This window comes from Ostrea edulis, chromosome 8 (assembly GCF_947568905.1).
Source record: "Ostrea edulis chromosome 8, xbOstEdul1.1, whole genome shotgun sequence".
Lineage (NCBI taxonomy): Eukaryota > Metazoa > Mollusca > Bivalvia > Ostreida > Ostreidae > Ostrea > Ostrea edulis.
Window position 1 is genome coordinate 27,519,907 of NC_079171.1, and position 72,089 is coordinate 27,591,995.

The window sequence follows — 72,089 nt, forward strand, 5'->3', positions numbered from 1 at the left end:
ATTTAGTTTTAAATATATTACTACTTTTATTACATGTTTTTCCATTTATATAGACTCAGCCACAGGATAGCTGAAAAAGTGCTAAAGCGGCTATAAACAGAAAATAATCAATCAATATTTAGAAAGAGCAGGTAGTCCTATACTAAAATTGTGAATTTGATGATCCCCATCTTCACAAGTCAAGGGTTATTGATTCGTTACCTCGCTCAGGGATAAGGGTTTGCTTGCCAACGGGGAGGGGGGATTTGAAAATCATAAATCATTGCGGGGTGTTATAACTTTTTTCTTCAATTCCTCAGCACAATTCTTCAATTTTTATCTTCGAATTTACAAATTAACAAAAAGAGAGACAAAATAATATGGGGAGGGATTGGGTAGTTACTCCATTCTATAGATAGTGGAAAGTGAATTTAAACTAGTTCTAATTGAAATGGGGATCGTTACATATGTTCCCCAAACCTCCCCCAAATAAAAATTGGTGTCGACGTAAACCTATAGCCATATAATCTTTTACAACATTTAATCGGTGCTTTTGATATAGTCATTTCAGTACCAAATAATGGAAGAAGGAAAGCAATGCACGTACATACACGCGCACACGAGTATGATTGCGCACTTTCGTGTATGTCATTCAACAGGCATTTGTATTACATATACCCACAGTATAATGTTTGCATCATATATAAGAAAGTTATAGTGATTTTAAAATCTGATAAGTCTATATGTTCTCTTTTCTGCAAATATTAACTAGGATTTAGAGACTTTACTGATTATGAAATTTTAAAAATTTCGACACCCCTATTTCAACACAGTCCGTTGTCCTCAAAATTTCCTTCACATCAGATGACAGTTTTCGTAGATGATATGGGTTATGTAAAATAATGACAATCGAAGGTTCTCCATCCCAGCCAACTCGTCCGATTGCTTGGACAACTTGCACGGGTGGTCCAAATAAAATTACACCGAGACAATTTTTCACATCTAATCTTATGCCCAAATCACTAGTGGCAATAGCATTTTGATTTCACCAGAAAGATTAGTCAAATTTTCGAAGATTTTCTGTTTCCTACTGCTTGGTGGCTCAGAAAGAAATTATATATAAATTAAATAAATAATTATAAATTATAATTTCCTAGAGTTTTGTCAATGTTGGCGAATTAAGGGAAGTGAACCAGTTCCATTTTGCCACCTGGAGGCATGATGCAGTCAAACCTGAGTCAACTGGGGGAAAAGATAACTGCCACTTCTCCCCACAGCTTACTCACAACACTCTTCACACCTTCAGTTGACTCTAAAACCACTTCTCAAACAAACACAATATCCATGTGCTCAATATCATCTCAAAACATTCCAAATAATAAATGCTTACGTATGTCCAAGGAAAATCATTTTAACATTGATTTACAAGATGTGACTTCCTTCATAAGAGAGACAACTCAAACTTCAACGCGTGCAGTTATTTACGAATGATAAGATTAAAGTTGACATAAATTACCAAGAGGTACTGTGAGCAATGCTCACTAGGAATACCCCCGCTAACCCCAATCCCCCAAAGGGTGTTGTTAATAGGTATAAAGTACCTCTTTCCTGAGTGTAAAAAATGTGGTATACCTTTGTAGAAAAAAAAGGAAGATATAGTCCGAACACAAATCCATGGTATAAACCTATAATTATACCCCCCGCAACAAGTTGTGGGGGGTATACTGGAATCGGGTTGTCCGTCTGTCTTTCCGTCCGTCTGTAGACCCAATGGTTTCCGGGCTCTAAAGCATTATCCTTTCCACCTACCGTCACCATATCATACATATGGACTACCCATGGGATGAAGATGTATCCTATCGATTTTGGGGTCAAAAGGTCAAGCACACTAAACATTGAAGTAGCAATATGGTTTCCGGGCTCTAAAGCGTTATCCTTTCCACCTACAGTCACCATATCATACATATGGACTACCCATGGGATGAAAATGTTCCCTATCGATTTTGGCGTCCAAAGGTCACGTGCACTGGACATTGAAGTAGCAATATGGTTTCCGGGCTCTAAAGCGTTATCCTTTCCACCTATAGTCACCATAGGTGGGAAGGATAACGCTTTAGAGCCCGGAAACCATATTGCTACTTCAATGTCCAGTGCGCTTGACCTTTGACCTTTTAACCCCAAAATCGATAGGGAACATCTTCATCCCATGGGTAGTCCATATATATGATATGGTGACGGTAGATGGAAAGGATAATGCTTTAGAGCCCGGAAACCATTGCGTCTACAGACGGACAACCCGATTCCAGTATACCCCCCCCCCCCCACCAACTTGTTGCGGGGAGTATAAAGAGGCATCCTTGCTCATCATTACCATGCTATTAGTTTGTCTACTTAATACCCAGAGACAGAGAAGAAGATTTTCAAAGAATTTCTACATTTTCACTATATGACCAATAGAGCCCCACCCTAACACAAGAACCCCTGCCCCAGGGGCCATGAATTTCACAATTTTGGTAGAGGGCTCAACGCTCATTATAATTATGCCCACAGTTTGGCTTCTTGATGTCCAGGAGTAAAGAAGATTTTTTAAAATTACACTCATTTTGATGGTTTTTGCCCCACCCCTCAGGCCCCAGGGGGGCAGGGACCACGAATTTCACAATTTTTGTTCCCCTCCACCCACAGATGTTATATGCCAAAATTGGTTCAGGGGTTTCAGAGAAGAAGCTGAAAATGTTCAAATGTTAACGCACGACGACGGACAAAAACAGATAGCAATAGGTCACCTGAATGAATTCAGGTGACCTAATAATCAAATAACTTTAAAAATTATCTTTTTTAAATAATGAGCTGGTTTGTTTTCCTTCTATTTATGAATTTTATTTTGCTGGATATATAATAGTTCTTCTTTTGTCTTTTTAATCTTAATTTTGTAAATCAATTACTTTAAATTATAGCTTAACGTTAATGTACCTAAAAAAAATATATACCAAGTTTCAAATGATAAACATTAAATATTTATTAAGTTATTTTGTTTTATCATGCAAATATACATGAAATCTCAATTTAGAATTACATTTATGGTAGATACTATTTCAACTCTAAAATACATGATATGAAATAAAAAGTGCTTGTATAAAGTAATATTTTATTAATGTTGCATATTAAAATGTTATAAGATACGATAATTAATGAGACACAAATCAAATAGAAATCATGTATCGACAACCACAGTCATCACAATCCAATTACTGTTCACGCGAAGAAAAAAACACAACACACATTTACATCATTTCACCATGATCACTGTTCACTCGAAATGAATTAGATCGGAAGCTGCATCCACATATGCTACTATGTCCATTTGACCTTGACGCATCCTGTCCTTGAGACGCTGAAGACGAGAATCTAACTGGCGGTATTTTCTCTTTTTGGGACGCACGACACCTCCTGCTGTAATCTGAATGATCTTTGCCTCATTTGCAGCTTGTTCCTTTTTTAGCATCTCTACGAACACAAAGATATTTGGGTGGGCACGTCTGCACATTCTGTTAAATTTGTGGTGCCATCCCTCAACTGCGTTGGTGGTTCTTGGACCGTCATGATCAAAGTGGTTCCAAAGATGAAGATGTCCCTCAACCCACGTCTCTGTCACATAATCGTTGAATCGCATAATGGCATCGATATTGTCATCATAATCCTCTAAGGCCTGGAACCACACATCTTCAACACGGTGATCTGGAACCAGGGGGAGGACGGTAGCTCTTCTCACAAGGAGATGGAAGTCCTCATTCTCTCTAAACTCAGTTGTTAGACCACAGTTTTGAACTTTCCTCCAAATGCACTGAGTGTAGTGGAAAAAGCATCCGCGAATGGTTGTGTTTGGAAAGTTATCTTTCACTGCATTTCTGGCTGCCACCTCAAAATCGATCATCCAGGATTCAGGTGTCAACACAGAATGTCGTTCATTGACTGCGGTCTTCAACAGGGAAAACAGACGTCTGTAAGTTGCTTCAGTCTTGTTGGGAAGCAAGGCAAACACAAGAGGGAAAACTGTTCGATCAACATCTGCATGGAGAGTGTATAGCTGGGCGAAAAAAGATGTACAGGAATAAAAAGTCCCATCACTAAACACAGTTGAAGAGGCACAAAGTCTCTGAAGATTGGCATCAGTGGCAAACACAATTATTCTGTTTCCTGCTTCATCTCTGTCGTCACATAACAGGAATCTCTCACGGGCAAAGGTCTCCGTTCATGAATCCTGGAGGTTGATTTCCTCTTGTGTGGTGGGAAGTTTGGGCATCATTTTCCCTCGACTACGGTACAGCACAGACTTACAGGATTGAAAAGTAGGGATCTGTTTAATCATGTCTACCACAGTGTCATCACAGTCAGCATTCCGCAGTGCTCCTAACTCTTCATCATATATAGAGGGTATGGGTGCTGCTTCATCTCTGCATCTTTTCTTCACTTTGTTGACAAAGGATTCTGCTGCCAAACCAATGAAGTCCCCTTCATGATTGTGAGGCCGTCCAAAAGACACAAGGATGTTGTCCAATGTAACAACTGTAGCAAGGCACTGTCGGTCTACACATCTCCAATATGTCCTCACTGAATACTTATATCCACCATTAAGAAGATAAAATCCTCATCTACCGTTCTCTAAAAAGTTTACTTGCACCTGTAGATTGGCCATTTTTCTTTAAAATGATTTTTTTTGAAAAAAATGGACAGTCCAGAAAATAATTAAGATCTCATAATTTTCAGGCTTATGATTATGTAAATCAGTGATCATAATTATGCCTATCTAGCAAATATTCTTTGAGAACAGCAATCTAATCTCAATCAAGACATTCCAGAAAATAATTAAGATCTCATAATTTTCAGGCTTGTGATTCTGTAAATTAGTGATCATAATTATGTCTATCTAGCAAATATTCTTTGAGAACAGCAACCTAATTTCAATCCAGACAGTCCAGAACATAATTAAGATCTCATAATTTTCAGGCTTGTGATTCTTTAACTCAGTGATCATAATTATGCCTATCTAGCAAATACTCTTTGAGAAAAGCAATCTAATCTCAATTTAGTAATTATACATCCAATTTAAACCATAAATAATTATTACTATGTACACTATTCTAATCAGGGCTATAATAGGGTTAATGTAAAAACTTGTTTAATAGAAATACTTTAAAGCAGATTAATTACTTCATTAAGTTATTAACTTTCCCTTAATTACATGCTTGAAAACATCTGCATGTAAAAGAAAACAGTGCAAATATTATTTAGAAAGTAAATATAGTGGCTACATATATAAATCATCCCATAATAGACATCTATAAATAGACCCACGCGCGTTAGGGGAATCCCAACATGATGTATTAACTCATACGCAACGGTCTAGTTTTAAGGCTGAAAGAGCGTAAAACAACGAATTACTAAGAGGTATTTGATATTTTTATTTCTATCAAACTTATGGCACGGTACTGTTATAACAAAATAAACAGCTTTACACAGATAAGACCACCGATGATCTGAAAATTTGAACTGGTCACGTGACTGTCACTTGAAATGGCAGATTGACGCAGTTATTTGTAAACATCGATTTAAAATCAAATTATTTCGTTTAAAACAGGTGAAATAATTTATGATATGTCGTACAGTCTCATAACTACATGCGTGCGATGATTTAATAGCGTTTTAACGAGATGGGAAAAAAATATTGTAATTCGGACCATACAGCTTTAACGTCTCGCTCGAGATTTTTTCACTCATACGAAGACGTCACCAATATAGGCTTATGCTCGGCACTTACGGCCATTGAGCAGTGAAGGTTCTTTAGCGTGCCACACCTACTGTGACACGGGTCATCCGGATTTAAGGTCATCTCCGAGGACCCATGACATTCACACCTGATACCGAGCGTTTGGCGATTGAACTGTCACTACCTGTTTTAACGACTTACGTGGCTGGGACTCGAACTCCGGGCCTTCCGCCTGCGGGGCGAACGCTCTAACCTCTCGGCCACCGTGGCGGTCACTGTCTGAAGTCATCATTAAACCTTTTCTTTTCTTACAATCTCGTATATAAGATATACATTTAATATGAACACATTTCATGTAATTAGACAGAAACATATTTAAATAGTTCAAAACAATTAACAAGTCTAAATCGACACGTACAATAGAGTCAACAACGTACCTAAAACCAGTCCTTTTTGCAATAACTACAGTGTGTAGCTTTTCCACTAATATAATGAACACCACTCCGCTGAGCACTGTCCGGTTAAGCCCTCATTGATTTTCTATAGAGTCCTGAATGTACTTCATCAACAACGAGGTTTGTAAAAGGTACACGCGAACACTGTCTACACACCTAGCTCGGTCTTTTAATTGGCGACAGAACTTCATCTCCATTATGAGTTCTGTCGAAGATTATGCCAGACGATGGGCTAAATATGAAAAAGAAGAACTTGATACATTGTCAGAATGGGTTAAAAGCATAAGGGGGATATTAAAATCCCGCATTAGACACATGAAAACAAATGTACGTACCATCTATCCTTCTGTGTTTAGTAAACCAGAAGTGATAAAAGAATTAGATAGGTTACATGAGGAATATGTTTTGGTTCCAGCTGACAAAGTTAGTAACAACATTGTCTTTGTTTGTAAGGCTCATTATTACAACTGTATTTTAAACGAACTTAGCATTAATTCCACTTTTGTTAACCATACTTATACTCCAACTGCTCTTTCAAAAGATGAAATTCTTCAAAACTATGCTTCAGTTTTAGACACATTTAATACTCCAGTCAATGGGTCTAATGAATATGAGTTAACGTGCCTATACTGGATTCCTAAACTACATAAAAACCCTTACAAACAAAGATACATTGCTGGATCCAGTAAGTGCTATACCAAGCCCCTATCTTTGCTCCTCACGAAAATGTTAACAGCTGTGAAGGAGAAACTTCAAACTTACTGTGCGACTACATATGCCAGAAGTGGTGTTAATCAAATGTGGATTCTTAAAAATTCTTAAGAACTTTTAGTAAACTTGAAATCGCAGAATTTTCCCCAAATCAATAACATTAAAACCTATGATTTTTCAACACTATACACGACCATTCCTCACGATAAATTAAAGACTAGACTTTTTGACATAGACAGTTGCTTCTTCAACAAAAACGGAAAAAGGAAATATTCATATCTAGTGATCAGTCATTCAAAAACTTACTTTGTTAAGGAGGTACGCTACACCAGAGAAATTTGATGTAGATGAAAAGTGGAGAATATGTACAACAATATTTTGAAGTTGATAATTTTCAAATTTACTTTATTTTGTCAAAAAATACAGTTTTAGTAGAAGGTAATCTGAAAAAAATCTAAAACCCCTGCTGGACTCGAACCTGCGACCTACAGTTCATCAGTCGGTATTCTAACCTACTGAGCTACTCGGCTAGGTATTTAAGTGGAAAAGGAAAATTCCAATATTGCTGATATCGATTTTTTCATCCATGTTTTTAAAGGAAGTCAGCCATTATGACGATGTATAGTACTACATTAAACACCACTCTGATTCCACGCACAAGTACTCTGAAGTTGAAATAAAAAATATGCTATAGAGTTCATCATTGACAATATCTTCGTGGTCTTTGGTGATCAGGTCTTCCAACAGTCTGTTGGAATTCCCATGGACACGAATTGTGCTCCTTTGTTAGCTGACCTGTTTTTATATTCATATGAAGCAGAATTTATTCAAAACCTTCTACGTGAGAAGACAAAATCTCTCGCTGTGGCCTTCAATTCGACTTTTAGATATATCGATGACGTTTTGTCTATTAACAATGATAGCTTTCATTCATATGTCGATTTGATATATGCCTGTGAGCTCGAAATAAAGGACACCACAGAGTCGTCCACTTCTGCTTCATACTTAGATATTTTATTGAAAGCAGACATTAACCGCAAACTGACAACTCAACTGTATGACAAACAGGATGATTTCAGCTTCTCCATCGTCAACTTCCCATATTTATGTAGCAATATTCCATTATCACCTGTATATGGTGTTTATATATCTCAACTGATTCGATATGCAAGAGCTTGTTCTGCGTATAGTCAGTTTTTAAATCGATGTAAGCTACTGACAAACAAGTTGATGGTGCAGGGATTTCAACAATGTCGATTGAAGTCAGCATTTCGCAAATTCTATGGTCGTTATAACGATCTACTTCGTCAGTACAACTTCGAATTAGGTCAAATGCTGTCTGACGTGTTTCGTATCGATTGTTAAGCCGTTCATGGCACACTGATTTTGACTGCAGATAACTCCGTTTACCTGATCAGGATATAGGGCTCACGGTGGGTGTGACCGGTCAAGAGGGGATGCTTACTCCTCCTAGGCACTTGATCCCACATCTGGTGTGTTCAGGGGTCCGTGTTTGCCCAATTATCTATTTTGTATTGCTTATAGGAGTTATGAGATTGATCACTGTTCGTTATCTTCACCTTACCTTTAGGAGACATGCACTATTTAAATCAAAACGGGGTAAATTACCCTTAAGATCTGAAATAGAATTAAACCGAATGCATGCTTTATCTTCGGATGATGATTATGAATCTATATTTGATGCGTCAGATATATAAATACAACTTGGTTTGTGAAGATGTTTTATTTTTATAGGCTTTTCTGCATGGGCAGTACTTACTACTATAGCTATGATACTCCTCATCGTCAAGAAACTTGTGTTACAAAGATGTGACTTGAGATGTTGCACACAACCTTTACCATCCTCAACACAACCACAAACAAGAGAACCTTTAGAGAATAGAATACCCATGAATCCTATTGTGCACACTTCTCCATCACAAGCCTCAACTCCTGACACCCCTAGCACAGTAACGTCAAGTGTCCCTATGGTTTCTCCAGATCATGAGCCAGTATCCGCTAATACAAGGTCAAAAATTGTTCTAGACTAAAATGATATGCGAGTCTCAAGAACAGAATATGTGCATACATTTTCATTTTTGAACTTTTTTGATTTGAGATAAGTTACTTTCTCATTTAAGAAAATTGTGTGATTTAGACTGTAAGAGAATAGAAGTGTTCAAAAGATTACTGGTATATTCTTTTTCCTTGATTTTCTTTTTTTTTACATTTGGGATGTTTTACTACCTCCTTATAATATGATGATGGTAATTGAGTATATGTATTTAGTTGTGTGGTCAGAAAAGATGATGTACATTTTTTTTATTGATTGTTTTATTTCAGATGATATATTATTATTATCAATGGACATGTGACAACAATGTGTATTACCGGTAGTGGGATGTTGTTTACACAAGTTAGTGTTTATGTATGTATATTGCTTTTGATTATGGGACATGCAAAGTTATTTGACAAAAAAAATCAATGTGAAAAATAATTCTTGAGAAAAATAGTTATAAAAGTGTCCTTTTTTTACTTGATTGTTTTAAATGAGATGTTTTACTTGGACATATCACAACAATGCGTTAAAGAGAGATACCCGGGTATTGTTTACACAAGCTAGTGTTATGCATGTATAATGATGATGGTTAGGCCAGAGTAGATTTTTATTATTATTAAATTGGTTTTTTTTTCGCATTAGCGTATAGCAAAGCTTTGCGTATTTTATAAATAGTAATTTTAAAACATAGCTTACAAATCTGTGCCACTTACTATACGCCTGTCGTAAAACGGGACGTATTATGTTAGGGCGCTGTCCGTCTGTCCGGGGTCATTTACAGGTTTCCACATTTTTTTTAGCCATCTTTGCAGCTATTGCATTGAAACTTAGTTTATTGTTTTGTAGTAAAGCGTTACAGTTCCAGTTCACGTTTCAGTGTGATTGATTCATTTTTGCAAGAGTTACGCCCCTTGAACGTAGGAATTTTTCAGTTGTCCGGACTTTTTACAGCCATCTTTGCAGCTATAAGATTGAAACTTGGTTTATTGTTTTGTAGTAAAGAGTTACAGTTCCAGTTCGTATTTCGGTGTGATTGAATAAGTTTTATGCCCCCCTTTGAAAAAGAGGGGGCATATTGTTTTGCACCTGTCGGTCGGTCGGTCTGTAGACCATGTGTTGTCCGCTCAATATCTTGAGAACCATTCACTTGATGATAATGATATTTCATATGTGGGTTAGTTATGAGTAGAAGAGGATCCTTATTGTTTTTCAGGTCCAAAGGTCAAGGGTCAATCTCCTCTGGACATAGGAATATAATGTCCGCTCAATATCTTGAGAACCCTTTGCTTGAAAGACATCAAACTTGGCACACTGGTACATCCTAAGGAGTAGATGACCCCTATTGATTTTGAGGTCATATGGTCAAAGGTCAAGGGTCAAACTGGGCATAGGAATATACTGACCATTCAATGTCTAGAGAACCCTTTGCTTGACAGACATCAAACTTGGTACGCCAGTACATCTTCAGAAGAAGATGACCCCCATTGATTTTGAGGTCACATGGTCAAAGGTCAAGGGTCAAACTGGACATAGGAATATACTGTCCGTCAAATATCTCGAGAACCCTTTGCTTGACAGACATCAAACTTGATATACTTGTACATCTTCAAGAGAAGATGACCCCTATTAATTTTGAGGTCACATGGTCAAGGGTCAAACTTGACATGGGAATATACTGTCTGCTCAGTATCTTGAGAACCCTTTTCTTGACAGACATCAGACTTGGTGCACTGATACGACTTCAGGAGAAGACGACCACTATTGATTTTGAGGTCACATGGTCAAAGGTCAAACTGGACATAGGAATATACTGTCCGTTCAATATCTTGAGAACCCTTTGCTTGACAGACATCAAACGTGGTACACTGGTACGTCTTAAGGAGAAGACGACCCCTATTGATTTTCAGATCACATGGTCAAAGGTCAAGGGTCAAACTGGACATTGGAATATACTGTCCGTTCAATATCTTGAGAACCCTTTGCTTGACAGACATCAAACGTGGTACACTGGTACGTCTTAAGGAGAAGACGACCCCTATTGATTTTCAGATCACATGGTCAAAGGTCAAGGGTCAAACTGGACATTGGAATATACTGTCTGCTCCATATCTTGAGAACCCTTTGCTTGACAGACATTAAACTTGGTACATCTTCAGGAGAAGATGACACCTATTGATTTTGAGGTCGCGTGGTCAAAGGTCAAGGGTTAAACTGTACATAGGAATATACTGTCCGCTCAGTCTCTTGAGAACCCTTTGCTTGACAGACATCAAACTTGGTACACTGGTACATCTTCAGGAGTTGATGACCCCTATTGATTTTTAGGTCACATGGTCAATCCACTCTTGACATAGGAAGATATTGTCTGCTCAATATTTTGAATTGATGATACTACTCTTAATTAAATGATGTGTGTGTGTATAACCCTTTTCAATTTTGCACCATGGGGGGCATATGTGTTTTACAAGCATATCTTGTTCCAAGAGTTATGCCCCTTAATTTTAGAAAAATTTAAGCATTTTACAGTTTGCTGGACATTTTTTTTTGCCATCTTTGCAGCTATTGCATTCAAACTTGTTTATTGTTTTGTAGTAGAAAGTTACAGTTCCACTTTGCGTTTTGGTGTGATTGATTTATTATTCATTACCAACATCGACGGGCGTATTATGCCATGCTGGTGTTGCTCTTGTTTTTAATATTGGTAAATCGAGATTGGTCCGATTACGAGAACTCCAGTGGGAAAAGCAACTTCGATGGGAAAAGCACATGGATGATTTATGGCAAGAAGTTCTTCCCGATATGGAATCCCCTACTAAAAAACATCGCCCATCTCTCGATGATAGTAATCAACCTTCTACGAGTAGGATACGATTTCATGTCGACCAACAAAGAACTTTTAAGAACAAGGCTTTATGTAAAGAGATGACAATACTTCATTTGGAGAAGTATACACTACCTGTTCATCAGAGTCTAGGCCTGTCCTGGGACTTGCAGAATGACGCCTTTACCTTTCAGATACAACTTGAAAGACAAGCCAGACACACGGAGATGTTGCTTGTTCTTAAAGAAGTCGTCAGCGGGGTAACCCCATTGTCATTTCTCACGCTCTCAACAGAGGTGAATTCCAAGTACGGGGACTAATTATAGATGTGACGGGTTTGTCAGGACTCCTCGCGGAAACGGAACCATTTATCTAACATTCCCCCACCCTTTTCCTCCTAAACTGGAGGGGGCGGCGTAGGCGTACCTGGACTTCATTACGAAAGTTTGGAGGATTAATATTGTTTATTTTGGTACATGTTGTGTGTTCCACGGTTGTCCCACTTGTTACCCAGACGATAGGAATACCACCAAACATCCGTCTACTAATCGGACCATCAAAGAATTGTACGACATGACGAAAAAGAGAGAAAGGAACTGAAAAATTTGGGATACAAATTGGTCATTGTATGGGGACATCAATTTAAATTTAAATTGAGAAGAATGCAGCTTTGCAACAATTCGTGTCGACCCTATATCTTCAAGACGGACTTGACCCACGTGATAGTTTTTTGGTGGTCGAACCAATGCCATCAAACTGCATTATACAGCTGCAGAAGACGAAACGATCCAATATTTTGATTTCACTAGTCGATATTCCTGGACCAACAATTATTGTCGCTATCCCGTCGGCCATCCGACCATCATCACGGACGACTTTCAGGACTTGTCGCAATATTTTGGACTGGCCAAAATTAAAATGAGTTATTTTTTATTCAATCTCTACTAAAGGGATATGTTACTTTGTTACCTTGAGTTTAACAGTTTTAGAAATATTTAGTGAATGCAACTTAATGTACATTTTGAATTTCAGATATATGCATGTGAACTAACTATCTTAGTATATATCATGATAGCATTTAATCATTACATTGTTAATTATGGTTAAAGGACACAACGCATGTTTCATTTTTTCAGCAAAATTAAATCTTTTTATGCTTAAAACTACTTTAAATGTGTTTTAAATGAAATATTTTGCGTAGATTTCGAGTTTGAAAGCGATGAAATTCAAATTTTGCGATATGCATATTTTCGTTCGCTAGTTTACGCACCATTATGTGTGACGTCATATGCGCCCTCGGATTTGAAAACATCTATTAGCCATTTCATAAACAGATTAGATTTAATCGACAAAAAACCAATTATATCATTCAGGGCTTGTAAATAATAATGCATTAAGATGTTTTGTGCCGTGCTCGGGTGTACTAGTTTTTCAATTTTTCGAAAGAAGGTACGAGAAAAAGGACGTGGATAATTTTTTGTTGGAGCAAGAATTTTACCTTAAAAAACACACACAGTCACCTTTTCAAAGACCGCTTGGACAGAGACCCTGATAAACTGCGAGAAAATGGATATATCGAAGCTATAAGCACTGGTAGACCTATAGCATACATTCTGTTTTGCTCTTCAAATTCAATATACACTCGGATTAACTGACCTTCACCTTGTAACAACATATATCGACGATACAATGTAACTTCTACCAACTGGTAGATTTACAAACAAGAAAAAAATTAAGATACTAAATAATTAAACTTTTAATTATACAAATAATAGAATATTGTATTTCCCAACTTTAAATTGAATTATATTATTTTCAGTAGACTATAACGCCGTGCTCCCACTTCGTACTTCCTAAAGACGTGCAGATCACAATTCAAAAATAGCAGTCAGATTGCTTTATCAAAATAAAATAATGTGATTACCAATTTAAATTTGAATATTTTTATTGATTTGTGTGTGTTGTCTTTTCCTTTCTTTCCGAAATGCACGCGTGACAATAGCTTGGCATAGGGCCTAGTTGTCAACAATTTCACGTATCATAATTTGCCTAATCCAAAAATAAATAATGATTGCACTGTTCATTTTAGAAAAAAAAACAGCGCCAATTACAGATGTATAAAGGAATAACATCCCCAAACAGTTTGTAGACAGCGACCCATATAAACATTATTTAATCAAAATATTGCCGATTTCATACACGCTTTACTCGCTATATTTGGGTATTTACATCGTTATATGTGTCCACTGGTGGCGAACACATATAAAACTCAGACAATATGTCAACATCGATTTAAATGTTGCCCATGGTAAATAAATTAGGTCCCATAAAGTTCAGTTTTTAATAATATCTCGCAGTACTTTCACAATCCGAAGGGCGCGGGCCATGTGACGTCACTGTACCACGTGACTACCTACCTAATTGAGATTTTGAAATCGGGGCTTAGATTAAAGTCTGTATTGTGGTTAATTATCACAAAATTTCGGCGAACGAACAATTAGAATTAATTACTATAAGCATAAAGAAAACAAAATGCATGTAATATTGTATACTTTGAAAACATGAGATGTGTCCTTTGAGAATTCAAAGGTTTGAAAAGAACCTTAATTTGTCATTCATGTTTTATATTGATTTTTTTCCACTGAATGTTTTTTTTTTTCACTTGAAGGCTTTATCTTTGGGATAGGGAAATAAAGACAGGAATATTCAGTTGATAATGTCATATAATGTTGATAACTTGTAATTGTGTATATAACATAAATAGCCAGAATTCTTATTCAAATTTCTATTAATTAATCTTTTTAATCAAATCAGGTTGAAGATTGGCCCTGGGTAAGGTTTTTTTTACCAAAACTGGGAAGAAAGGAAGGGTACTTTGGACTTCCGGGAGACATGTGTTAGACATACAAGACCCACCAGATGTGGTAGCATATGGTTCAAGGATCTACTACAAATTTGGTAAGACTTATAATAGGGTTTTCAAAAAATGTAGATCCACACACACATCATTTAAAATGTCACTGTCTCTACCATTTCTTTTTGGATCTTAATAAATCCGAAGGGTCATATTCTACTTTTTTGGCCCCGTTTTGTCTCCGTAGTTGATTTTTCTCCTTTTTCAGTTTTTTGCTTTTCTGTCATACTCTTGATTTTATATCAGTTATTGTGCTGAAGGGATTAAACCCAAATAATATTAACTTATTTTAATTATAAAATTTTGAATGGTTCAGAGATTTTCATTGCTTGTTTCTTTGTACATTTCAGAATTTCAATGAAAATATCCATGGAAGAATGTCATTTGTGAAAAGTTTTGAAGAAAGTAAATTAAATTGATTCTTGTGTCGAATTACTTTGTTTTAGTTTTGTTTTTTTTAAACTACACTAGTTGGAACCCCCAGGTTACATAATGCTAGTAGAGCCTGGTTAATATAAACATTTATGCATCACACCACTCGCCTTAATAATGTGTTACAAAGCCAACTAGCACTTGGAGGAGGATTATTAATAACCAAAGGGTGCATATATAGAAAGCTTAAAATAAACTATGTACATTTTGCTTTACTATATATAGTACCATTAATTTTTTTTCATTGATATAAAGTGACCACATAGAGTATATTGCAGTGCATTGTGTCGTTGACTACAATTACAGATATTTTCAACCTAAGTCTACCCATTATAGCAAAGAAACTGTGTTTTCTGATTCAGTGGCCAGAAAAACAAACATTGATCCAAAATATGCTCTTTGTGTTCAAATCTTCATATCCGAAGTGCTGTAGTATCATTGACTGTTTCGAAGTCTTTATTCAGCGACCAGGACACCTTACAACAAGAGCACAAACATGGTCCAATTACAAACATAGCAACATCATTAAGTTTTATAGTTCACGGAAAATTGCCCATGCAAGGATATGTGTAGAGAGAGCCATTGAGAGGATCAAGAATTTCAATATTCTGAGCACTAACTTGAGTATGCACATGGTCCCTCATGCTGACAGTATTTTAACTATTTGTGCTGCAGTATGCAATCTTCAACCAAAATTAGTGGCATAATGTATCAACTTAGAAGACTAATATTATATTGTCTAGATGTAAATTGAAATTTCCTTCTGCATTGACTTTTTTTAATTAAACATTGGGCGTGAAGAATTGTACTTCAAAGTTGGAAATGAACTTTCAGACATCTGTATGATCAATTCTGTTGCATTACAACACTTTTATTTAAAGTTGTGATTTATTCCACTTATTAAACCATTAAAATATTGATTTACATTTAATGTTCTTCATATGGATATAAGAAATATGTTTGAGGGTGACAACCATTTTTAATATGACAAATGTCAGTCATATGATAACCACTGCATCAGAGTGAAGTCAATAAAAAGGAATAAAATACATTTTATTTGCTACAGAATAGGAAATAAGCAAATAAAAGAAGAAAACAATCATGAAAACTATACGTCAATTGAGAACAATATCTTAGTCAATTTGCAGTCATGTTGCAACTTGGACAGAACCACTGACCACGGGGTTTGCGTCGAATGTTAACACATGGGTAATGAAACCATTGGTACACACATCCTTCACTTTCACACTCAATCATTCGACCATACTCAGGCTCCTTGCAAATGCACCAAGTGGTCCTCTCTTCGTTGTTGTTGTTGTCAGATGCGTCTTGGACAGAGGATGTGGGCTGTTCCTCCAACTGCCTTATTAACAGTTCCTTTAGGACATGGGTTTTCATAAACCTCTCACATTTGTCCAGCAATGTTCTGCAGAACTGCTCATCCCAAAAAATTCGTACTATCACCATGCTTGCAGATGGTTGGCACTTGGTGAAAACTACAAAGTCACAATACTGGCATTTCGTGATACACATCTGCATCTGTACCTGGGTAAAGTATCTGTGACTTGTCTTCAACTGTAAGGACTTGTCGAGACAGAAGTCTCCATCCTTCTGTGCTGCCTCCTCAACTGAAATATCCCTGTGTTTATAGGGGCACTTAATCTCTAAAACACCTTTCCCACAACAATCACAGCTTATGCCATCTGGACTAACTCCTAAGAAGGGGTGGGCAGGATCAATCACAAATCCAGATAACTGACAATTGAAGTTCAGGTGGTTTCCTTTTTGATGACTGGCAAATGCCTGCCTGCACTCCTCTTCAGTATCTATACCCCATTTCACAGCAGTATTCTTGGACAAGTCATACACGCTGTAACCAGCTACACGTCTGACCAAGTTATCTGGTGAAGTTGAGTCTCTCCTCACAAGAACGTCATGGGCTTTAGAGGCAGTGATCCTTCCCATTCGGTGCTGGTACCACAAAGGACTAATGCTTTCATTTCTTGTTGCTTTCTCCAAGTTGCTGACTTGGCTGGCAGACACGAGTATGACTGGTATACTTCACACAAATCGGGAATATTGCCTTCAATGTCATCTTGTCTTAAGGTAGATAATAGTTTAGGATATTTTGGTTCAAACTTGATCAGTTACTGATGTCATTCCACTCAAGGAAGTGAAAAATGCAGCATTTGGTGCGATGGCGTTCAATTCTTGAAGAATGTTTTGTGGTGGAAGAGGTGCTGAGCCATGTGCTTGGACAGAATCAATTTCCTTTGTCCGTTTTCCCTTTATTTGGCTGTATATTTCAGTAATTGTGGCTGGTATCACCATAAAAATGAAAGAAATATTGCATATTTTACAAGTATTCAATACATTCTATTTAACTGTATCTAGATAAATGTAAAACAACTGACAAGTTTGCTAATCCAAACTATAAATAATATTGTCAATTTTTCATTTCCATTGTGATTTGTGACAATAGGAACAAAGAAAAAAAAATATTATTAGCAAATTTACCTCCTTTCGAAATCTGCAATTCCACTGACAGGCCTTGCTGGTAGAACTAGACTTTGTTAAGCCCATCTTCACCGCCATCTCCACTTTAAACAACAACGCTGCCACATGACTGCAAACTTCTCCCAAGTCTGGAATAATCATATGATTCTCAATACATTGCAAATATCCAGTAAACTAACGCTGACAATTTTGAAATTTAGAATATTTTAGCTTTATGAATTAAATTTTAAAGAGTACTAACAATCAAAATTCATTAAATTATACAAAGTGTCAATGTGTAAACAATACATAACTAATACAGTATATGCAATTTATTTCAAACTCAATTTATCTTAAATCCTACCCTGCCATGCATGTGCAGTGTGCACAGTACACTGATCCACTGGCCTTCTCCAAATACACCCATGGTTCATGGGGTTTGTCTCTGGCTCTCTGTGTAGGTGTTACTTTGGTCTTTAATGTCATATACGGACAATTCTCGTCAATCTGATGAGAGATCACTTCCTGCACATGTCCACTCAATACGTACCTGAACACACAAAAAATATCATTGAATACCTATTTTATCCTAGTATTGAAGTAAAATATTAGAATGATATGCGCCCGGTATATATTTATATAAAGAAGTTTGCACGCCTATGTAACACGTCACAGGTAAAGTGACCAAATATAGAAAAACATGTGATTTTTTCAAAAAATCTGTTTAAAGTTTTCATACTTGTACTAAGTTATACGTTAGTCATGAATTCCATTAGGAATTATTTACAAGAACAACTATCGTAATTATGCAATTATATTGTCCCATACTTGTAAGCATCTAATGATTTGTAGGCCTTCATAGACTCCTTTGTAAACAAAGATGGCGTGTCGATCAGGTACAGCTAAATATCACCGAACGTCAGATCTGGCCAGGTATCTGGGCTTCGGCTCCAATTCTCCGTTAAATTGTAAGGATCAGGCAGAGAACAGGTACCACGGTCGTACAGCAACTTTACCGTATATCTCCTTTTCGCTTCTTCTGACAAAGAGTTCGCATATGTTGATAAAATATCGTTATCGGTAGACTTCTTCATACTAAGCGCCATTATCAATTTTTGGTTCTGCCAACTAGTTTACACGCATGCCCGAATCGTGACGTCACAGTACGCTTCGGCGAACATTCCTATATGATAACAATACTTCTCATATAATATTTTTTTATGATACAGGACATTGGAATCTCAATCGCTAAACACACTAATATACCTTACACTAGTAATGTATACGCCATGGTAGGGGGTAGTATCACCAGTGTTATGGACCTGGCTCCTGTAACGAGAAGGAGAGATGAACAACACATGCACAATGGCAACGGCAGATTTAATAAAGTTTATCTAATATAACCATGTCAAATGAATAAATACACATCAACACAATCCTAGGCCAGTAGACCTTGTACTGCAAGCCATAGCATTTTGCATATAAGAAAACTGTAAACACAACTAGTATATATAAACTGATAGAACAAATAAACTTTGCACTTAATTGACTAGAACAAAATAAAAGAAATATTCCCAAATGACATAACATGCTGATCTATAAACTGAACTTAAGCAAAATAAAAGTAGCTTTTCCCCAAAACTCATCAAACCCGCATAGCCCTACTCCAAAAAATTAAAAAGGGCTATGATACAATAACGAAAATAAAGTATATACCTTTTACCGGAGCTGAAGTTCGGCGCACACGACCCAGTAAATCTTAGAAATCAGAGCGCGCCGCGCTGGTCGGCGACTCGAACGAGAATGATTGTTAACTCCCGCGAGATCTCGCTTGGAATATTCTTGAAGTCTTGTTGCTCTGAAAATCACTGTTAACTAGATAAACCGGTTTTATCATATGTTGACTTACCATTATGAATATGTTAGAATTTCCCAAATCCTGAGCAGTTTTCACCGAAGGTATCGACACAAAGAAAATGCACAAGGATCGGTCACGTGATGAGCGAAATGGCAACACGCTTTTTGTTACGTTCTGTCCTTTTGACGATTTTTCATGGATTTAATGCCAGTTTTTGGTCGCAAATGTTCAGTGAATATAATTATGTTGTGCAATTTAACAATTTCTGATGACATTTGTATTTCTCCTTATTTTAATTTGAAGTTTTTTGTGCATTTTCTTTGTGTCGATAACGGTAAACATTGGTAGAAACTGTCCAAGTATGGTGTCATTCTACGTCAGTCTTGCATAATGCCTTCCGAGAAACGTCGTTTACACTAGATCCAGATAGATAACAAGATTAATAGAACTAACCATTCAATAGCACCATTCCTAGGTGGATTGATTGAATATTGTTTAACGTCGCTTTCGAGAATGCAAGGTGAAGATAACGAACAGTGATCAATCTCATAACTCCTACAAGCAATACAAAATAGATAGTTGGGCAAACACGGACCCCTGGACACACCAGAGGTGAGAGGTGGGATCAGGTGCCTAGGAGGAGTAAGCATCCCCTGTTGACCGGTCACACCCGCCGTGAGCCCCATATCCTGATCAGGTAACCGGAGTTATCCGCAGTCAAAATCAGTGTGCCAAGAACGGTTTAACAATCGGTATGAAACACGTCAGACAGCATTTGACCCAATGCGAGGTTGTATTGACGAACTAGATCGTTATAACGACCATAGAATTTGCGAAATATTTCACAATATGGTGACCACTCACGGTGAAGGGGTACAAAATTTAGGCCTTTGCTCGGCGATTATGGACATTGAGCAGCGAGGGATCTTTATCGTGCCCCACCTGTTGCGACACGGGACCTCGGTTTTTGCGGTCTCATTCAAAAGGAGCGCACCATTTATACGCCTCTAACGACAAGCAAGGGGGTACTGAGGACCTGTTCTAACCTGGATCCCCACAGGATTCCTTTGAATAGATCTTTAAACACATTTACGTAACAGAAGTATACCTTACTTTTCTGTCATTCAATAAATAAATTACAATTCTACAAAACATTTTGACACTTGAATAAAAATGCTGTAATGGACACACCATTCCTGCCCAGTTCAATCTGGACAGGTTCCTGCCTTGCTGAGGGAACGCCACCCTTTAACCCTTTTCACTGTCCGTCTTCGCGAACGCTTAGATTTTGAGCTGTCGTATTTATAATTAAGGTAATCCAATATTTTAACATACTCTTCAAATCTCTGATGAAGTTGGGTTTTTAAGCAACTTTCGTCGTCTGTGTTGTGTTCATCCTCTGATGACATACGACAACACCAGACACCACTAACACGTCTTGGCCTCATCCCACCCAGTCTTTTTCTCCACTATGGACGTAATCAGGAATATTTAAACAACATAATCAGGAATATTTAAACAACACTACTACGAATATTCAAACACAATCAGGGATATCTATCCATAATCAGGAATATCTAAATAACACAATCAAAAATTTCAAAACGACATTCCTTTTCTATTTCTTTAAGATGCACATCATTAAAGTTTTTCGAAACTTCGCGTAGAATGGAATATTGCTACATAAATATGGGAAGTTGACCACGGAGAAGCTGAAATCATCCCGTTTTTATACAGTTGAGTTGTCAGTTTGCCGTTAATTTCTACTTTCAATAGAATATCTAAGTATGAAGCAGAAGTGGACCACTCTGATGTCCTTTATTTCGAGCTCACAGGGATATATCAAATCGACATATGAATGAAACCTATCATCGTTTATAGACAAAACGTCATCGATATATCTAAAAGTGGAATTGAAGGCCACAGCGAGAGATTTGTTTTTAGTTTTTGAATAAATTCTGCTTCATATGAATATAAAAACAGGTCAGCTAACAAAGGAGCACAATTCCCGCTCATGGGAATTCCAACAGACTGTTGGAAGACCTGATCACCAAAGACCACGAAGATATTGTCAATGAGGAACTCAAGCATATTTTTTATTTTAACTTCAGAATACTTGTGCGTGGAATCAGAGTGGTGTTTAACAAAGTAAGTTTTTGAATGACTGACCACTTGATATGAATATTTCCGTGTTTTTTGTTGAAGAAGCAACTGTCTATTCAGGCACAAAGACTAGACCAGGAAAACTTCAAAATCGATATGTAACTTGTTTTGACAAAGTAATCATCATGATGTACTGGAAAAAAAAAACATGTTAAGCACAATTAAGATATAACTTCTTACCATTTTCTGTCTTTCTGCTGGTTCTTTTATTGTGTTGTCTAAATTAACAAATTCATCTAATGATGTAACTTGGGTTAGCTCATGTGTGGACTTTTCCAATGTTTTCCCTTGTTTCAATAAGGAAATCTCTTGTCTTAAATCACTTAGCAGATATAATGCACGTTTCTGAAATTCTAAAATAAATTTCAAAAGTATAAGATGATGTTTCCAGAATTTTAAATAAAACTAACAATTTCTTTAATGCTAAATGCAATAACAAATTTCTCTTAATAGTTAAATGGAGTAATCACTAGCTTCGGTCATTGGAAATTTGTCTCCCCCCTGAGACTTTTTGGCTGTTGAGTGTCTGGGTTTTTGTACCAAAGAAGGTAAATCTAATGATATTGACCTACCTGCATTACACCTCTACGATGACCTTGATCTTGACCTGTTGTTTTGTCTACTAGAACCTGAACTCTTTGATATGACCTTGACCTCGACAGTCTGCTACAACTATTAACCTCTTTGTAGAGACCTTGGCCTTCTAGCTGCATTACCCCTCACGATCACCTTGATCCTTTGTTTTGTCTACTAGAATCTGAATTAACTCTTTGATTTGAGCTTGACCTTTTGCTACCAGTACAATTACCCCGTTGTAAAAACCGACTTCCTCTCTTCTTTATAGCTACTGGAGGCCTCCGTGGCTGAGTGGTTAGATGATTGCGCTCAAAACCACACGGCCTGTCACCTTTTGTCGGCGCGGGTTCGAATCCCGCTCGCGCAGGTAAGTGAGAAAGTTTCCCAGTTTACTTTCGGAAGGTCAGTGGTCTCTTCAAAGGTACATTGTATCTGGGTTATCTCTTCCACCAATAAAAAATGGGCGCCACCACATAACTGAAAAATAATTGAGTGCGGCGGAAAACATCAATCAATCTTTAGTGTTATTGATACTAAATGGATGGAGCAGGTTGTCTTTAACCAAAAGTGTAAATTTGATTATCCCCAGAGTAAGGGTTCTGACCTTTGACAAACTTAGTATATAGCATTTTATGTGAAGTTTGCCGATACTGTATAAAATCTAAATACATATAAAGGAATAGCAGAAAAGGGTGTATTAAAAAAAAAGGCGAATTTCAATCATAACCCAGGGCGAGTCCAAATCAGTCTTGTATTTTCATGTTTTAATGCTAATACTTTTATTATTTAAATCCTGTCATCAGTGTATGCACTATTGAAGGCAGTAAAGTTTAAGAACACATATTGTTTAATACTGTTGCTGAACATTAAAATTTTGCTTAAATATTCAGAACAGATTTTTTTTTTCTAGATTTCATGGAAGTGGAGATACTTTTTCACTGGTATTCTGGTGACTGATAAGGCATGTGGACCTCTTGTTCTAGATTTCATAGCTCATGGAAGTAGTGATACTCTTTCACTAGTATTCAGGTGACCGATAAGGTCTGTTGGCCTCTTGTTGCCTCATGTTACAGTTAGTGGATTTGAAAGTGTTCAATTGAATATTAATGGATACTTGAGCAATACACAAAAAGCTAGATGCAGAGATAACTTCTTGATTTCAGAGATGACCTTAAAGGTCATAGGAGACGGTTTTTAACAATACGTTTTCTCTCCATAATTATCAACTTTGTTTCATAGACTCCTCATAAAAATACTTTTTTAAGATTAAGAACGATATTAACTCGAAGAAATTGAAGTGCAAAGGTAGTCGGAATAGAAAATCTCTACCCGATTATCGTTCCAGATTTCCTGAATTTGTGACCTCATAAGAGACCACACTCAGATTTGTGAATCAAAACAAAAGCACATCCATAGACGATTCATTCGCAACTGGAGGAGTTTTTTAATGGGGAACCATAGTTTGTTATACAAGGATATCACTCTGAACTCATAATTAATGCAAATGACAGCCACATCTGCGAGTTTTCATCGGAGGACGAACAAGAAGATCGATCAAGATCCTATTTATTCCGAATCGGTTGAAATAATACGGACTGGTTAATGATAAATGTATGATAATTTCTGAGTACATTCTCTGATGACAATAAGAGAAATATAGATAGTCATTACTTGCGCTTTATAATCCCATGAAGACAAAGCGACGCAGCATCGTGTTTTTTTCCCAAGGGGGGGGGGGTTGACTGACAAAAAAAGGTGGCACCCCCTCATCCCCCTTTTGTTTTATGTGCCCAAGTTCCACCGACTCGGATATATTTTATAGCCAGATCGAAATTTCCTTTACACACATCGTGAGCGCCGATTTTTGAATTTTTTTCGTAGGAATTTTACAAGTATCGTGTAGGCCTATAACTATTTTAGTTTAACAGGTGAATCTAATAAATATAAATGGCTTTAACAGTCTTTTACAATAAAATTTGCGACATTAGGGCTATATGAAGAATAATTTACCATCACATTAGCCGTTATAAGGGCTCTTTCTTGCGTATAATGGTTGGAACTGAAAGCCAGAGGAAAAACGAATTCTTCGTCTGGACCAGTTATTGAAGGAAGTGTCGAAAAATCCGAATGTCCTGATTGTTTTTGTAGGCCATGCGTTATGGACGAGTCACACAGACAACTTTAGGTAGCCAAAGAATTCTGGTGTGCAGTCCAGAAAAACTAGTTCAAACAGAAGAAAACTTTCTAAACAATTTTGGAATATGTTGAGTCATCGTGGGGTCTGGGACGATGATCGGTTCATAAACTGTACATAGCCAGAAAATCTGCACAGTATGAAACTCGACAGTCCGCTTCAAACCTTCTTTCTCTATGGTATTACTGTTTTGTACCCCATTGCTCTAAAAGAAAAATTGATATACCTTGGCATATTATATCTTATTTACAATATATAAGTATACATTTTTAGCTCTTCTGAGCCGAAGGCTCAAAGGGCTAATCATATGGCCATATGTGTGGCGTGTGTCAACTTTTTAGGAAAAGGGCTATATCTCAAGAACCTCTTGGCCAATTTCTATCAAATTGGTCACAGGGTATCCTTGGCCCAAGGGCTTTCATTTGTACTAAAACTAGGGTTATTTTTGGATTTTGACGGCTATATTTGAATACTTCAGATACTACTTAACTTACAATCATCAAACTTTGTTAGTTGATGGGTCTTGAGTCTTCAGAGTGTGTCGACCAAAAAGTAGGTCACGATGACCTACTTTTGGAATTGGACGTTTATATCTGAATATTTCGGATACTATTTGACTTCAATAATCAAACTTTATCAGTTGATGCATCTTGAGTCTTTGGAGTGTGTCGACCAAAAAGTAGATCACTGGCCTTCTTTTGGAATTTGACGGCTATATTTAAATACTACGATCATTGTCTACAATGTATCAGAAGAGCGATTCTAGGCCCATCGGCCTATTATTACATACTGATCTAGCAACAAACTGATAAGTCTTCAATGTGCGGTAAATATGAGTTTGCCTAGACCAGATAAGAATAGAGCCTTTTGCAACTTCAAAAATATTTTTCATTTTTGTTGTTAAACATTAAAAATATAACTCATCTAATGTTGACAGCCAAAAATTTTACCTTCTGAATACAAGAATAAAGGCAATATTTAGCCTTAAATCTGCATTATGTAAACAAAGACTCTAGTCTTTTTATGTAAACAAACAAACACGTGAAATGTTGATTTTAAACATGTAAAGCTTCTTAATTTTACATAGTCACCAATTTTAACTTTTAGATGACACATTTTACCCCCAAAATGCTTGAAATGTGAAAGATATAATAAAGTTAGATAACAAAAACATACCCCAATCTTTGTTTACAAAATAAATACTTATAACTTTCTAAAATGAGCTTCTGTGATAATGTATAACCTCGATTTTTATGTGAAATCTTTAAAACACATTAGACAGTAGATTTTGATCATTAAAGGTGAAATAGAAAATTTATGAGAAAATCGTGAATCAGTCCCTTTAATATTTCATGGGCGTATTATGTACCGCTGGTACTCTAGTTGTTCCGTCTGCTATTTTGTAATTAACTTTCTAAAGAACATTTGCACAGCAAAGTGGTAGTTCTTTGATATTTCACATGAGCATTTCTTGTGACAAGACATTTTCGTGGGTACTAAAATATTGAACATGTGACCTTGATTCTAGAGTTTGATTGCATCTTGCTTAACGTCTCAATCGAGAATTTTTCACTCATATGGAGACGTCACCAAGACCGGTGAAGGGCTTAAAGTTTAGGCCTTTGCACGGCGCTTTACGGCCATTGAGCAGTGAGGGTTCTTTAGCGTGCCACACCTACTGCGACACGTGCCATCCGTTTTTAAGGTCATCTAGAGTTTGTGTGAGCGTGTGTGTATTTCATTATTATTATTTTAATACGCCCTGAAACTGATGTTTATTCTTATTTAGGATATTTATGGTATCTTGTGTTTTCATGTTTTATATGTACAATCAGGATAGGTACAGGTTTTAATGTTTTATTTATTTTCTATGTATTATGTGTATAACATTCTCTTGTAAGGTATATATGCATTGTAAAGCACCTTTGAGCGTACATAGTGTATGAAAAGGGTGCTATATAAATATGGTATTATTATTATTATCACCGAGGACCCGTGACATTCACACCTGATGCCGATCGTTTGGCAATGGAACTGTCACTACCTGCTTTAACGACTAAGGTCTGTCGCGACCGGGATTCGAATCCAAGCCTTGCGCATGTGGGGCGAACGCTCTAACCTCTAGGCCACCGCGGCGGTTCTAGAGTTTGAACTACATTTTGAAAACTCAACTTGATAACAAGAGGTACTGTGAGCAATGCTCACTAAGAATACCCCCCGCTTACCCCAATCTCCCAAAGGGTGTTGGTAATAGGTATAAACTACCTCTTTTCTGAGTGTAAAAAACAAATGGCATGACAAACCGAACCATATTGCTACTTCGATGTCCAGTGCGCTTGACCTTTGACATTTTGACCCGAAAATCGATAGGGAACATCTTCATCCCATGGGTAGTCCATATGTATGATATGGTGACTAGGTGGAAAGGATAAAGCTTTAGAGCCCGGAATCCATATTGCTACTTTAATGTCCAGTGTGCGTGACCTTTGACCTTTTGACCCCAAAATCAATAGGGAACATCTTCATCCCATGGGTAGTCCATATGTATGATATGGTGACTGTAGGTGGAAAGGATAACGCTTTAGAGCCCGGAAACCATATTGCTACTTCGATGTCCAGTGCGCTTGACCTTTGACCTTTTGACCCCAAAATCAATAGGGAACATCTTCATCCCATGGGTAGTCCATATGTATGATATGGTGACTGTAGCTGGAAAGGATAACGCTTTAGAGCCCGGAAACCATATTGCTACTTCGATATCCAGTGCGCTTGACCTTTGACCTTTTGACCCCAAAATCGATAGGGAACGTCTTCATCCCATGGGTAGTCCATATGTATGATATGGTAACGGTAGGTGGAAAGGATAATGCTTTAGAGTCCGAAAACCATTGCGTCTACAGACGGACGGACGGACAGACAGACGGACAACCTGATTCCAGTATACCCCCCCCCCCCCAACTTGTTGCGGGGGTATAATAACTTAAGAACACCAAGTACTAGAGCTTCACACGAGTATTCCTATCGACCTTTCTATGATGATACCATCATATGGAGACGACACCAGGTGAGCATGTGGAACCGGTGTAACATGTTGCGTAAGGGGCTTCCCCAGGGTTGGGGAATGTACTTACTCCCACTTGGGAGTGGTCCAATCGCGTTTGACAGGGCGCTTAACCCCAGCGTCCCCCTACAGAGGTATTGGAGCATCAAATGCTTGATTTTGTGGCACGGACAATAAGCCCTTTCACGATTAAAAAGCGCCCTCTTGCGGGGCATGCGTATAAACGTAACTGAGTGGCAACGCAGACTTCCGTGTAAACAAAACAATCGAACGACGCGATGGTAAAAAGTTGTTGTGTGTACAAGTGTACAAATAGGTATAATTCAACGAGCAAATTCAGTGGCATTAGTTTTTTTTTCGATTTCCGAAGGACAAGAGACAAAGGAGAGCTTGGATGAAAGCTATTAATAGGGAAAATTGGGCCCCAAATGACAATACTTGGGTCTGTTCAGTCCATTTTATAGACGGGTGGCATGGATATGATCCATCAGACCAGAACTACGCGCCGACATTGTTTTCCTACAAAGCAGCTTTTCAAGACGTGGCTCAGGTTGCCAGAGATTCTAGAAGACTTGAACGTCAACAATCTAAGGTATTTATACATGTATGACTCATTTAATTGTTATGAGGTTTGCTTTATATGTTGTAAGAAAATATGTATTATCACAAGTATGTATACCGACTGTAGGATTGAAGTGTAAACCAAAGGTGACATAATTTTTACCAACATGTAGGGAAGTAATATTTTTTAATGAATATGTTCAATATCCAATAAGTATCAATATTACATAATGTTTTTTACACAACCCTAACATCCCAACTAGACCAGGTGGTACAAAGTTTTCATAGCAATTAAAAATGCACAACTGTTATACATATATACATATTTTTTTATTTTCTAGTTAAGGAACCTCAAGGGGCAACATGTAAATATATACAAATACTGTACATATACAAATAAAGAAAGAAGATATTACATAACACATAGTTGCATGCAAATACAGTGCTATACATTGTTCAATATAAATTTTCCAGTCCAGTTATATTTAGAATAGATGGCTCTTCAGAACATAGTGTGTAAATGAATTTTTGTTCATCATTAGTAAAATTCTTACCTATTTTTTTCTATAGCCTCACAAAAAGAATTTCTTTCAACAAATTTTTCACATTTATTAAAAAAAATGAATGTCATCACCTAATGAAACAGAGTTGCACTGATTCCTTGTAAAGCCAGAATGTCTACCAACTTCAATAATTATGATTTTGAGCTGATATCCGTAATTTACAAATAGATCTTCTAATATCAAATTTTTGATTTTATTAAGATAATTTTCAAGTCATTTTTCTATTGATTTTGACTACCCTAGTACATAGAGAGCATATTCATAACTGTAATTTGAATTAGTTTCAATGTATTTGATATAATTTTGTCGCAACCAATCAAAGGTTGTAAATTCAACAGCCTTACTAACATGAATCACACTAACTTTTCTGGGTAATTGGAATCTCAAAAGAAATAAAGTGTGAGATGTATACTATTGTATACAGGTCACAAAATCAACTGGACCTTTCAACTGACTTTGATACTGAAAAAAAACACATTTTAAATTTTTGCAAAAAGTTAAGATGGCATTATAATGAAATTTATATTTTGATTAAATTTTAAAGATCTGGCCCCAGGATCATTAAATATCTTAATTTTAAGTCAAAATCTGAATATTGTGATGAAATGATTGAGAAGTCGATCATTCCAAAATAAAATTGCTATTCAATATTGTTTCATTGAATTTCTAGTGTCTGCAAATTAAGAGTTTCAGTTCAAAAGTAATGAATGTTTTACATGCGATTGAAATTTTGACTTATTGCAATGTTCTCAAAAAGTGAAATTTTACTAGCACCTGTATAAAGTATTCAATTTCTACTTTATTGATGTCTTATTCTCTAATTGCTATTATTTCATTCTCAGGAGGCTCATGAGAAACAGAGGGATGAAGATGTGCAGGAGGAATGCCACAAGAGGTTGTCGTTATATATGCATTTTAATTATTGTGATATACCTTCAGATCATGAACCAGATCATAGAAATGAGACTACAAATGTCATGAAAACCAAGGATGCAGGTCAGTTTAAAAAGAAGATGTCACTCGGATTTTGTATTAATAATCAATTTCCTCTATGAAGAATGCATTGGGTTTTTATGTACAAAATTTTAAAAAATCTTGTGAACTATGTTATATATATTAGCCAGTGTTTCAATATATTTTAAAAAAAAACACACTTCATAAAAGACTTTTGAGGGTTCTGCAATATGCATTGTGTTGAATCACATCGAAACCCTGTCATAAACAATTGTATCAAGATATATTTACAATATGAGCTATAGAAAATTTCAAACAAGTGGTGATGATATGAGTTCTTATAATTATAATTACAAACATACTCACATAGGGTAGCTCAAAAGAAATACAATCATTTTGGAACACAAATTTATGTACATTCACACACACACACACACATATCTTGGCATGCATTTAATCGTGATATTTTCATAGTTAGATTTAATTTATTTACTTATAGGTACTTTGTGCGACCCTGACCCTCTTTCAAAAGAGAATGAACTGCAAGAAGAGTTGCGGGAGACCAAACGTGATCTACAGAGAGAAAGATGGGGAGTTCACAGGATAGCAGACAATGACAGCCTGACAAAGTTCTATACCAGTCTCTCAACCTTCGCAATGTTTCTCTGGCTGTTCAGCTACCTGAAGGATAAGTGTGAAAGGATGACCTATTGGACTGGGGAGAGCCATACGTTGCCAGGGACATACAGGACAAGAGCGCGTAGGTCCCATCTACAACCCATAGATCAGCTTTTTGCTGTCCTTATGAGAAACCGTTTGGGTCTTTTTGTCCAGGACATTGCAGAGCGGTTTTGTATAGCTCCTAGCACATTCTCGAAATATTACACCACCTGGCTATGTCTTCTTCATAAAGAACTGAAATTCCTTAATCCATTTCCAGCCAAAGATGTTGTTCAGCGCACAATGCCCTCTTAATTTAAAAAATTTCCTAATACACGTATCATTATAGACTGCACTGAAATATTTATTCAAAAATCATCCAGTTTAACAAATCAGTCATTAACATTTTCAAATTACAAGAATCATAATACAGCTAAATTTTTGGTTGGCATCACTCCAGCTGGTATTATATCATTTGTTTCTGAGGGGTGGGGTGGAAAAGTCTCTGACCAACAAATCACAGAAGAGTCAGGTCTATTGGACCTTTTAGAACCAGGTGATAGCGTTATGGCAGATAAAGGTTTCATAATAACAGATTTGCTTAAACAGAGAGGATGCTATCTTAATATCCCCCCTTTTTTACGTAATGACCATCAATTTGCTGTGGAAGATGTATATAATACTCAGGAAATTGCACAGCTCCGTATACATGTAGAGCGCAGTATAGGCCGAGTAAAAAATTTTCATATTTTTGATGGTGTTTTGCCATTGTCAATGATACCACTTGTCAGTAAGTTATTTCAAGTATGCTGTTGGCTCTCGAATCTTGATGTACCCCTTGTGGAAGATAAGTAAAACTCCCCTTGTGGTATCGAACACAGTAAAACCTGATCAGGTAAACGGATAAGGTAAACTTAAGTTTGATTACAATAAATTGTTTTTCGCTGACCCTGGAAGTTTGCTATAACCATGATTTACTGTGCTTGACAAGTATTTACCTTCAAATAGTGACCCTAAGCTTTACTCGGTTGTATACTGGCTTTAACAATTTTATCCATGAATTTAATGTGATTACATTGGGCATTATAAACAGAATACCTTAAGGTAGCTCACTACACTAAAGCTTATACTTTGTATGACACCACGTCACAAGATGGCGATTTAAATGTTTTGTGACATTATTTGTATCGATCGATTCGTTTGTCTATCGTTGTAGCTCAGTGGTTAAAGCATTGGGCTGGTGAACAGCATATCTCAAGTTCAAATTCCCCAGAGTTTCTTGTTTAAATGTGATGAAATATTTTTGTTGAAAATCATGTTTTTATCCAAATTTGCCTTTTTGGCATATATACTTATTGTAAGTCATCATATCTTCATATCTTTTATAATTAAATCAATTCGTGTTAATTTGAGAAACTATTTCTGGGTGTAGTGAGCCACCTTAATGGTCAAACAAAGTCTGGTTGTCTGACAATATATCGTTTTTCCATTTTATAGCTTTCAGAAAAGCCAAAAAGAGTATTTTGCATAACAAAAATGTTTCAGACAAGTCTTTTTCATTTATAAGCAATGTGATATATACCATTATCTGTGACCATGATTCATGTACACTCACATGATACCTATTGCATTCAATTTCATAATACTTGTTTTATGAATACTGGATACTCTGTGAAATGGAAATTAATTTTGATCATAATACACTGGGAATATGAATTTCATATAAAATTGAACAAGTTTTGGCATCATTGAAGCCACAAATTCTGGATCAAATAGAACCCTATCAACACATACATTGTTGGATTTTGCCGCAGTCCAAACAACAAAATCGCACCATGGGGTACTCATCAAGGCCATTTCTCCCTGTACTTGGGCATAATACTTGTGGGATGACTAACTTTGGTCCTTCACTAGTATTTTCAAGACAAAAGCACTTGTCTTCCATTGCAAGGATATCTGGTATCTCCATGGCATTTACCAAAGTACCCTTTATGGAGTATGGGCATTTTATTTCAAGCACGCCTGTGCTGTTCTCTTCTGTTACCCTCCCGTCACTGGATGCACCTAGAAAAGTATGGGTGCTGCAGAGCATCAATCCAGTAGAGTCGATTCTAAAGCTGCCCCCCAGTACTTGTTTCATCATAGAGTACTCAACTCGGGCTGTGTCCTCGTCATCTATCCCCCACTGTACAGATGCTGGCATGTTTGTGTACCTAATTCAAAAATATCTGAACATCAAGAATTAACTTACACTTAAGGTTGCAACACCCTCATGTTACTTATACAAAAATATTATAAATAAATATTATTAATTGAAAGTGGAAAACTGTATCCATTTCCACTTGATATGGCTTGATTTAACCAAAGAAAATGTGTATGTTGTCACCTTCGTAGATGTCAGACAGTATAAGTCAAAATCAGAAAATCACACAATTTTGTAAAGCAGAATAATAATTAAAAAAATCATTAGAAATAATTGATTACACTCTATGAAAAATATAAATTTTATCACTATCAATAAATAACCAATTTTTTTATTTTATTGCAAAAACATATATCATATCTAGGATCAATCTACCATAAGAAGTTAGGTGGTTGTGTCTGGTAATATAACTTGTATATACTGATGTACATGTTTTTAATTTGTATTATGTTTAAGTAGAAAAGGTGATCTTGTTTACTGAATTTTTAAAAACAGAATTTAAGATGCAATCTTGTAAATGTTACATGCATGCATGCACATAAAATATCTTTGTTCAACATATCTTTCAAGGTTTGATCCCTCGACTATCTGTCTAATTAGAGAATTGGAGTTGTTACCAGCAGATAATACATCCCCAAATAAGGAGCTAGTTATCCTTCCAATGTGTAACTGCTTCCACATTTCACACTTTCTCTGCTCCTGTGTATACTTCTCTATGAACATCACTAGATCCATGTCAATGGAAGGTGGGGGCACTGGAAAAAAATGTGTTGATATATTAACCTGTTTTATATTACTATGTGGTGGGTCATTTGTTACATTAAGCAGTTCCTTTTTATTGTACATTCATTAAACTTGGTAGGAAGGAAATTTATTGCAGGTGGTAAATGGTCATGTAGAACTTTCAATATCAATTTGTTCTGTGTTTGATACTCACAGCTCCCAACAGTAAAAAGCATTTCTTCCATTTTCATGATGTAGGGGTCCTTGGTTGTCACAATTTCTTCTTCATGTGATGCCATAGGGACAGGGTCTGGGATATTCCAAATATGCACCATCCCTGAAACAAACATATATTTAAAATATATCTAATATATACATGTTGATTATAGGATCCAATCAAATCTTATGATTCATTATTAAATTGTTCTGTGTTTTTAGTCAAGTTCATTATTACTGGTGTATTATTATGTTCCCCAAACAAAGTTTGGGAACATATTGTTTTTACTCTGTTTCTTATTATCTTCCCCAAACAAAGTTTGGGAACATATTGTTTTTACTCTGTTTCTTATTATTATGTTCCCCAAACAAAGTTTGGGAACATATTGTTTTTACTCTGTTTCTTATTATTATTATGTTCCCCAAACAAAGTTTGGGAACATATTGTTTTTACTCTGTTTCTTATTATTATTATTATTATTATTATTATTATTATTATTATTCTTTTTCTCCGGTACTTTTTTGTCCGGTAGTGTTCTCAGGAACTACAAAAGGGATCGATATGAAACTTTCCAGGATGATAGTATAGCGTTTGTAGATGTGCATAGTGATAGTCATTTTGTTTGCACGTGCATGCACGCGCGCGCACGTGCATTGCAATTTTGGTACAAAAAATGGAAAATCAGAATATTGAAGGAAGAGATATAAAACCTAAATAGGATGATAGTATATCATTTGTACATATGAAAAATAATAGTTATTTTGCCAGCACGCGCACGCATGCGCGTGCACGCGCATTACAAAATTTGTACGCTAACTTTGGAATCAGTCTAACTTTTTTCTTGTTCATTGAAATGGCTTGAAATTCATATCATAGGTAGATATTGAGACCCTTAACTGATTTACATGGTCAAAATTACTAATTTGCACGCGCATGCACGTGCGCTTCATTTTGATTGGATAATGCTAAAACGTTTGTAACTATCTTATTTATGAAGCGAATGAGATGATATTCACAGCATATGTAGACAATATGTGTATCTATATGTTGGTGTAACAAAAAATGCCAACCCACACGCGCATGCGCGTGCAACGTTTTTTAAATGTTCAATTTTTAAAGGCCGATAACGTTTTTGTTTTTCATCAAATTCTATTCATATTAGGGGTTTAGATGTATCTTGGTACTCCTTACAAATTGCTGTGGTTAGAATTACTGCTCAGCACGTGCATGCACGTGTGCTGATTTCTGATTGGACGATTTTAAAATCGCTATAACTTCCTTATATTTGGTGGAAACGTTATGAAATTCATACTGTGGGTATATGATACAAATGCCTGTTGAACGACATCAACAAAAATTCGGAATCATACACGCATGCGCGTGTATGCACGTGCAACGCTTTCTTTCATTTCTTGGTACTGAAATGACCATATTGAACGTACTACATGTAATTAAAGGCTAAAATAAAATGATTTTTTCCTATAGATTCACAAGGACATCACTTTTTAATTAGGGGAGGTTTGGGGAACATCTGTAACGGTCCCCGTTACAATTAGAACTAGTTATTATTATTATTATTCTTTTTCTCCGGTACTTTTTTGTCCGGTAGTGTTCGCAGAAACTACAAAAGGGATCGATATGAAACTTTCCAGGATGATAGTATAGCGTTTGTAGATGTGCATAGTGATAGTCATTTTGTTTGCACATGCATGCACGCGCGCGCACGTGCATTGCAATTTTGGTACAAAAAATGGAAAATCAGAATATTGAAGGAAGCGATATAAAACCTAAATAGGATGATAGTATATCATTTGTACATATGAAAAATAATAGTTATTTTGCCAGCACGCGCACGCATGCGCGTGCACGCGCATTACAAAATTTGTACGCTAACTTTGGAATCAGTCTAACTTTTTTGTTGTTCATTGAAATGGCTTGAAATTCATATCATAGGTAGATATTGAGACCCTTAACTGATTTACATGGTCAAAATTACCAATTTGCACGCGCATGCACGTGCGCTTCATTTTGATTGGATAATGCTAAAACGTTTGTAACTATCTTATTTATGAAGCGAATGAGATGATATTCACAGCATATGTAGACAATATGTGTATCTATATGTTGGTGTAACAAAAAATGCCAACGCACACGCGCATGCGCGTGTAACGTTTTTTAAATGTTCAATTTTTAAAGGACGATAACGTTTTTGTTTTTCATCAAATTCTATTCATATTAGGGGTTTAGATGTATCTTGGTACTCCTTACAAATTGCTGTGGTTAGAATTACTGCTCAGCACGTGCATGCACGTGTGCTGATTTCTGATTGGACGATTTTAAAATCGCTATAACTTCCTTATATTTGGTGGAAACGTTATGAAATTCATACTGTGGGTATATGATACAAATGCCTGTTGAACGACATCAACAAAAAATCGGAATCATACACGCGTGCGCGTGTATGCACGTGCAACGCTTTCTTTCATTTCTTGGTACTGAAATGACCATGTTGAACGTACTACATGTAATTAAAGGCTAAAATAAAATGATTTTTTCCTATAGATTCACAAGGACATCACTTTTTAATTGGGGGAGGTTTGGGGAACATCTGTAACGGTCCCCGTTACAATTAGAACTAGTTATTATTATTATTCTTCTTCTTTTTCTCCGGTACTTTTTTGTCCGGTAGTGTTCTCAGAAACTGCAAAAGGGATCGATATGAAACTTTCCAGGATGATAGTATAGCGTTTGTAGATGTGCATAGTGATAGTCATTTTGTCTGCACGTGCATGCACGCGCGCGCACGTGCATTGCAATTTTGATACAAAAAATGGAAAATCAGAATATTGAAGGAATCGATATAAAACCTAAATAGGATGATAGTATATCATTTGTACATATGAAATATAATAGTTATTTTGTCAGCACGCGCACGCATGCGCGTGCACGCGCATTACAAAATTTGTACGCTAACTTTGGAATCAGTCTAACTTTTTTGTTGTTCATTGAAATGGCTTGAAATTCATATCATAGGTAGATATTGAGACCCTTAACTGATTTCCATGGTCGAAATTACCAATTTGCACGCGCATGCACGTGCGCTTCATTTTGATTGGATAATACTAAAACGTTTGTAACTCTCTTATTTATGAAGCGAATAAGATGATATTCACAGCATACGTAGACAATATGTGTATCTATATATTGGTGTAACAAAAAAATGCCAACGCACACGCGCATGCGCGTGCAACGTTTTTTAAATGTTCAATTTTTAAAGGACGATAACGTTTTTGTTTTTCATCAAATTCTATTGATATTAATGGTTTAGATGTGTCTTGGTACTGCTTACAAATTGCTGTGGTTAGAATTACTGCTCAGCACGTGCATGCACGTGTGCTGAATTCTGATTGGACGATTTTAAAATCGCTATAACTTCCTTGTATTTGGTGGAAACGTTATGAAATTCACACTGTGTGTATATGATACACATGCCTGTTGAACGACATCAACAAAATTTCGGAATCATACACGCGTGCGCGTGTATGCGCGTGCAACGCTTTCTTTCATTTTTTGGTACTGAAATGACCATATTGAACGTACTACATGTAATTAAAGGCTAAAATAAAATGATTTTTTGCTATAGATTCACAAGGACATCACTTTTTAATTGGGGGAGGTTTGGGGAACATATGTAACGGTCCCCGTTACAATTAGAACTAGTTATTATTATTATTATTATTCTTTTTCTCCGGTACTTTTTTGTCCGGTAGTGTTCTCAGAAACTACAAAAGGGATCGATATGAAACTTTCCAGGATGATAGTATAGCGTTTGTAGATGTGCATAGTGATAGTCATTTTGTTTGCACGTGCATGCACGCGCGCGCACGTGCATTGCAATTTTGGTACAAAAAATGGAAAATCAGAATATTGAAGGAAGCGATATAAAACCTAAATAGGATGATAGTATATCATTTGTACATATGAAAAATAATAGTTATTTTGCCAGCACGCGCACGCATGTGCGTGCACGCGCATTACAAAATTTGTACGCTAACTTTGGAATCAGTCTAACTTTTTTGTTGTTCATTGAAATGGCTTGAAATTCATATCATAGGTAGATATTGAGACCCTTAACTGATTTACATGGTCAAAATTACCAATTTGCACGCGCATGTACGTGCGCTTCATTTTGATTGGATAATGCTAAAACGTTTGTAACTATCTTATTTATGAAGCGAATGAGATGATATTCACAGCATACGTAGACAATATGTGTATCTATATGTTGGTGTAACAAAAAATGCCAACGCACACGCGCATGCGCGTGCAACGTTTTTTAAATGTTCAATTTTTAAAGGACGATAACGTTTTTGTTTTTCATCAAATTCTATTCATATTAGGGGTTTAGATGTATCTTGGTACTGCTTACAAATTGCTGTGGTTAGAATTACTGCTCAGCACGTGCATGCACGTGTGCTGATTTCTGATTGGACGATTTTAAAATCGCTATAACTTCCTTATATTTGGTGGAAACGTTATGAAATTCATACTGTGGGTATATGATACAAATGCCTGTTGAATGACATCAACAAAAATTCGGAATCATACACGCGTGCGCGTGTATGCACGTGCAACGCTTTCTTTCATTTCTTGGTACTGAAATGACCATATTGAACGTACTACATGTAATTAAAGGCTAAAATAAAATGATTTTTTCCTATAGATTCACAAGGACATCACTTTTTAATTGGGGGAGGTTTGGGGAACATCTGTAACGGTCCCCGTTACAATTAGAACTAGTTTATAATTGTTATATCTATGATATAGTATATTTTAAGTCATCTAGATCTCAATTAGATATTTTTGCAACATATACATGTATGATTGCTTTTCATTTTGTCAAATGTATTGTTCAATTTTATACACTGGTTATAATTATGTTTATCTCAAGATAAAGAGATCATATTACTGTTTACATAGAGCTAATTTCCTTAAATAAAGAAGTCCAGTCTGAGCTGTCATCAACTGCCAGATGCTTTATCTTACCTGTTTTGGGAAAAATTTCCTCAAGTTTCTGTAGGTGTTGCAATGTACGGTCAAGGTAAGGTATCCTATCCATAGAATGTCTGGGGTCAAAGGTTGTCTGTGGATGAGGAGCAGGCTCAGTCATTGGATCATTTGTTGAGTCTGTTGAAGGTTTTCTATGTGCAAGTGCAGACATAGGTTGTGGTTTTGCATTGGCTCGTGGTGCTTTCCACTGACACAGGACTGATGTGCAACTCAGTTCCTCATCACTATCTTTCATATTGCTTAATGCAAATAGCAAGGCTCCAATATGACTGCAGGCCTGTGCCAAGCTAGAATTAAATTCAAATATACACATAAACTTACAGTATGGGTTAGACTCTACTATGACTTTCAAAAGCAAAAATAATAATAATAATAATAATAAATTAAAACAAAAAAGACAAGAGGCCCATGGGCCACATCGCTCACCTGAGTCACCTTGGTCCATATCAGAAGACTTTCTATATATATTTGCATGTAAAACCGTAGTCCTTATCATGGCCCCAATCTACCCCTGGAGGCCATAGTTTTCGCAAACTTGAATCTACACTATGTCAGAAATTTTTCTTGTAAATGTGAACTTCTTTGGCCCAATGGTTCACGAGAAGAAGATATTTGAAGATTTTTCCTATATATTTGTATGTAAAACTTTGATCCCCCCTTGTGGCCCCATCCTACCCCCAGGGGCCATGATTTGAACAAACTTGAATCTGCACTATATCAGAAAGCTTTCATGTAAATATCAGCTTTTCTGGCTCAGTGGTTCTTGAGAAGATTTTTTTTAAAAAATTCCTATATATTTGTATGTAAAACTTTGATCCCCTATTGTGGCCCCATCCTACAACAGGGGGCCATGATTTGAACAAACTTAGCTCTGCTCTATGTTAGGAAGCTGTTCATGTGAATATCAGCTTTTCAGACTCAGTGGTTCTTGAGAAGAAGATTCTAAAAGAATGTCCCTATATATTTGTATGAAAAACTTTGATCCCCCCTTGTAGCCCCATCCTACCCCAGGGGCCATGATTTGAACAAACTTGAATCTGCACTATGTCAGAAAGCTTTCATGTAAATATTAGCTTTTCTGGCTTAGTGGTTCTTGAGAAGAAGATTTTTAAAGATTTTTCATATATATTTGTATGTAAAACTTTGATCCCCTATTGTGGCCCCATCTGACCCCCAGGGGCCAGGATTTTAACAATTTAGAATCTGCATTATATATCAGAAAGCTTTCATATAAATCTCAGCTTTTCTGGCTTAGTGGTTCTGGGAAGAAGATTTTAAAAGATTTTCCCTATATATTTGTATGTAAAACTTTGACCCCCTATTGTGGCCCCATCCGACCCCCGGGGGCCATGATTTTAACAATCTAGAATCTGCATTATATAAGGAAGCTTTTATATAAATCTCAGCTTTTCTGGCTCAGTGGTTCTTGAGAAGAAGATTTTTAAAGATTTTCCCTATATATTTGTATGTAAAACTTTGATCCCCTATTGTGGCCCCATCCGACCCCCGTGGGCCATGATTTTAACAATTTAGAATCTGCATTATATAAGGAAGCTTTCATATAAATCTCAGCTTTTCTGGCTCAGTGGTTCTTGAGAAGAAGATTTTTAAAGATTTTCCCTATATATTTGTATGTAAAATTTTGACCCCCTATTGTGGCCCCATCCGACCCCCGGGGGCCATGATTTTAACAATTTAGAATTTGCATTATATAAGGAAGCTTTCATATAAATCTCAGCTTTTCTGGCTCAGTGGTTCTTGAGAAGAAGATTTTTAAAGATTTTCCCTATATATTTGTATGTAAAATTTTGACCCCCTATTGTGGCCCCATCCGACCCCCGGGGGCCATGATTTTAACAATTTAGAATTTGCATTATATAAGGAAGCTTTCATATAAATCTCAGCTTTTCTGGCTCAGTGGTTCTTGAGAAGAAGATTTTTAAAGATTTTCCCTATATATTTGTATGTAAAACTTTGACCCCCTATTGTGGCCCCATCCGACCCCTGGGGGCCATGATTTTAACAATTTAGAATCTGCATTATATAAGGAAGCTTTCATATAAATCTCAGCTTTTCTGGCTCAGTGGTTCTTGAGAAGAAGATTTTTAAAGATTTTCCCTATATATTTGTATGTAAAACTTTGACCCCCTATTGTGGCCCCATCCGACCCCCGGGGGGCCATGATTTTAACAATTTAGAATCTGCATTATATAAGGAAGCTTTCATATAAATCTCAGCTTTTCTGGCTCAGTGGTTCTTGAGAAGAAGATTTTTAAAGAGTTTCCCTATATATTTGTATGTAAAACTTTGACCCCCTATTGTGGCCCCATCCGACCCCTGGGGGCCATGATTTTAATAATTTAGAATCTGCACTACCTAATAAAGCTTATCTATAAATTTCATCTTTTCTGGCCCAGTGGTTCTTGAGAAGAAGATTTTTTAATGACCCTACCCTATTTTTACCTTTTCTTGATTATCTCCCCTTGGAAGGTGGCCTGGCCCTTTATTTTAACAATTTAGAATTCCCTTTACCTAAGGATGTTTTGTGCCAACTTTGGTTGAAATTGGCCCAGTGGTTGTTGAGAAGAAGTTGAAAATGTGAAAAGTTTACAGACGGACGGACGGACGGACGGACGCCGGAGTACGGGTGATCAGAAAAGCTCACTTGAGCTTTCAGCTCAGGCGAGCTAAAAAAAGGGGACATGTATGCAATCGTTACTAACAATAAAGTGCACCGCCACGGCACATGATACGCCCGTCACATTTTGTTAACATGAACATATCACCATGAAGAGATAGGTATGCATGGAACCAAAAGTCAACCTTCCTTTAAGAATCTTACCCACTTTATGGCCTCATGTGACATTGCTTCAAATATTGATAATGTAAGCTTAATGATTTTTAAAAGGATATAAAAACATTTTCCCAAATGGTTTCAATGAAATGATTAAAGTGCAAGATAGCCCTTTATCCAAGCAAACAACTTACAATAAATGGGAGTACTCAAAAAGGTTGATTTATTCAACATATCAAAAAATACATTTATCAGTATCTGCCTTTGTCAAATCTTCAAGTATAAAAGTAAAATATGCATGGTGATGTCAATATAAATAAATATAGATTAAAAACGGTTATTTCAAATACTGGTGCATCTCCTATGGTGTAGTTATTAATTAGAAAAAAATAATACATCATATATTTCTCAACTGGTTGTGTTAGACTTGAGAAATGCACATCTGCAGCTTTGCTCATTGTATTTTAAGGAATGAAGAACAATGCACAGCGTAATAAAACATCAAACATTAGTCATTATGTTTATTCTTAGACTGTAAAACTGTCATCTTAGTGAGACATGACAATCTGCACCTTGTTGTTGAGATATAAAATAAAAATATATTTTACAATATCATATTAATTCTTAAACTTTATACCAAATTAACTTTCAAAGTAATGGCTACCAATTAGAACTGTTCTAAAATTTGACAGATCAATTAGAAGGCCAGATTCCTCTGCCCAATTCCCGATTGCAAGAGATATAGATAGCACCTCCTTGATCAGATTGCTGTAACAGAAATCTTCTAAACTCATTAATTAATCTGTAATTTGACAGAATGCAATTTTTCTGTTAGCAAAATGCCTCCTGAATTGCTTGATAATTACACCCATGGGACAAGGGAAATTTCTCTTGTTACTGACACAAAAGAAATAATTTGTTTGTTATATACTGCTGTATAGTACAGTGTATATAATGAAGAATGTGTAGTTTCTTGAATTAACATTTTTTAATATGGTTATTGCAATACTATTTCATCTGTTCAGATTTACACAAATGCCCAATCTGCAGCTTTGTTCATTGTATATCTTTTTTCTGAACAATGCCACAGCCATAACAAAACATCAAAATACTAATCATTAAAATAGGCCTTTATACATATTGCAACCATTTGTTGTCTTAGTGAGAAATGATACTCTGCATATAGGTTGCTGAGAAAAAAAATTAAAAATTATATAGTACAATGTCAAATTAATTTTGAAAATAAAGACTAACCACAACAAACAAATTCACTTTCACAAATAATTTCTGGTATATCTGCAATTAAGAGGCTAAGATCTCTCTGCCCAATTCCCTAGAGATAAAGATAACACCTGCTTGATCATGTTGATCAGAGATGCTCTATACAAAACTCATTAATTAGTCTTGTCAAAATGCCCTTTGCATGCTACTCCCATGGGACAAGTGGAATTTCTCATGTTATTGTTAGAAACAAAGGAAACATTACATAGGCTAAAAAAAAAGCTGTACAGTATATCATAAAAAAAATATGTGTTTTCTTGATGTAACATTTTTGAATGAGGTTTTCTACAAAACTCTTCTATGAGTAGGGATTGTACCAATTATAACATACTTTTTTCAAAAAATCACTTCAACTAAATGTCACAGTGACCTTAAATTACAGTGCGACACACCTTCTACCTAAGATGCATAAGATGACCAAGTTTCATGATTCTAGATCAAATAGTTTTCAAGTTATGAGCCGGACAGGGTTTTACCATATTTGGCCATATCTTCTTAATTAAAAGTCACAGCGACCTGGTTATGTTCCCCAAACAAAGTTTGGGAACATATTGTTTTTACTCTGTTTCTTATTATTATGTTCCCCAAACAAAGTTTGGGAACATATTGTTTTTACTCTGTTTCTTATTATTATTATTATTCTTTTTCTCCGGTACTTTTTTGTCCGGTAGTATTCTCAGAAACTACAAAAGGGATCGATATGAAACTTTCCAGGATGATAGTATAGCGTTTGTAGATGTGCATAGTGATAGTCATTTCGTTTGCACGTGCATGCACGCGCGCGCACGTGCATTGCAATTTTGGTACAAAAAATGGAAAATCAGAATATTGAAGGAAGCGATATAAAACCTAAATAGGATGATAGTATATCATTTGTACATATGAAAAATAATAGTTATTTTGCCAGCACGCGCACGCATGCGCGTGCACTACAAAATTTGTACGCTAACTTTGGAATCAGTCTAACTTTTTTGTTGTTCATTGAAATGGCTTGAAATTCATATCATAGGTAGATATTGAGACCCTTAACTGATTTACATGGTCAAAATTACCAATTTGCACGCGCATGCACGTGCGCTTCATTTTGATTGGATAATGCTAAAACGTTTGTAACTATCTTATTTATGAAGCGAATGAGATGATATTCACAGCATATGTAGACAATATGTGTATCTATATGTTGGTGTAACAAAAAATGCCAACGCACACGCGCATGCGCGTGCAACGTTTTTTAAATGTTCAATTTTTAAAGGACGATAACGTTTTTGTTTTTCATCAAATTCTATTCATATTAGGGGTTTAGATGTATCTTGGTACTGCTTACAAATTGCTGTGGTTAGAATTACTGCTCAGCACGTGCATGCACGTGTGCTGATTTCTGATTGGACGATTTTAAAATCGCTATAACTTCCTTATATTTGGTGGAAACGTTATGAAATTCATACTGTGGGTATATGATACAAATGCCTGTTGAACGACATCAACAAAAATTTGGAATCATACACGCGTGCGCGTGTATGCACGTGCAACACTTTCTTTCATTTCTTGGTACTGAAATGACCATATTGAACGTACTACATGTAATTAAAGACTAAAATAAAATGATTTTTTCCTATAGATTCACAAGGACATCACTTTTTAATTGGGGGAGGTTTGGGGAACATCTGTAACGGTCCCCGTTACAATTAGAACTAGTTATTAGGGTCTTCCGTCTTCAGCGGAAGAACCTTCTATTATTCTATTGTTGATTTTTCACTTTTCTTATTATTAGGGTCTTCCGTCTTCAGCGGAAGACCCTTCTATTATTCTATTGTTGATTTTTCACTTTTCTTCTTCTTATTATTATTATTCTTTTTTTTTCTCCTTACCGATTTTTGTGCAGAAGATTTCTCGGAGATGGCTGGATCGATTTGCTTCAAATTTTCAGGATTGATGCGTTGTCATTTGAAGTTTGTACCGCCGTTTCAATTTTCGAAAAATCACTTCCGGTTGGAAGTTATCCCCCTTTTATTGATTTTCAGATGACCATTTTGTCCAGACAAAAACTCAAAAACGATAAAAGCTAGAGTGCTGAAATTTTCAGTGATGTTCGACAACATGTTGTAGTTGTGCACCTGGGATTTCAAAATTTCCGGAAGTGCCTAGTATGGAAGCTCGGTAGGGGTCGAAAATGGAGTTTTAAAAAGTGTCCAATTTTTTTCCACGTTTTAAATCATAACTTTTTACTTGTAAATATTTTGTATAGATATATATAACAAAAGTTGTACAGTTTATTGAGATCTTTCGTGTCATATCACGAAATAGGCCCATGGGCCTCATGGCTCGCCTGAACCATTGAATTTGTTACAATCATTAACTTTTTTCTCACGAAACTTTTGATAAGACATGTAGAATAAAAGTTGTTCAGTTTCGCAATATCTATTTAATGATATCTTAAAAAAGGCTCCTGGGCGTCATGGCTCGCCTGAACAGTCGAATTTGTATCGCAATTAATAACATTGATAACTTTTTTCTCGAGAAACTTTTGACAAGACATGTAGAACAAAAGTTGTTCAGTTTCGCAAGCGTTAACTAACGATGTTAAGAAATAGGCCTTCGGGTCTCATGGCTCACCAGAACAGTTGGGTTATTGTTGCAATCTATAACATTTTTGTCAAGAAACTTTTAATAAGACATCTAGAACAAAAGTTGTTCAGTTTTGCAAGATCTTTCGAACAACATCATGAAAAAGGCCAACGGGCCTCATGGCTCGCCTGAACAGTTTGATCAGTGTCACAATTAATAACTTTTTTCACGAGAATCTTTTGATAAGACATGTAGAACAAAAGTTGTTCAGTTTTGCAAGATCTTTCGAACAACATCATGAAAAAGGCCAACGGGCCTCATGGCTCGCCTGAACAGTTTGATCAGTGTCACAATTAATAACTTTTTTCACGAGAATCTTTTGATAAGACATGTAGAACAAAAGTTGTTCAGTTTTGCAAGATCTTTCAAACGATATCAAGAAAAAGGCCCACAGGCCTTATGACTCGCCTTAACAATGATAAATGTCGCATAACTTTATACTCGTGAACATTTTGTTTAGACATATATAACAAAAGTTGTACAGTTTATTGAGATCTTTCGTGTCGTATCAAGAAATGGGCCAATTGGCCTCATGGCTCGCCTGAACCATTGAATTTCTGTTACAATGATTAACTTTTTCCTCACCAAACTTTGATAAAACATGTAGAATAAAAGTTGTTCAGTTTTGCAAGATATATCTAATGATAACAAAAAATAGGCCTGTGGGCGTTATGGCTCGCCTGAACAGTGGAATTTGTATCACAATTAATAACAATAATAACTTTTTTCTCGAGAAACATTTGATAAGACATGTAGAACAAAAGTTGTTCAGATTCGCAAGCGTTAACTAACGATGTTAAGAATAAGGCCTGCGGGTCTCATGTCTCACCTGAACAGTTGGGTTATTGTTGCAATCTATAACATTTTAGTCAAGAAACTTTTAATGAGACATCTAGAGCAAAAGTTGTTTTGCAAGATGTTTCAAACAACATCATGAAAAAGGCGAACGGGCCTCATGGCTCGCCTGAATAGTTTGATTAGTGTCACAATCAATATCTTTTTTCTGGAGAAACTTTTGATAAAACATGTAGACCAAAAGTTGTTCAGGTTTGCAAGATCTTTGAAACGATATCAAGAAAAAGGCCCACGGGCCTTATGACTCGCCTTAACAGTCTGATAAATGTCGGAATCAATAACTTTTTTCTTAAGAAAATTTCCATAGGACATGTAGAACAAAATTTGTTCAGTTTTGCGAGATATATCTAGAATGATATAAAAAAAATAGGCCTCCGGGCGGCATGACTCGCCTGATCAATCGAATCTGTATCGCAGTAAATAACATTATTAACTTTTTTCTCGAAAAAAAGCTGACCCCTTTAATTGTTTGCCAAGAGAGAGGGAGAGTCTTTAATTTATAACATTTAAATGATCAATATTTGTAAAACATTACCGAAGCTAAATTGTACGTCTAGACAATATATTTGTATCATTATTTATGAACGAAAATGTCATTCAAATTCTAATCAAAATTTGGACGGAAAACCCACTCGTTGCTCGCAACGAGATCGAATCTAGTTATTATTATTATTTTTATTCTTTTTTTTTTTTTCCTTACCGATTTTGTGCAGAGGATTTCTCAGAGATGGCTTGATCGATTTGCTTCAAATTTTTAGGGTTGATGCATTGCTATCTGAAGTTTATATCTTTTTTTCGATTTTCGAAAATTCACTTCCGGTTGGAAGTTATCCCCCTTTTATCGATTTTCAGATGACCATTTTGTCCGGACAAAAACTCAAAAACGAAAAAAGCTAGAATGCTGAAATTTTCAGTGATGTTAGACGACATGTTGTAGTTGTGCACATCGGTTTTCAAAATTTCCGGAAGTGCCTAGTATGGAAGCTCGGTAGGGGTCGAAAATGGAGTTTAAAAAAGTGCCCAATTTTTTTCCACGTTTTAAATCAGAACTTTTTATTCGTAAATATTTTGTTTAGACATATATAACAAAAGTTGTACAGTTTATTGAGATCTTTCGTGTCATATCAAGAAATGGGCCTAATGGCTCGCCTGAACCATTGAATTTCTGTTACAATCATTAACTTTTTTCTCACGAAACTTTTGATAAGACATGTAGAATGAAAGTTGTTCAGTTTTGGAAGATCTATCTAATGATGTCAAAAAATAGGCCTCCGGGCGTCATGGCTCGCCTGAACAGTGGAATTTGTATCACAATCAATAACATTAATAACTTTTTTCTCGAGAAACTTTTGACAAGACATGTAGAACGAAAGTTGTTCAGTTTCGCAAGCGTTAACTAACGATGTTAAGAAATAGGCCTGTGGGTCTCATGGCTCACCTGAATAATTGGGTTATTGTTGCAATCTATTACATTTTTGTCAAGAAACTTTTAATAAGACATCTAGAACAAAAGTTGTTCAGTTTTGCAAGATCTTTCGAACAACATCATCAAAAAGGCGAACGGGCCTCATGGCTCGCCTGAACAGTTTGATTAGTGTCATAATTACTAACTATTTTCTCGAGAATCTTTTGATTAGACATGTACAACAAAAGTTGTTCAGTTTTGCAAGATCTTTCGAACAACATCATCAAAAAGGCGAACGGGCCTCATGGCTCGCCTGAACAGTTTGATTAGTGTCATAATTACTAACTTTTTTCTCGAGAATCTTTTGATTAGATATGTAGAACAAAAGTTGTTCAGTTTTGCAAGATCTTTCATACGATATCAAGAAAAAGGCCCACGGGCCTTATGACTCGCCTTCACAGTCTGATAAATGTCACAATCAATAACTTTTTTCTGAAGAAAATTTTGATAGGACATGTAGAACAAAATTTGTTCAGTTTTGCGAGATATATCTAGAATGATATCAAAATATAGGCCTTCGGGCGACATGACTTGCCTGACCAGTCGAATTGTTTTCGCAGTAAATAACATTATTAACTTTTTTCTCGAAAAAAGGCTGACCCCTTTAATTAGTGGCCGAAAGGGGCAGAGAGTCTTTAATTTATAACACTTAAATGATCAATATTTATAAAACATTACCGAAGCTAAATTGTACGTCTAGACAATATATTTGTATCATTATTTATGAACGAAAATCTCAGTGAAATTCTTATCTCATCACATCTAAAATTGGACGGAAGACCCACTCGTTGCTCGCAACGAGATCGCATCTAGTTATTATTATGTTCCCCAAACAAAGTTTGGGAACATATTGTTTTTACTCTGTTTCTTATTATTATTATTATTATTATTCTTTTTCTCCGGTACTTTTTTGTCCGGTAGTGTTCTCAGAAACTACAAAAGGGATCGATATGAAACTTTCCAGGATGATAGTATAGCGTTTGTAGATGTGCATAGTGATAGTCATTTTGTTTGCACGTGCATGCACGCGCGCGCACGTGCATTGCAATTTTGGTACAAAAAATGGAAAATCAGAATATTGAAGGAAGCGATATGAAACCTAATTAGGATGGTAGGATATCATTTGTAGATATGAAAAATAATAGTTCTTTTTTCTGTACGCGCACGCATGCGCGTGCACGCGCATTACAAAATTTGTACGCTAACTTTGGAATCAGTCTAACTTTTTTGTTGTTCATTGAAATGGCTTGAAATTCATATCATAGGTAGATATTGAGACCCTTAACTGATTTACATGGTCAAAATTACCAATTTGCACGCGCATGCACGTGCGCTTCATTTTGATTGGATAATGCTAAAACGTTTGTAACTATCTTATTTATGAAGTGAATGAGATGATATTCACAGCATACGTAGACAATATGTGTATCTATATGTTGGTGTAACAAAAAATGCCAACGCACACGCGCATGCGCGTGCAACGTTTTTTAAATGTTCAATTTTTAAAGCACGATAACGTTTTTGTTTTTCATCAAATTCTATTCATATTAGGGGTTTAGATGTATCTTGGTACTCCTTACAAATTGCTGTGGTTAGAATTACTGCTCAGCACGTGCATGCACGTGTCCTGATTTCTGATTGGACGATTTTAAAATCGCTATAACTTCCTTATATTTGGTGGAAACGTTATGAAATTCATACTGTGGGTATATGATACAAATGCCTGTTGAACGACATCAACAAAAATTCGGAATCATACACGCGTGCGCGTGTATGCACGTGCAACGCTTTCTTTCATTTCTTGGTACTGAAATGACCATATTGAACGTACTACATGTAATTAAAGGCTAAAATAAAATGATTTTTTCCTATAGATTCACAAGGACATCACTTTTTAATTGGGGGAGGTTTGGGGAACATCTGTAACGGTCCCCGTTAAAATTAAAACTAGTTATTATTATTCTTTTTCTCCGGTACTTTTTTGTCCGGTAGTGTTCTCAGAAACTACAAAAGGGATCGATATGAAACTTTCCAGGATGATAGTATAGCGTTTGTAGATGTGCATAGTGATAGTCATTTTGTCTGCACGTGCATGCACGCGCGTGCACGTGCATTGCAATTTTGGTACAAAAAATGGAAAATCAGAATATTGAAGGAAGCGATATAAAACCTAAATAGGATGATAGTATATCATTTGTACATATGAAAAATAATAGTTTTTTTTGTCAGCACGCGCACGCATGCGCGTGCACGCGCATTACAAAATTTGTACGCTAACTTTGGAATCCGTCTAACTTTTTTGTTGTTCATTGAAATGGCTTGAAATTCATATCATAGGTAGATATTGAGACCGTTAACTGATCTGCATGGTCAAAATTACCAATTTGCACGCGCATGCACGTGCGCTTCATTTTGATTGGATAATACTAAAACGTTTGTAACTATCTTATTTATGAAGCGAATGAGATGATATTCACAGCATACGTAGACAATATGTGTATCTATATATTGGTGTAACAAAAAAAATGCCAACACACACGCGCATGCGCGTGCAACGATTTTTAAATGTTCAATTTTTAAAGGACGATAACGTTTTTGGTTTTCATCAAATTCTATTGATATTAATGGTTTAGATGTGTCTTGGTACTCCTTACAAATTGCTGTGGTTAGAATTACTGCTCAGCACGTGCATGCACGTGTGCTGAATTCTGATTGGACGATTTTAAAATCGCTATAACTTCCTTATATTTGATGGAAACGTTATGAAATTCACACTGTGGGTATATGATACAAATTGCCTGTTGAACGACATCAACAAAAATTCGGAATCATACACGCATGCGCGTGCAACGCTTTCTTTCATTTTTTGGTACTGAAATGACCATATTGAACGTACTACATGTAATTAAAGGCTAAAATAAAATGATTTTTTGCTATAGATTCACAAGAACATCACTTTTTAATTGGGGGAGGTTTGGGGAACATATGTAACGGTCCCCGTTACAATTAGAACTAGTTTTAATGTGCGACACACCTTCTACCCAAGATGTATCAACTGACAAAGTTTGATTATTCTAGGCCTTATAGTATTTAAGTTATGAGCCGGACACGAAAAAGCTAACAGACGGACGGACAGACAGACAGACGGACGGACATGAAGGCCATAACATAATACGGCCCGTCTTAAGACGGGCGTATAAAAATCCACAACTGCTTGAGTTTCGGCATATTTCAATATGGAAAATTCGGCAATATGTTATCATGAATTATCAAAATTTTATTTGTGCTTAAAGGACTAACTAGTTCTGTATAAATGAAACAATGGATTATAACTTGGTGCAACCCGGAACTGCTTTAAGAAGGGCATTTCTTTTCAATTATACTCTTATTCAGATCAAGAATACAAGTATTTTATAACGTGTGAGCGATAAGGAGAGCGCAACAGCAACAAACCTTGTTGATTCAATTGTATTTGTTGTTAATTTTTCTGGGTTTGTTAAAAATTGAAAATGGCCAATTTTGAAAAAACCACACACACTGAAGTAGCCCAGCAAAAGTTCTGAGAAGAGGCAATGCAACACCTTTGCTGTCCTCAAACTGTTCGGAGAAGATGTTAAGCGTCTAAGCCATAGCCAGATCCTTGTGCATCCAAGGAGTTTATATGTGGGAATTATGACGCTCAAAAATGAAGACCTCGAGCGGGCTGCTATTTTGCAGTACGAAGTTGCCAGGAAGGGTCTTCAGCACTAGATTAAGGATTTCCGCCGGAACTGCCAGTGTGACATGACAGAGGATTGGATAGATGAGAATTGGCCTTCTTTGGATGGCAAGAAATTTATGAAATCGAAAGTATGATTCAGCCCATGCTGCCGAACCATCGCGAGACATACGTCTGAAGACAGACCCAAGTTTACAAATTGTTCGCGAAAATGCAGCAGAGAAAAAAAAAGAGAAGAGATGACTTCGACAACAACAGAAAACTCGGTTGTGTCTGTGACAGAAACACAGATGAAGAAGGTGCAAGAAGCAGCTTCTCTTCCCATATCTGCTTCATCCGCTCCAGCTCATGAGAGGATTCCTCACGCTGAAAAAAAGAGATGAAGCTTGAACAAACCGCTGTTCTGTGGAAGGCAGTCACCATCTTCCGAGACTGTTTTTAGAACATTGTATTTTAGGAAACTTGATGAAAAATCCTTTAAACATCCATCATCAATGCATCAATCCTCGAAGTCAAGACAAAGGGATAACTTTAAGAGGAACAAATATTCGAACACCAACACAGATGGGGGCGTATCCACTCTTTCTCCTGCCACAACTAGCAGTGAGAGTGCTACATTTCGACAGGTTGTATCGAATAAAAGAACTTTATCAGTGACAGTTAATATAGAGCAACCTTCAAGCAAATCAACATATCTCCAATATGCAGAATACTGCTTGTTGTCCACTTGTCCCTCCTTAGGTAAAAAAAGTCGGACCTCATTGCACCCAGGAGCACATGCCAGCAATGTTCCCGATGGTGTCAGCTGACTCTGATGTTGACCAGTGTGTTCGAGCTTTAAGGTGGCTGATCAGAGCTGCTCTTGCAGTCAACCAGGCAAATAAAATCCCCTCAACTAATGCCTTAAACCCATTACATTCAGATTTACTAGTATTTCGTCAGGCCTGTCGTTTTCGGGAGATATATGAGCCTAAAAAAATTCACACTTCACCCAGTGAATTCCCCAGCCGTTTTGTTGTTTTGGTGATGCATCATGGTACTTTTGGACCAATGTAACCCATCTCAACAGAAGGAGTTCATACATTTTAAATCACCCAGTGCTTCCACTTCATCTAGTGCTCTTATGAGTGTTCAATATGAATCAGACTCGGAATTGCCATCAGATCTGGAAGAGTATAATATTTCAATATATGTGTATGTCAGTTTGTTTTAATTGTAGTACTAGTAGTAAAAGTCATAATTTCAATGGCAATACAAGTTCTAGGTTTAGCGAATGGTGTCTTGACCTGCAGTTGCACTGTTTAGTTTACGATATTTGTTTCATGTATATATATTTAAGTTCTTTTACTGGAGATAATTTTACAGTGTTCTAAGGAGTGCCTCTACCCAGGCAATAAGCCATGGCTCTTGTATATGTACATATTGTATATGTATACTGAGGTATTTTTGTCATTGTTTCAAATTGCTGGCTGTATTTGAATTTTTCTTCTCGTGTTTTTGATATTTTATCCATTAAACTATATATTATTTGTTGAAGCCAATTGAAAATTTAAAGATTTTTTTGTTTGTTTCATTTTTACAAAAGCCCCCAATACAAAATATTTTTTCTTCTAAATCTTGAGGACAAGATTGTAAGGGGAATTTATCGTAACAAAAATATTGTGTTATAACAGAAATTAGAATAATCAAACAGGAAAATTGGCAAGATGAGGAGTGACAAGATAATGATAGAATGCTTATCAAGAAGAGGTGAGCTTTACACCGGAAGAGAGGTGAAGATGCATATACCGTAGATTGTGTACAAAATTATGGAGGGGGATATATATTTGGTCAAGGCAGAAGGATGACTAATCATAAAATATTTGTATACATTATTTACCAGAAAGAAAAAAATCAGTATATGCTCCCAGGGGTGCATGAGCCGAGTTGCATGGGATACATTGTAAAGCCAGGAATGACGTGGTATACTTAAAATTGTGAAGAACTAATTTCAGTTTTAAACTTTTCGAGTTAATCTCCAGAAACCATATTTGTCTGAAGTTTTCAATCTACATTCGGTCACTGTGACCTTGACCTTTGTGCTCCAAAATCAATTGGGGCCTTACTTTGCTGGTATCTAACAATATATCCAAGTTTCATTTGATTTAAATTAAATTTTTTTTAGAGTTATCCTCCGGAAACCAAAATCCTTTTGGAATTTTAAATCTATTTTCAGTCACTGTGACCGTGACCTTTGACCTATTTTCTCCAAAGTCAATAGGGGTCTTCCTTACCTGGTACGTGCAAGGTGAAGATAACGAACAGTGATCAATCTCATAACTTCTACAAGCAATACAAAATAGATAGTTGAGCAAACACGGACCCCTGGACACACCAGAGATGGGATCAGGTGCCTAGGAGTAAGCATCCCTTGTTGACCGGTCACACCCGCCGTGAGCCCCATATCCATACCCGCTCCATCGACGATCTAACGAGAAATAAAATTATTTTCTCGATGTCACTGCACGCATTCGTTTTACGGGATTGAAAGCTTTTGTCATCCCGTGAACAATGACATGCACTTTATCGTAACTCCGTTCATCGTTTTACCATATGTTTACCATTGCATATACGCCACTCGCATAATTTAACAACACCTCATTGAATTTTACAATGACCGTGTTAGGTTTTTCCGTCTATCCTTATTGACTCGGAAAGTCCAGACTCGCATCCTTTGTTACGGAACTACGTATTCTGATTAAAATTCATAATGAAATTCTACCGATACACTACTCGCATGATTTTGGTTTAACGTTACCGGAATTTTACAAAGACCGTGTCAGGTTTTTCCGTATCCCTTATTCACAAGGATTTTCCAGACTCATTTGAGAACAATGGCTTTATTGTTTAACCCCCCCCCCCCCCCCATACAATCCCTTTGATCTTCGATCCCGCTCGTATACCCTTATTCACACGGAATTTCCAGACTCGGATCCTTTGTTATTTGAGAACAATAGGTCTATCCCCCCCAATACTATCCCTTTGATCTTCGATCTCACTCCCTTTCTATTGTTCTCGATAGCAATATACATGGTTTTTTTCCAGCTATTTTTAGCCTATGACGTCATCCATATATTGTCCTTAAGTAGGTCAAGGTTGTAATATGACCCCTTCTATTGTTCTCGAGAACAACAGGTCTATTGTTCCCCCCCATACAGCCTACTATACTACTACTACTGTGTTATGCAAATCGACATATTACCAGAGGGTGCACGATCTTTTCTTTGCGGAAAAGTTTATTAAGGAATTGAATGGATCAGTAAGGCGGTCAGTCATCCTAAAGGGATACATCTTAAGGAATGATGGGCAAATGAGTCTGACAGACTCTTCCAAGGTCATCCATCAACAGTACATACTAGACTGGTCATATTTTACTTCCTAATTAATCAATAGATTTTGTTGTACATATATATTACTATACACATGTATTGGAATGAGATTTGCATATACATTTTCAACATTTCACAACAGATAATGGACACATTTGATTACAGAAGTCATACCAGTTCTGCCAACCAATTCATTAAGCCAGATCCCGAGGACATTGCCTCCATAAAAACCAAAACCAAGGGACGAAAGGGTGTCGGTCAAAGGGATGATTCAGAGGGTAAATGAAAACATGATAAAATTGTTCTTCTCCCCAAATGTGTTACATATATGTGTTACATATTTTTGTTCACCTGACCTGAAAGTTTATATTAGCTCTTCTGAATACATTTTCTCTGTTGTCCATCTATCAGGCCTCCTGTGCTGTACTGAACTTACGTTTCCAATACAACTTTAGCACCTGCTGAAACTCCATAACTTCTAAGGCATTTTGTTTTTAAAGAAAATGTTAAATATATGGAATCACAGACTTCAAGTATCAAGGAACGTAACCCAACTTTTAATCCACTCTTTATATCTCCAGAATCAGGATCCCGTGTCATCTTTGTAGCTGCTTCATCAAGCAAACCAATTGCAACAGTTCACCACAGCTCTTTACATATCTGCCAGCATTTGATGCAATTTGCTTGAAATGTAGAGAAAGTCTTCCAAGTCTTCTCAAATTTGATCGCAGTAGGTTCATTTTCCCCACAACTTTGAAACTTGATTTTGATTGATTTTGAAATTCGTAATATCCAAATTTTCCAAGAAATTCGTCACTCCTTATGACTAGACCAACCTCGTCTGGGAGAGATTATAAGATCAAATTACTGTAGTTTGGTGGATATTCTATTTCACGCAGAGCTCTTAATGCAACTTCAGTAGGTGGAAGGGTAGTCTCTTATGTACCATTGCAAATTCGGGCATGCCTGCACATGAGTGATTTGCGTATGAAGGCATTGTAAATTGAACGCATGGCTCCCTTCTTTTCTTTCCGATTCCCCTCTTCTATCAGTTATGTTCTAGATGAGGTGTCTTTGGATTTGAAAATTTTGGCATTGTACTTAAAAAATGTCTTGGCTTTTAAAGTTGCAAAAGACTATTCTTATTCGGTCTTGGCCAACTCGACGCAGATTTGACTTCCTCTTCGTCTTTATATCATATCCAATTTCGCCCAATAACTGACTTGAACTTCTTAATAGCTCATATAACAAGTTTGGGGAAGAAGTATTTTTTAAGTCAGCTATGGCACAAAGCGTGATATGCAAATACTTTCTAAACACCAGTAAACCTTGGGCTATTTGTGTTCACAGGCTGAACGGAGTAACCCCTTTCTCTTTCAACCTGTTCAAATGAAAGGGCAGAGACGAAGTTCTGTATCGGCTACTCTTTTATCAAAGAAATATTTCATCATTATAAGTATTGATTACAAACCATATTACACAATATACTATAATAATTACAAACATTATTATAAAAGTTAACACAAAAAATGACGAAGTCATCTGAAAAATTGAAAAGTTATTTCAGAAATGCGCAAATATACTCAATATCTTACCTGTACAAATGAAAGGATAGAGACAAAGTTCTGTATCAGCTACTGAAGAACTCTGCCTGATCTGTTCCTCGCATTTATACCCTCGTATATCCTCTTGTTACATCTAACAAATCAGCACAATGGACATTGGTTTTTAATTCAAACTCAAAGCCTAAATTATTTCCTTATCTCAACTCAACTTGTTCTGCGTATAATTAGTTTTTAAATGGAGGTGAGCTACTGACAAACAAGTTGATGGTACAGGGTTTTCAACACCCTCGTTTGAAGTCAGCATTTCGCAAATTCTATGAGTCGTTATAACGATCTAGTTCGTCAATACAACCTATCATTAGGTCAAATGCTGACAGAAGTGACTATGTTAAACAAATAGTATATAAAATTCAAATGTGAATGTCAAAAGGTTTAGTACCAACGGAAAGGTCTTGTCACAAGGAATAAACATGTGAAATATCAAACCTATATCACTTACTGTTAAGAAGTTATAAGCAATGTTAAAATTTTCAAAAAGTAGGTCAAACTCTAAGGTCAAGGGGTAAAAAATGGTGGTACCCACGGAAAGGTCTTGTCACAAGGAATACTCATGTGAAAAACCAAAGCTCTATCTCTTACTGTTCAGAAGATTTTGCAATGTTAAAGTTTTCAAAAAGTAGGTCAAACTCCAAGGTCACAGGGTAAAAAATGTAGGTACCCACGGAAAGGTCTTGTCACAAGGAATACTCGTGTGAAATATCAAAGCTCTATCACTTATTGGAGGTTCTTTCACAAGTATAAAGTATTTTATTAAATACTACAATGCAAGGTGAAGATAACGAACAGTGATCAATCTAACAACTCCTATAAGCAATACAAAATAAATACTTGGGCAAACACGGACCCCTGGACACACCAGAGGTGGGATCAGGTGCCTAGGAGGAGTAAGCATCCCCTGTTGACCGATCACACCCGCCATGAGCCCCATATCCTGATCAGGTAAACGGAGTTATCCGCAGTCAAAATCAGTGTGCCAAGAACGGCCAAACGGTATGAAACACGTCAGACAGCATTTGACTCAATGCGAGGTTGTATTGACGAACTAGATCGTTATAACGACCATAGAATTTGCGAAATGCTGACTTCAATCGAGACTTGAAATCCCTGTACCATCAACTTGTTTGTCAGTAGCTTACCTCGATTTAAAAACTGACTATACCCAGAACAAGCTCTTGCATATTGAATCAGTTGAGATATATAAACACCATATACAGATGATAATGGAATATTGCTACATAAATGTGGGAAGTTGACGACGGAGAAGCTGAAATCATCCCGTTTGTCATACAGTTGAGTTGTTAGTTTGCCGTTAATGTCTACTTTCAATAAAATATCTTAAGTATGAAGCAGAAGTGGACGACTCTGTGGTGTCCTTTATTTCGAGCTCACAGGGATATATCAAATCGCTATCATTGTTAATAGACAAAACGTCATCGATGTATCTAAAAGTCGAATTGAAGGTCACAGCGAGAGATTTTTTCTTCTCACTTAGAAGTTTTTGAATAAATTCTGCTTCATATGAATATAAAAACAGGTCAGCTAACAAAGGAGCACAATTCGTGCCCATGGGAATTCCAACAGACTGTTGGAAGACCTGATCACCAAAGACCACGAAGATATTGTTAATGAGGAACTCTAGCATATTTTTTATTTCAACTTCAGAGTACTTGTGCGTGGATTCAGAGTGGTGTTTAACAAAGTAAGTTTATGATAATGAACAGTGATCAATTTTATAACTCCCACTAGCGATACAATAGATATAGTTGTTTAGCATCCCACTCGAGCATTTTTTACCCGTATGGAAACACAACCGTTATCAGTGAAGGGCTGCAAAATTTAGGCCTATGCTCGACGCATACAACCATTGTGCAGGGAGGCATCTTCATCGTGCCACACGTTCTATGACACGGGACCTCAGTTGCGAAGGACCGCTTCATTTAGTTGCCTCTTACGACAAGCAAGGGATACTGAGGACATATTCAAACATGGATCCCCACGGGATGATCTTGCCACATAACGGAAATACATATCGATATAACGTAATACTAATTTACATTAGGAGTTATGAGATTGATCATTGTTCGTTATCTTCACCTTTCATGTACTAGGCAGTAACGGCGTTCCATATCGTACGCAAGTGACTTACAGGGCCCGTGGTTTGTTTTAGTCCTTCTGAACTGATTATTAAAGTGAATTACTTTAATTTGTCCAAAACCAGTTAGACCCCTTATGAAAGTGAAGATACGAACAGTGACCAATCTCATAGTCCCATAAGCAATACAGAATACATAGTTAGACAAACCCGGACCCCTGGATTCATTAGAGGTGGGATCAGGTACTTAGGAGTCGTAAGCATTCCCTGTCGACCGGTCACACCCGCCGTGAGCCCTATATCACTTTGACCAGATTATGTTATTTTCAAAGTAGGGTCTTGTGGGGATCCGGGTTACAATAGTTCGGATGAGACCTGCTGAAATGACAGCGCCGAGCATATGCCTTAATTTTGAAGCCTTTCACCGGTGATGTTTCAATAAGAGTGAAATATTATCGAGACATTATTAACAATATACAGTTGAAATTATACTATAACAAGAGCTTGTTCCAGGTATGGTCAGATTGTTAGACCGTTCTTGGAGCACTGATTCTGACAACGGTTAACTCAAGATATAGGGCTCACGGCGGGTTTGACCGGTCAACAGGGGATGCTTACTCCTCCTAAACATCTGATCTCACCTCTGGTAGGTCCAGGGGTCCATGTTTGCCCACCTGTTTATTTTGTATTGCTTATGGTGAGATTGATCACTGTTCGTTATCTTCACCTTTCACATAACTTGAAGGGACATGAGAACAGATGAGGTGAGGGAAATGTCATTCCAACTATTAACTTGTAGGCATACTGCCATTATAACAGTGTTTGGATGGGGTTGTCATGTCCGCCGTACCATTCCACCCCCAAAGTTTGCATACCAATGGATGTTTCCCTTCTAATTATTCCAAAATCAACTCCCTCCTTCTGATGTTTTATCATCACTGGCTGGAGGTTCTGACAAGTCCCCATTAAAAATTCCCTTTCGCCTCTGTTGGTGATGGTGTTTTCTTTTTGGGGTGGTGTTGGTCAACCTCAGGTCAATTAAGGCTTCCCTAGAACAATTACAGTGCTGTATATAAAACGTGATTTCATATATTTCTCATTCCCTGTATATTACTATTGGATATGTGAACTGGTCGAGGGCACCTAGAAAAATCGCTCAGTTGTGACAATCACCTTTGGGGTATATACGGGTAGAGTAAATTAGGCTACGTGTAAGAAATGTGTAGGTATTTATTGATTCATGTCAGCTTTAAGAACTTTGAACTATATGCTTATTCTTCAAGAGATGATTCACAATAGCACATCTCATCATACATCATAAAATGATGACAAAGATTGCAAATGACAATGCTCGAAAAATAAAATTTCCATCTGATGAAATGGATACAGTTTTAGAAGGAATTCCATTCACTTTTTCCATAAACAGATTTTTCCTCATATTAATTTTGTGAATTTAAAAAAAAAAAAAATACTTGATGGCTCTAAAGTTTTGAACTTTGACGTTTCGTGTTAAACAGGGCGTCTTATGGACTGCAATGTTTGATAAAAAATCCTTGAGCATTGCATGTTCAATGTTTTTATTCTTTTTGTCTGGAAAAGAAACTATAAACAATAATGCTGCTGATGAAAGCACTGTTCAAGACTTATGTACCGACCTACAGTATGGGTAAAGTTTCACCTCTGGTCTCTAAAACTTTTTTCACTCCAAAATCCACAGTGAACAAACGTTGAACAGAATTGTATGGGAATCATACACCAGTAAAATCACATCGTTTATTGAAGAAAAATGCTGACTAGAATGCAATGTTTGCATCTTTTGAAAGCACCAGCAATATACATGAAAGACTTGACAAAGTAGATATGAGCAAGAAAAGTGAGGGTGTGTTTATGATAACTGTAGACAAAGAAATTGAAAGTTTTACTTTCTGTCGAGAGTATTTCACTCGTATTGAGACGTCACCAGCTGTAGGTTAAGTACCACAATGTTTATGATCCATGCAAACAACATAATGTAAAACCCGCACTTTATTTTCTTTGAAGTAATATTTTTCCATATATTTAAGTACATATCAACCGATACCTGTAGGATATGTTTAGTTGATAATAATGGTATCTTTTACATATATACGTTAATTTTAATGTTGAAGCCACATAATTTAGGGGAACATAAACTTTTATGTTACAGATATGTTTAAATGAATAACGACTAGGACAATTGCTGTAAATTAATTGTAATCAAATGACTGTTGCTATTCCAGTCTACCATCAGGCACTAATCGTAACCAGGATACAGATATCTCTGCCTCAATGAATACAGTCTGTTCCCGTCGCCATTCTCAGGCTTATGTTAATGATTGGATGGATTGATTGTATCTTGCTTAACGTCTCGCTGGGAATTTTTTTCTCACTAATATGGAGACGTCACCAAGACCGTTGAAGGGCTTCAAATTTAGGCCTATGCTCGGCGCTTATGGCCATTGAGCAGTGTGTGTTCTTTAGCGTGCCACACCTACTGTGACACGGGTCATCCGTTTTAAAGGTCAATGATTGGAACAATTGCACTGCATTTTACAAGAGGAAGACATTTTACTTTGTCCCTACTATCTTTAAGATACATGTACATACAAATGCAACATTTAAATAGTATAAAGAAGTTTTCCTGAAATTTAATTCATGGAACTCTAATTTATCTACAGTCATTATTTGGTTCATGGTTGGCTGCTTTCTTTGTTTAAATGGAATAATTGGTTTACAGTCACTTCTGGAAATCAACACATCTGATAAATCTAAACTATCTAAAATAGTTACATGTTTTAGCAAACTGCATCACATCTATAAATCCCTTTAGTTTGCTTTTCAAGTCATCAAATACTTGAGATTATATAAGGAACATTTAGTAATGCGACTTAACCCATGTACCAAACAGGAAGAAGATTGGACCCACAACCCACCAAATGTGGCTTAGTCTTGAGAATAGATCATTTTGGTATAAAATGTTCTCTAAGGATTGTGCTTTAAGAGTTTTTCTTTTTTAAATGATTGTCTCTCAGCAAGGCTTTGAAAATTGGGTATTTATTTGTACTTTTAATGTCATATTGACTTTAACGTAATGAGAAGCAGTCCATATGAAATTGAGAAGAAATTGTTGTGATATAAAACTGGCTTACTTTCATTCATCAAAAATCGCAAAATTTGTTTACTGTTATGATACCAGAAGATTGCAGGAGGGCACTAATTACTTTGGTTTATAATGAAGCAAGAACAGCAGTAGGAGTTAATGATTTTGTTCTCCTAAATACCAAGCACTTTATGGGTCATGTGACTGGTTGGGACTGCGTATACAGAAACTCGGTACGACGACACGACTGTAATGGAGGGGTGGCTATAATCAGACTGTAACTGTAAGGCGGTGAATATTCTTAGGTGTTGTTTTCGTTTTTGATGACTGGACTGTAAATTAATTTCAACACTTTACTTTCATTGTTAATTTTGTTATAATTCAAAAAGTATTGTAAAATATTGTTTGAATTTCAGGGAAACGAGTCTGGATTCTTCAATAGTCAATACGTATGAAATTAATCAAAATATGAGATGAAATTGTCAAACTTTCATAACTTATCAAAGTTTGCATTATCGTAGTTATGTTGTTATGTCATGTTTATCAACTGACCCACGGAAGTACAGTCCAATACGTCAAAGAAACGAATACCAGTCCTAGCCTATTTTTACTGTTGACGCAAACCAGAAGAAAAATGCATCTCAAGAGATTAAGATATTTCTGAATTTTTTAGAAATAAAATTTGAATCATATCTACTTTTATCAAAATTAAATGCAAATTCATAAAGCTATAAATTTATCCAAGTGAAGTAAATTACAAATTTCACTATCATATATACAATGTTGTGTTTATAATAAAAGCCACACATAGGCCTATTGTTCATTGTGGTTTTTATTTTTAAAAATCATTGCATTACGTTTTTCAATATTCACTTGTAACTTCGATGTCAATCTGAAGTATAAACAATCAAATTGACCTTCAAATTGAAAAGTGTACTACATTTGTTTAATGATGTATTTTAGTATTAAATCATTCATATCATGAACTGTCATGATACATATAAACATGATAAATCTTATACATGAAAGTAAACACGGGTCAAATTATGTAGGCCTACATCAGTTTCCTGCAATACCATGGACAAACGTCATTTGGATACAACCATTCCTATACGCAGGATACAGTCGTGCTTTTCACGCAGAGTACAACCAACTCATAGTATATCAATCATAGTATATGGATGGAGACGTGAATTTAGAAGTTGAAAGAAAGCTTGAACTTCCGTCTTAAACTTGCAATCCAAATTGTAATATTCAATTAAAATGTAGAAACTCGAAATTTTGAATCATTATTGTACAGCTAGCATATGTGGTAGTAAAATTTATTTGACCTGCCAATTATTATGCTCTCGCTTGCCCTATGGACTAATAAAAAAGTTAATCGCAAACTGTTTACCTATCATGACGTCATCACGTAAGTGATATAAGTTAAAACACGCAAATAAACTGTTTAATGTGGTATGATATATCATGTACTCTGTATACATGTGCCTTCTTTATCGTGAATTTTATTTCATAAAGAGAAGTTATACATATACATTCACTATTACTACACATTTTAACAGCTTAATAATATAATTTCAGATATATATGGATATATTAATAATTGATATTCTTAATCCTCGATCGAGAGAGAGAGAGGGGGATGGGGGCGCATCTTATTGTTTAAAACATATGCAATTCAACAACTTATAAAGAATTATGATGTATTGTATATTATATATTCAACCTAAACTACTGTTTAAGTATGTAAACTTCACCACGAAGTAGTTTATAATGAAAAACGTTCAATGTGTATTGAATGTCTTTATTTAATCGATGTGACAGAGAAAATTCGGTTACAGTTGAAACTCTCAACGTGCTTTCCTTTCCGCCCAGAGAGTCTTGCAATGCGTTTTCTAAGTTCGTCTCTAAGCGCAGTGAGGTCCTACGAACCGTAATCCGCCATCGTTACTAAATATTCAACAACTTTCTAATCTAAACGTGTCCTTCCGACGCTCTCTTAAACTTGAGGTTAGAAACGCCTTGGACGTTAACGGATCGTGCGCCATCTGTAATCAAGGGCGAATAATTTGAAGTTTTATTTGCCATTGTAATTTGATTGTTCGGCAACAAGACGTCATAATCAAAAGTAGTAACAACTACAGGTAATAGAAGGTATGCTCATGTTGCCGTCTAGGGCCTATATTTGAAACAAATTTCTATAAACATTATTTTCATTCTTATTTTCTAATCAATCCTCTGGTATTCTCATAAGAATGTAATTTGAAACAACATTGAAATAATTGTCTATTGTTTCAGTATAACGGTAATCCCAGTCTGATTAAAACCAGCCCCCCATCTCCTATCGTCGTCAGGGTCTGACGGGCATCGCTTAGAGGTCATATTCAGATGACCTAAATATATGCATATTCATTATTTTTGGTAAACCAATCAGATGGTCGCTTCTACGTAAAGGAATTCTTTTTCATCTGAAGGCGATAAAGTGAGATATGATGGATGTTCCCATGTGCAACAAAATTCTGAGGAAATTTAATATAGATTGTTTTAAAGAAAATCAACTTAAGATATTTGAATCACTGTTGAAAGGAGAAGACTGTAGCCGTGCTACATACAGGATACGGCAAGCATACGTTCCCTACATGAAGGAGCTTGGCCAGAAAGTAACCGTATTAGTTTGCTGTCCTTTAGTTGCGTTGATGCAGGACCAAGTTGAGCGACTAAGACTGGGATTATTTCTGCGGAATTCATTGGACCAGGTAACTGCAGAATTCTGTCAATTTAACTTTCAACTTTTTCAGTATGCGCTTACAAAGCCATTATCACTGATTATATTTACGCAAGTACTATACCATGTCATGCTGTAATTTACATGTTTAAAGTTAAACACGCATTAAATTAAGTGTGAAAATTGTGCATGCGTACTGATGGGGGAAAATTACTTTGTGATGTTTTTAAGCACATATAAGCTTGTCAATGTCGGATTAGAAAACATTTGGTGTGCTATTCTTGTACAAGTATAATGCACGATTCTTGTAGCCTCAATTAGTAAGAGACAATATTCATTGCAGAATGCAGTACTGATATTTTTCAGACCCAGAGTCCTGATGTACTTTTTGCATCACCTGAAGCAAGACATGGCGTACATCTATCCAGACTATGAATGTAAATGTTATTGTTGTTGATGAATTCCACACCATTGCCACCTGGTAAGGTCATTTCTACACTAACAAATTCATATGATCACTACATATATTACCAAACCAAATATACATTTATGTTTATGCATTCAAGGTTCAATTAACTTTTTTCAAAGGGGTGCTGTTGATAAAAAAGAAGAGGAGGCTTTCCGAAAGTGGTTTAGACACATTGGAGAGATTGATTCTTTGTTTCCAAGTGCAACAATGTTGGCTCTAAGTGCAACATGTACTCAGAAAATGATGACGAGGATATTGGATGTGCTGAACATGGACTGTGAGAACATAATTTGAATGTCCCCGAATAAAGAGAACATAAAGTATGTAGTTAGAAAAGTTGAACCAACAGTTGAATTGGCTATGCATTGGTTAGTTGATTCTTTGGAAATAATGAAAGACAAATTCCCACGAACACTTATTTACTGTAATTCTATTAAGGATGTGTCTCTCATTTACAATTATTTGATTGGTGAACTACCAAATTTAACAACATGCAAAGAAATGTTTCATTCTGAACCAACAATCGAGAGAAAAAAGTCAGTAATTTCAAGACTTACAGAAAAAGGTGATTTACGAGTGGTTATTGCAACAACAGCCTTGGGTATGGGTATTGATGTAGTGGAATGTCATAATGTTATTTTATTTGGTCCTCCCACAACAATTATTGATCTGTTGCAAGAGACGGGACGAGTTAGGCGTGATGGTCAGAATTCCATTGCTGTTATTCTTCATCACCGTCATCAAAATCGAAATATTGATGAGGATGTAAAGATCATTGTCAAATCAGTTACATGTCGCAGAAATGCCATTATGAAACATTTTCTTAGTCCATGTGATCTCCAGGAGTTACAAAATAGCAAAGTTTCAAAACATTTATGTTGTGACATATGTGAAAAAGATTGTGACTGTGGTTCCTGCGAGATTTTTTTTTTCTTGAGAAATGTTTGAATGATTGTTTAGACTGTCAAGATTCTATTTTATATTCAGTTCTTCACAAAAGAGGAAGGTGAAACCCGCTTATCTTTTTCATCTGCATGTGCACTGTCATTATCCTTGCCAAGAGGAATTAATGATCCAGAAAGTATGTCTTCCCTGATGAGCAGGGCGATTAAAGAGTCCTCAAGATTTGATAAATGTTGATGTTTTTTCCACATGCAAACATTCTTTACCTTAGTCACCTGAGTCAATTAGGATGATGTTTTGCTGTTTGGTTTTGTCCATCGTCATTCCTGGTACTAAACTTTTGAAACATTATTAGTTTCTTCTCTGAAACAGCTGAACCAATATAAGTTTATGTTTAGCATGTATGGGTCAAGATGATCAAAATTTGTGGCCAAGGCCATCAAAATTAATGCAATCTTCAAAAATAGTCTTACTCTTGGACATCAAGCAGTCAAACATATGGCATGATTATAGTAAGTTTTCACATGACGCACTTCAAGGTCTCATGATCCATTAACTCACAACTTTTGATGATCATAGGCTCAAAAGTGTCCAAGATATGCATCAAAATCCATTTAATAATAATTACCTGCGAAATTCAAAAAGTAGGTCACCATGACCTAGTTTTGAGACAACATGATTTTAGGTCCTAAGATGCATCAACTGACAAAATTTGATGATCCTAGTCCTTATACTAAGTAAAATATCAAAGTTTTAAGAAAACAAAATTTAAAGGCCGGCAATTGGGTATAAAAGCAGCCAATCGGTGAAAATGGTGGAATATATGAATTTTCTGGTCACATTCAGATTGCAGCACTTATTTTGCAAAAATAAAGATTAAGCTGTTGTACTGAAATTTTAAAATAGGTGTGCTTGTTCCCCTCATAACTGTGCATATATTGGCCATATCTATTTTAGATATAAATTCTCATGAAGTTTTAATTTTGGCCTCAAAAATCTGAAGCAGGGCTAAATTTGTATTTCAAACTAAAGATTGCAGTTTGTGGGTGTGATTATCTTTTGTTATTGTTTACACCGGATGTTGACTCACATATTGCATGAGCATGCTTGTCTAGTTCTAGATAAGGGGGATTGTACCAAAGGAAACATGTAATTAAATCACTGTATAACGTGGAAAAAAAGTACTTACTCATATATCATTGTTAAATCCAGATTTTATTTTTTAATTATATATAATCACATTCCTTTAAAAAATTGGTTAACTTTATAAAAATAACTCATTAGGACTGTTCAGTCTGATCGCTGTTTCAGTGTTTTGCAGGATTGCTGGTACCTTTTCTTGAATAATGTCAAGCATGATGTTTGTCTGATTAAGCAACAGTCTCCTAGGCCAGTTGTGTAACTCCCATTATCTCTCACCAATGATGACAAATGTCCAATTGATCAACCATCACTCTAAAATTACCCTCAATCTGGACTCTTACGTGTGAACATTACAATGTCAAAAGAGACAATCACAGATAGTAGGTCTCCAAATATTATAATGGACAAAGTGTTTCTTAATAATCCTTCAATGCACATGTCCTCCATTGCACAGCTACAATTTCACCCCAAATTCTTCTCATAATTGAAAGGCACCAAGAGGAACATCATAAGTATTAGTATATCATATATACCAATATTTGTGTATATTATCAAAAAACTACGTGTTTTAAAAGACATGCATAAAACAATGATGAATTCATTTTGTAGTTTCTAGGGTGAAGTTTTGTTAAAGTAAAAACATATCCTTTCAGTGCCTCACAGATTGAGCAGAGTGGTAGAAAAATGCGGGAAAACTTTAGTTTATTTTGATAAATCATGCCAGTCTCCCTGTTCAAAATATCGTCTGCTACAGAGCACGTGTAGAGTCAAGCATCAGACTGCTGCTTATTCTGATAACACTGCTAAGCCCTGCCCTCTTGCCATATATGCTTAATTGCTGTAGGGGTGTAAATTTTTCTAGGTTACTCCCGGCCTTTAAGGTCAAATTTGAAGTAACCTTGAGACCACACCCTTTGCCCCAAGATGATGCCTTGAACAATTTTTTATCTACAACCTCTCTTCATTCTTATGCATAAGTTTGGTGATAATTTGCCCAGTGGTTCTTGAGAAGATTTTTTAGCAACCACTACTTTTGTTTGCATTTTCCTAATTATCTCCCCTTGTTAATGGGTCACAACCCTAGTGTTAGTACAAATGAAAGCCCTTGGGCCAAGGATACCCTGTGACAAATTTGACAAAAATTGGCCATGGGGTTCTTGAGATATAGCCCTTATTCCAAAACGTTGACGCACACCGCACGCCAAACATATGACCATAATGATTAGCTCTTTAAGCCTTCGGCTCAGAAGAGATAAAAATTCAGAAAAGAGTTTCAAAACAGTTGTCTGTTGGACCAAACGCAGTAGAAATTGTTATGTCTCAGTTTTTGTGCGAATGGAACACCACTAGGACCTATACTTTGATATAAGACGTGATGAATTTCTGGTAAATCTCTTCCAATGGAGAAGAAAGTTCTAGCGTCACTGATTACAGGAATGAACGATTCAATATTTCTGATATGAGGACTGTTGCGAGCGACTTCCGGGATCGACATTTCCTCCCTTATATCTGGATTGTGACACTTTATCAATGCTAATAGTGACAATTTTATAGAACCACCGCAGGATTCCACTACACAGTTTCAGCCGCACGACCATAGAAAGCGAATGAACCAGCACACGAATACAATGAATATTCAATTTCCACAGCATCAAGATTCAGGAGCTATAAAAGATGACTAGTGCCAAGTGATATATTACTCTGATCGTCCACAATTGCGTAATCATTCTCTGGTCTCTTACTGAGATGCAATTTCTCTAGTAGTACTTTAGCATACGATTTCCTCAAGAACGAGGTAGATGAGTGTCCACATATTTCTGTACACATGGGTTTAGCTCCAATTACCCAATAACCTTCAGTGCGAAGAGCTCCGTCTGTTACTTGATCGTGAACATGACGAATCAAAAGTAAAGAAACTTGGCTGTTTTAGGGAGGATGATTGGGGTTATTTCCTTTGTAGGTAGTATACAGTAGCTTTGTTAATCCGTCCTCCTATTCGAAGAAGTCCTTTGTTATCCAAAAAACGGTGAAAGTGTTGCTATTTTACCATTTAGTCAAGGGACTTCTAAGCATTAAGTTTTTGGCATCTTTAGAAAAAACCTTTCTACTGTTGGTCATAACTATTCCAGAGATAAAGTTACACCAATTGTTCAAATTTATTGATTACAAGACTGGCTTGTGATGGGGATACAGAGACATCAGTGTGAATACAAGTTGCGGTTATCACATCCTGAGGTCTAACATCCTTATCTAGATTTTTGACATCATAGACAGTTGCTTCTTCAACACAAATGGAAAACGGAAATATTCAGATGCAGAGTTGTGTTCATCTGGTTCAAAGATGGGGAGGTAAAAGTGTATATCAATAAGGAGGAAAGGTATACTAGTAGTCCACAAATGGAGAGGTAAATGTGTCCATCTATTTTAAAGTAAGATTATGAGTACAATTGTCCATCAAATAGGAAAAAAGGTAGCCCACAAATAAAGAGTTAAATGTGCCCACCTATTATGTAGAAAGGTTATGTACCAAAATAAATCCATTTATTAGAAGGAAGGAAGAAGTACACCAATAAAGAACTGTGTCCATCTGTTGTAAAGAAAGATGAGGAGTTAAAAGTGTCCATCAATAAGGAGGAAAGGGGTAGTCCACAATTAAAGAGTTGAATATGTTCTTCTATTATAAAGAGAGATTAAGAGCTTAAAGGGACTGTTTCACGATTTGCCCCAAAATTTTCTTTTTAACTTTTAATGACCAAAGTCTATTGCCTAATGTGTTAAAACATTTCACATAAAAATGAAGGTTATACATTATCACAGATGCTCAGTTTAGAGAGATTAATTGTAAACAAAGATAGCGGTATGTTATTGTTTACGACATTTTCAAAAGAATGTCTAAGTATGAGCCGAAATATGTTGTCAACACGGCGGAAGAAGCCGAAAAGCTAGTGACTAAATTTGAAATAGACACAATCACTAAATTTACAATATTTAGGGAAATAAAGGATTTAGTCATGATCTGGATTGTAAGTACTGTATATCGTACAATTATTTATAAATTACTAATCAGCCAAGCTCTGACATAATTAATTCCACTCGTTTCTAATTGGTTGAATTAATTACATGGAAATACCAACCACGAAACTAGGTGTATGCCATGATTTTACATCTGAACTGCACCATAGCAGACACAAGTTCTATTACACATTTAAAAACTGTATACTTTGAGAAGATATCTTCAGAGTCAGAGTGCTTTGGGAGGACAAGGAACAAGAGGAGGTGTGTACCCTGTAATGACATATCATTGGTTATGCTTGGTTTTGATGTAAGAGAATGTCACTTTGGGCCAGACAGGAATACAATGAAAAGAGGAAGTACCAAATGGAAAGGTACTCACACTGAGGTTATGCTACATGTCATTTTCTTCAGGATTATTTAAGTGAATTATTATGAAGTGCATTTCCAACTTTGAATATGTTTTAACTTTAATCTCATAACAATATTCAAGCATCAATAAAAATTCTTGCAATTTATGTACAAGTGTATATAAATAATTTGCAGACAATAAAAGCAGACCAAGATCATTCTTATGTACACAGGAGCAGGATAAAATACACAAGAACTTGATCGCTCTGCCATATTTATTAAATCAAAGGCCTGAAGGGCCACAATGGCGTCGTGCTACGCGGTTGAGTTAAGGCTTTCCCCATAAAAATTTTAATACCGGTGCTGTACATAAATATACTTTACCGCACTGGCACATTGCACGACGTCACAATGAAAATTACGTCATGACGAAGGTCATGACGTACATATCTACAGTCCTTTTGTGGTTGGAAATGTCAAAATATTGTTTCGTTATTTACCACCGCTGTCAAACGGTAAACTGCAATCGCGTAAAAGTTTGTCAAATGGGTTGTATTAATTCTCTTTGATATTGAAAAAGTTTCAATTTCTTCTTTATATAGCATACATGCTAAAGTAATATCCATATTATATTGTGATATTGATATCGCCCCTAATCTACACGTATAGTTACTTTCACAATGGACTCATTTGCATAAACAGGGTTTCCGTACATAAAAATTTCATCATTGGCACGACACCCCGAGGTTTTTAAGTGAAAGATGTTTCATTTATGTGACATGTGAACTTCAGTGCCAAAGGAAAGTTAGGGGAGCAAGTTCTGGCTTCAACAGAAAATATGTTTTTCAGGCTAGATTCAACTTCGTATGTGCAAAAATCGCTGCATCTTGCATATTCAATGCAAAAATTAGACATGTTACAAGTCACAGTAAACTTGCTCTCAGCACTTTTCAAATTAAGAAATTAATATGCTTTGAAGTTATATTAACTTCAACTTGCATTGATATCTGGATATCGTGCCAATTTTACGATTTATACATACACGATACGTTTTTATCTTGATATTTGATCACGTGATAGAGAGTTGATGTTGAGACTGTCGGTCTGGTGAAAAATGTATAAGAGGTCAATATGCACTTAATGATATATACATATTGTTTTTGTATAAAAGGGTTGTGTTTACAGAATTTGTCACAAATTGATCTGTTTATTAATGCTTTTTTCCTGATATATTTCTATGGCCCTACTTAACACAACTGCGTAAGAAAGCAAAGATTATAATGAAACTATGTACTGTCCAGTTTATCAATGCTTCATCCCTTATTGTATGTACACAAAGTAGATATAGCTTTATATAATTCTCAATGGAGAGTCTTCTACCTGTGAATATTTTGATGCCATTGACTACAGTCACACCTTGTTATTGCAAATTCAACAGGACTGAAATTAAATTTGAGATATCCAAGGATTTGCGATAACAAGGATAACACACACAAAAAAGAAGTGGTTTGGACTGGCAACTCTATTTACATATTCCCGATAACGAAGATTAGCTCTACATGTATTAAAAACACACATACAGCTTTGAATTCAAGCAATACCAAGAATATTTATCCTTCATACAGGAATAATGCTTCTAATACATCTGTACAGTAGCTCTTTTCACAACAAAAAATTCAATTACAGATATATTTTTTTTTACAATTCCATTCATTTCTTCAGAATATTTTTCAAAGGATTATTTACAATATCTAATGTTATTAAATAATGAAGATTTTTGTGATCAACCATTGCTCTCAATTAGTCACACATCTTTGCTAGCCAAGGGAGTACTCTACAATCCTTGGCACAGATGTAATTCACAAAGAACTGAAAATTTATGCATTAAGATATTTAGTGAAAAAGTCAACTGTTGTGAGAACTCTCCTTTTAATAGTTGTAAAGGGCAGCATTGCATGTACTTGTTGATAACATAATAAAAACAAGAAATAAGTTTTAAACCAATATTTTAATAAGAAATATGTGCAACAATGTAAACAACTATGGACCATTTGTAGTATATATCACTGCTAGCATCTCAAGAGATGAAAATCTAGTCAGATGAA

General features: G+C 36.1%; 1 protein-coding gene and 1 pseudogene across 1 annotated transcript; one reads left to right on the plus strand and one right to left on the minus strand.

The window, feature by feature from the left end:
* The first annotated feature begins 18,514 nt into the window (after positions 1-18,514).
* On the plus strand, positions 18,515-31,137 carry LOC125671353 (uncharacterized; annotated as a pseudogene).
* Positions 31,138-31,244: 107 nt separating this feature from the next.
* LOC125663038 (uncharacterized) lies at positions 31,245-38,672 on the minus strand. Its single transcript, XM_048895358.2, has 5 exons — positions 38,414-38,672; positions 33,365-33,487; positions 33,116-33,182; positions 32,123-32,437; positions 31,245-31,263 (listed from the first exon to the last, which is right to left on the minus strand). Exons 1-5 carry the CDS (start codon positions 38,670-38,672, stop codon positions 31,245-31,247), a joined length of 783 nt encoding a protein of 260 aa, XP_048751315.2.
* Between the last annotated feature and the right edge of the window lie 33,417 nt (positions 38,673-72,089).

What these genes read in the sequence shown, in the direction of transcription:
- LOC125663038 (XM_048895358.2), bottom strand. Translation starts at nt 38,672, where the DNA reads ATGAAAGATAGTGATGAGGAACTGAGTTGCACATCAGTCCTGTGTCAG. An exon ending in GGAAATTTTTCCCAAAACAG is followed by an intron (nt 33,488 to 38,413) that starts GTAAGATAAAGC and finishes TGTTTGTTTCAG; the next exon opens with GGATGGTGCATATTTGGAAT. An exon ending in GCTTTTTACTGTTGGGAGCT is followed by an intron (nt 33,183 to 33,364) that starts GTGAGTATCAAA and finishes ATTTTTTTCCAG; the next exon opens with TGCCCCCACCTTCCATTGAC.